Here is a 72,089-nt window from a genome sequence, read left to right as displayed (position 1 = left end):
AGAGAGAGAGTGGCATGTGTGATATATATCTCTGATATTTTTCAACCCCTCTAAAGGAAAAGGGAGGCCCTCTTTTATAGAACAAAAAGGGCCTAAGCTTCTTGGAGAAGCTAAGACAAAGGGGTCAAGCTTCCTCAAGAAGCTAGAACAAAGGTTCAAGCTTCTTGGGGAAGCTAAGGCAAAGGTCCAAGCTTCTTGGGAAAGCTAAGGCAAAGGGTTCAAGCTTCCTCAAGAAGCTAGAGCAAAAGGGTGCAAATCCTCCATACATGTGTATGGAGGACAGGTATGTGTGCTCCAGCTGGCATACAAAATGCCTGAAAAAGGCAAAAAAAAAAGTCCCAGCCAGAAAATATGGCCGATTGACCAAACAAACGACTGCCCGACCAAAAACAATGCTGACCGGCCTCACCAATGGTCGGTAGCAACAAAACAGGGCCGGTGGCCTCAAGCCAAGGCCGGTGAGGTGTGGGGATGACCAACAAGCCATTCCCTGCCCTCAGAAGCAAAAACGCAAGTGTTTGGTCCATGACCAAGCACAAAACAGCCAAGTTGAGAGATCTTGAGGCAAGGCGTGTAGCCGAGACCTCCGAGAACTCAAAACGAACACGAACACGGATGATCACCGAGTGTTCAAACGGTGATGTCCAAGTCTTGAGGACGGTCAAAAATAGGGTGTCTACACCTGGCGTCACATCGATCTACGCCTTGTACCCCTTCCAGCAAAGGGAAACGGCATCAACCCTATCATAAAACAACTTGGGATGGGGAGTCGACACGGATTTTCTTGGAACTGGTCGTTAAGGAAATTGATGCAGGAAACCGGCCACACATGTCAATCCCGTTGTCTAAGACATTTGAGGTAGCAACTGGGAGGCTGCATTCACTGAAACAACTTAAAAATAAGTACAATTTATTGAAGAGCAAGTGACGTGCATGGTCTAAGCTAATGGATTACCAGAAAGGCCCAACTGGAATTGCCTTTGACCAAGTTACTGGGTTGTTCACTGCGTCAGCTGATTGGTGGGCTAAAATGGAAAAGGTAACGCTTTATATTTTGTTTTTCCTATCCGTTATTACATAACTAATATATCAATTTTTGTATGTATACCATGCTTTCCTATATAGTTTAAAACGTCGTATGTTTATAACTTTAAAGAGTTTGGGATGGTATGGTCAGGATTACGAAATATTTTTGGGATAGTGAAAAAGGTGATTTTTACTGTGGCACCACAACAACTTTTATTTGTCAAAACACTTGTGTAAAATTCATGTGCTTCCTTCTTAACTTCTTTGAATCCCCATACAATATAGCAAATTGTGTTAGCAATTTCCCACCCAAATTCACAAACCTTTTCTAATTAGTCCTCCTCTAAAGTTTCGAAATGAAAGTTATGGGTGGATCAGAGTGGCCAATAATATTTGAAAGTATGTAAAAGGTTTTGGGTCCAAATTAAGGATCTAATTGAAATTATTTTTTTGTGAAAAGTTGGCCATGCTTTTGCATGGTTGCCATTTGTAGGCTCCATATGTGTCGATATTGTAAATAAAGAAATTAACATTTGTAGTTATGGGCAGAACATGAGCATTAGATTAGTGCTGTTGACATATCACACTTGTCACACAAAAATATAAAAGAAAAACAAAGAAAAAGAAATTTAACATATCAAAAGTAAAAGTGATGATAATCCAAGAAGAAAATGAACATGGAATAATTCTAAGGTGTTCTTGCTCTTAAGAGTTGAGAGCTTCAAACTGTCTTCTGAACTCCTTTGCAATATCATCACTAGTTATTGGACTTCGCCAATAACATGTTTAAATTTTTGTTTAGGGAAAACATTAGGGAAAACACAGTACCTGAACTGTATGGTTCAAAGATGGGTGATATGAGGTCGATTTTAGAGTTAGGCTATACACATTAGGGGAAACACAGTAATTGAAATGTGTTTCTTCTCTGTATTTCAGAAAGAGTACATAGCAATAGTGCATTACATGTGATTTTTTTTTAAACTACTTTTCTCCAATTAAGTGTATCCCTCCAGAACCTAACATAAACTGTAATTGAGGTGAGTTTAGTTTCTTTTTAATTTCTTCATTAAAACAGGAGATGAAAAAAATTATTATATTTGAAAACTAATCTGCGTGTGGAGTATATTTTTCGAGTATATTTGAGATGAAAATGTATTTTTAGCTAAAAAAATTGTTATACTTTTTTTGAGCTGAAAAATATTATATTTCAATTTTTAGCTATTACACTTTCTTCAAAGGTTGTCAAATACATATTAACTATTAACTTTATTGCTGGTTGTAGTTAAAAAACAGCTGCACAAAATTATTATTTTTCAATTTATTGTGATCCTGACAATTGCATTGCAATAGTATTGGATGAGTTAGAAGAAGACCTTGTTGAAGATATGCTGCCAAATAATGGTTTAGAAAAATTCATGGAAGCATTGTCAGAATTCAATCCAAAGAATCCAACTGACCAATCCAAACAATAACCAACTCTTGTTTAACTAAAAAAAAAACACATAAGTAATAGAAAATAAAAGGAAAAAAGTAGTTTTCAGATTTTGTGTCCTACAAAAAGAACTATGGTTTTGAAGTAGAAAGTCCAGTTATTTTCGACTTGCCTTGGGATCACACTTGTTTGTAATTGAAGTAAGCTGAATTGTAATGGAAACACATGAGTAAGCTGAATTACTCTAGGTTCCAATGTACCAGATGCAAAACTAAAAGCAGAAACTTGTTTTTCTAACCAACACAGTTGCATTGATTTGTTCAGTGTAGCATACTTTACCTCCTTCAATATTTTAGCATTTTATCCTCTCTTCAAGTTTTAATTTTTCCATTTCTGCACCATGTTGCATTGAATTTATTCCATGTCAATACGATAATGCTATTTACATTGTGTTGATTTACAGATTGACAATGTATGTTGCAAGTTCAGAACCAAAACCTTGGACCATCCAGATTTGATGGAGCGCGTCTTCACTGGCGCTGCGGCTACGGGAAAAAATGCATAGACACTCAGCGAGACTCGTAACCCAATGGAGTTGGACAGAGAGTTCGACAGTCTAGAATTTTCTAGTGATAGCAGTGAATTAGGCGCATCAGAAATGGCTGACATGATGAACTCCGCCAACATCAATGCCACGGGTAGTGGAAGCAAGCGGAAGCATTCCTCGGCCAAAACATTGCAAAACAAGCGCATTACCGGGGCTGCAGCGTTGGCAAGCAGCATGGACGACTAGGTAAGTTCTGTGAAGACTCAGAGCAAGGAACTAACTGTCAGCCACGTTGTCGGGGGGCACAGTTACACTATGGGCCAGGCCGATGGACAGCTGTATGAAATACAGGGACTAGTGTGAGAATCCAAATATACAAATCAAGTAAATATTTAAATAATAATAATATTACAATCTCGAATATTTTTGTGGTGAATCCTAAAGTGCAAATTAAATATTTGGAGGGTCTTTCAATTAATTTTAAAACCTAAAATAAATTTATGGTGAAAGTCTTTAATTTAGAGACAAGATTTATTATAAAAAATAAAATAAATAAAATTAGAGAAGAGGGTGTGACTTGAACTCTAAACCACAAAATTAATAAATAAAGTTCTTACCATTCGAGTTGCATATAACTTATACATATATTTTGTATATTTATCTATTTATTTGACCTACACATACTTTAGGTGTACCCAACTGTAACAAGTCCGCGAAGGGGCCTCGCTGCAGTTCGGACTCTCGATTTTGTTACGGTTCTAAATCTGAACCAAAGAGTCCAAATCTGGCAAATCGTTTTGAGAAACATATTTTTTTGAAAAAGTAGTGCCAAACATGGACTGCTTTGCCAGATACAGAGTCGCCACCTAAATATTTTTAAAATGGGGAAATTTAGGAAACCCTGACTCGGTGCCGAAGGCCACATGTCCGTCATCACCGGAGTTGTCTCGGCTCGGGAGCTTGGGTACGATCGGGGAAGGTCAGCTATGAGCACCCCCTTTCGCCCGGTCCGAAGACCGGCCTCTACTAACCATGATATCCGATTTTGAAAACATTACGTGTTCTTATTCCATTTATTAGCCTAGAATTACTATGTTATGCGCGCAGCAAACAAGTATAGACTAGATTGCCTAATTTGGAAATAAGCATTGCATATCCGTTTGTTTTGGAAAATGTTTTGGATTTGCTACTCGCAAGTAGGCTAAAATGCGGATTTCAACGAGTTTTTCCAACTCAAACAATCCAACCTTCACCCACAGGCATTCAAAACAGTTTATCACATAAGCATCTAGCCACATGGTAAACATGTTGTCGTGTTAACATTCACACGCATGCGAGATGCTAAAGCGAAAATACTTACATCGTACTCCGTGCCAAAACAATAAACTAGTTAGCAAACATGCGTGTCCTAGTTCATGTTAAATTGCCTAATGCAACACATACAGGATGCAATTAGATAGGCTCGGCTAACCTAAGCATGGCATATGGAATGCGATCAACTATCACATATTCAATTTGTAAATTGAAGTACAAATGCAGTTAGCGTGATGTACCGAGCCTAATGCATGCAGTACAAATGCATGAATGCATGCATGCATAGCATAAGGTATGCTAAATTAAACATGTCCTAATCTACCATCATAAGCAGGCAAATAAAAGGGAAGAAAGACGTGAGGTTGGAAGACATACACACACTCACGCACACTTATTACATAATTGCCCTCACTCGGAGGGTACAAATAAATATTACAGTCCCAAATAATAAGCAAATAAAATTATTACAGAATTTCTAATTAATTAAAAGAAAAGATGCAAAAGAAAGAAGAGGGTGGCCGCAGCCTCTGCCTCGGGATGCGCAGATGATGCATGCTCGAAAATCGGCTCGCCCGAAAAACTCGTACCGTACCCCTGCCACCTCTGTTTGTACTGCCCTGTATCTCTGAAAATCGCCAAAACTCCAGAACAGGTTCCTTGCATGTTGCAAAGCACCACCGGCCAGGCAGAATTCCCACCGGCAGTCTAGGATTTCCATCAACATTATTTTGATTTACCGGCCATTCAAATATTGCCGGCCGGCACTTAATTCTGCCGGTTGGCAGAAACTTCCTGCAGAAGACAGTTTTGACAGCAAACAGAGAACAGATAGTGCATGGCATGGGGTTTTCAGGCACATGTGAGCATGGTCATGCTTCCTATCATGCTTTGAACTCAAGGAAACATGACTTTCGATCCTCGAGCCATCAATGGTGCATGATAGCCCAAGGGATCAAATTTGCCACTTGATGTAAGGATGCATGCAACAAACAAAATGGGATCCAAAGCCTTATCATGTCGAAGTCAAAGACCCCGGCGACCGAGAGTTAAGGCGTGTTTCATCACTTGTAGTATGAACACTCCTTAATACTCACACTTGGTTTGACACCCCAAACCAAGCAATGCAATGCATGTTGTGCAAACATGGTTCAAATGCAACATAATGCCAATTATTCAAGTCATGGCAAATGTTATGGAACTATCATGACAAATATGCAATGCTAAGCATGCAAGGTGCAAATGTGATGCAAACATGGACCAATTTGCCATAAAGTTAGCATGGGACTACACATTAATGAAACAATTATGCAACAAACATGAGACAAGCATGCAAGAGGGTCTTAAAGTGATAAAGGTGCAGACCTTAATTCACCTCAAAACAGTACCAAAAGTGCTCAAAATGATGGACAAACTCTCATGTCAACATGCAAGCCAATAGACCCAAGGTTAAGGCACCAAAAGGGCCACTTCATTTCCAACAACAAGACCAAATCATGGCATGGTTTAGACAAGTAAAAAACAGAGTTTTTGCATACAAAATAGGACTCCAAACCCTCCTAATATGGCAGCCAAAATGACTCCAAAGGAGTGTATGCACCAAGGCTCAAATGTAAGCATAAAAGGGGTACACCCTCAAGGCACAAAAGGAACGACGAATGCAAGCATGCTAGCATGATTTAGGGGCTGAAATAACATGGCAAACAACTTCAACTCATTAAAGTGGACCAACTAAGGCATGCTTGTGACTCATATACTTGAGGGCTCACAAGCCAAAATGCATAGCAACCATATCAAACATGTCAAACATGACCAAATGGATAACAAACAGACTTTAAGCATGGAAAAATAGTGCTAACATCTTCATGGAACCAAGCCAACACATGCAAAAATCATGGCCTAATCATGAGGTGCACTTCCAAGCTAAATGGAGCAATGCAAAGCAAGTACTACAAGCATATAAGGAGGCACAAATCCGGCCAAAAACAGAGGTTACATATGACCTAAAACATCCAAAAAACTTCTGAAATAAGGCTCAAGATGATCAAACATATATGCTACCCTTTTAGGCCAAAATGTAAGGAAACAAGACAATGAAGGGAGAGGGGTGTCCCTCCCCTATGCAAGACTTCAAACCACCTTCTTTATCACTGAAAATCAATTGGTTTTTAGTGGTGAAAAGACCAACACACTCAAGCAAAAAAGGCCTCTCAAAAGAAGCACAAAAGAGGCCAAATAAAGCCTAATAAGGTGAGTTTGCACTCAAACCACAAAACAACCTTAATAAAAGTTCTAAAGCATGAGAATACAAGCCTTTTTTATGTTATACACAAAAGCTAAATCAACAAGCAAGATAGGTAAAAGACTATTGCAAGTTTGGGGAATATAAAACAAGATGCTCACCCTTGAAGAACCTTTGAAGAACAAATGGTCCAGCCCTCTTCTTTTGATCAAAATCAGTCCAAAAACTCAAAAATCAACCCCTCAAGTCCCTCAATCTCGGAGCAAGGTGTAATAGTGTGTGTAATGGTGCAAAAGTAAGGTAAAAACACACTTTTGGGCCAAAAATCACACACAAAGGAGGAGAGAGAGGGAGATATAGAGATAGGATATATCTATATCTCTAAGCTCTGGTTTTTGCTTCTAAGTTTCTAACCTAGAGCCAAGAGGAGAGCCTTCCTCTTATAAGACTCCCTCTTGCAAAGCTTATACAACAAGCTTGCTTAGAGGGAGATGTATGGAGGGAGGCAGAGTTGGTGCCAGCTATCACAGCTGGCACAAAATATCTCCATAAAGTAGATGAACAGTGGTCGGCTGCCCAAAAATGTCATTTCGACAAAAAAGAGTGCCGACCGGCAACAAACTATGCCGACCGGCAATAAAATGTGCCGACCGGCAACAAATAGTGCCGGTGGCAAAAAAAGACCAGCCGGTGGCCTCTAGCCACTGCCGGTGGTGTGTGGGGATGCCTTACAAGGCCTTCCCTGCCCCTCCAAGGCAAAACATAAGTGTTCAGTGTGAAACCAGACACTAAACGGTCAAGTTCGGAGATCCTGAGGCAGGGCGCGGGAGCCGGGACTTCCGGGAACTCCAAACGAACACAAACATGGATAATCACCGAGTGTTCAAACGGTGACGTCCAAGTCTTGAGGACGGTCAAAAATGGGGTGTCTACACCAACCACTATTATAAAATAAAAACAAAACAAAACCCTAGCTCTTCTAACAATTTCCCTAACAGCAGCAGCAGCAGCCGTGAGAGAGAAGAGAAACAAAAGATTGCAACTAATGAAGGATGGAATTGGGTGTGTTTTGCTGTGGGTGATCATCAAAGGATAGCCCTCCTAGGTTTTCTTCTATTCTTTCTTTGTTCATCATCCTTATTCTATAATTATTTTATTATTCATGGAGTGGTTGTAGGTTAATGTATTTTGTATATATATATATATATATATACGGTTCAGAAATTTGAGGAGTTAAATTCATGTATAAAGAATGGGTATAATTCTTAGTCCAAAAATTCTGAACAGAATCACAAACTTTAAAAATCAAGAAACCATATCAAACGAATGAATTTTGAATTGAAAATTTTACAATAGGTTAATTACATATTGAATTGCATATCTGAATTTTTTCATAATTTTTGAGAGTCAAAATCCATATCAACTGATGCGTTCAAATCTGTCTAGAAAACTGGTTTTAAACAGCAAATTCGGGAGTGTTGTTCTCTTTGGGTATATATCCAAAAATTATCAAATTAGCGTCATTAGAACCGGTTACAAGTCTAGTTTCTTTAATTTTTAGCCTTGCATTGATTGCTCGTGTATATTAAGAGAACCATCAATTTCTTTAAAGTGCTGCAGAAAATAACTTGTTTGGATATAATAAATTGTAGATAATTATTTTGATAAGAAAATCAACTGAAACCAATTGGGTTTGAAACTTAGGATATATTAGTTGATATCTGGAGGTTTTTGGAATTTTTCGAATAGCGTGGAGTGGGTTTTGTAATTTTCAAAGTTAGCGAATAGATTGGAAAAATTTGTTTAAAATTCTGTTTTATCTTAAAGTTGCTTTTAATTAAGTTTCGATTTCAACCCATGTCTTGGGTGATTTTAGACCTTGAAGAACATGAATTTAAGCAATATTTAAGAGTAATGGTGAGTTGGGTTGAGCCGTGTTAGTGCGCTATAAGTTTGAGGTTACTTAGTTCCTATTCTTTAGTATTTTTAAATTAGTAGTGACGTGTAGTTTTCATACTTGGTTCAGGGCACTAGTTGGACATTCATACTCTATTCGAGGATTATATTATTTCATTTTTAGGTGAGTAGTTTCATGCTACATATTTTTATAAATGTTCCCCTACCTTGAACTGCTGGAAAATTAAATTGTTGTTTCAGGACTAAATTGTTTTGATAAATTATTATGTTATCAATGTAATCAAATTATTTCTGAAACATGCGTGAACTTGGCATACTGTAAACTATTTGTTTTGGTCTCATGTTTAAAATGATGAACTACCATGTTTTGCGAAAATGATGTGTATTGATTATTGAGACCATATGTGTATTTAGTCTAGGGAAATTATTCCATTGTGTGTGGTGACTCTGGCCACTCGGGAACAGATCCGGGTTGGGCCGTGATGACTCTAGTGCTCAACGATTGTAAGGAAAAAGACCTGGGTTAAGCTAGGTGACCTTCAATCGGATCGTCTTCGAGAAAAGGCCCAGGTTGCCACCTTAAGGATGACTCTTAGTTCGGTATTGGATCCAACGGGGCTTATAGCCTTGAGAACTATGTGGCATATTACTTGTTATTTTCTTGATACCCAGAAAATTATTGGTGTTCATGTTGTAATCTGTTTTAAGTGAAAAATGTCATTTATCATGTTCTTGCGAGACATGAGTATTTGAACTGTTGAACTGTGGAACCTTTTTTTTTAAACAGATTGTATTTACCAAACTGTATGCCAATCTAGTTTCTGTGATATATATCTTATTTTGGAATTTATCCCTATTTTCAAAACTGTATTTATTATCCATGTTGCTACTCACTGAGCTATCAGCTGACTTAGTTTTTTTTATCACTTCCAGGTATTAGAAGGACTTAGAGTGGATTTATGGCGTAACGAGGACTCAATTGCATGGACCTCTAGGACATTCATTTATTTTGTTTTAGACTGTCATGTCTAGTTTGTGCATATTTCTTTTTATTTTTATTGGGGTTCGTTTAGGATTATTTTGATATGTGGGTTGTTTATACCCAATAAGTTTGGATGGTTTTGATTACGGTTGATTTTGCCATTTATAGTTGTGGCATGTCACTGGATTGAGTTTTGGTTATTTATTATTGAACTATTGTTTAGTTGTTCAATGTGATTATGGTTTCATGTTTTGGCTTACGTATGCCTTGGGCTAAAGCCTTGTGGGCCACGGCCGGTCATACCCGGGTTTGGGGTGTGACAATTGTGGTATCAGAGCTGTAGGTTTATCGAGTTACATGTCATGCATTTCGTCATTTAGAGGAGGTCCGAGTCTCTATAGTCCTTAGTAGTGTATGGTTAAGTTAGTTTTGTTGAAGCTTGTTTTTAATCTTTCTTGATTGTAGCTTGAAGGTTAAGAGTTGGCACCTAGATATCTACACGGATTGTCTATTCCTTGTGAGCCTTTGATGTTTGTATTACCTTGTCTACACCATTAGGAGAAACGGTAGTAGTAGGGAATGTCTGTAGATCTTGTGAGGTAAACTTGGATGGTAGGATTTTTCCAGTGGATTTGATTTCTTTAGAGATGAAAGATTTTGATGTGATTTTGGGGATGGGTTGGTTAATGAAGCATGATGCCTCTATTGATTGTTTTAGAAAGAGTGTAGTTTTTGCTATGCCAGGACAACATGAGTTTTTCTTTCAAGAAGATAGGAAAGGGTCTTCTATTTGTTTTATTCCTTCCCTTCAGGCTAATCGAATGTTGAGAAAAGGGTGTCTTGATTATTTAGCTTGTGTGGTGAGTATTGAATTGCCAGAATAGAAGTTAGAGGAGTTGCCTGTAGTGAGTAATTGTGCTGATGTTTTTCTAAAAGATATATCTGGACTTCCTCTAGATCGTGAGGTAGAATTTTCCATTAACTTGGTCCCTGACACAACACTTATTTCTAAAGCGCCCTATAGAATGGCACCGTTGGAGTTAAGGGAGTTACAAACTCAGTTACAGGAGTTGCTAGACAAAGGTTTTATTAGGCCTAGTGTCTCACCTTGGGGAGCACCTGTGTTATTTGTGAAGAAGAAAGATGGGTCTATGAGATTGTGTATTGATTATAGAGAACCGAACAAAGCCATAGTGAAGAATAGGTATCCTTTGCCACGTATTGATGACCTATTTGACTAATTGCAGGGAGCTCAAGTATTCTCTAAGATTGACTTGAGGTCATGCTATCACTAGTTGAAAGTGAGGGATGAGAATGTTCCTAAGACTGCTTTTAGAACCCGTTATAAGCATTATGAGTTCTTGGTGATGCATTTTGGTCTCACAAATGTACCAGCCACATTCATGGATTTAATGAACAGAGTATTTAAACCCCAACTGGATAAATTTGCGGTAGTGTTTATTGATGACATCCTAATTTATTCGAGGAGTAAAGAGGAGCATGAGCAGTATTTGAGGGTAGTATTTTAGATCCTTAGGGAGAAGAGACTATATGAAAAATTTAAGAAGTGTGAATTTTGGTTGAGTAGTGTGTCCTTTTTGAGTCATGTGATGAGTAAAGATGGGGTATCTGTGGATAGCACGAAAGTGGCAGCAATTGTTGATTGGCCACGACCTACTTCTGTGACAGAGGTACGTAGCTTTTTAGGGCTTGCTGGATATTACAAATGGTTTGTAGAAGGATTCTCCCGTATTGCTTTGCCGCTTACCAATCTCACCAGGAAAGGGATAAAGTTTGAGTGGAATGATGATTGTGAGTGTAGCTTCCAAGAGTTTAAACAGAGATTGACATCAGCTCTAATCCTTGCCTTACCGACAGATGGAGGTGATTTTGTGATTTATAGTGATGCTTCACGATAGGGTTTAGGATGTATGCTCATGCAGCAAGGGAAGCTGATTGCTTATGCATTACGACAGTTGAAAGTACATGAGAGAAATTATCCTACGCGTGACTTGGAGTTAGCAGCAGTGATTTTCACTATTAAGATCTGGCAACATTATTTGTATGGAAAGTCCTGTGAGATTTACACTGATCATAAAAGTTTTAAGTATATTTTCACACAAAAGGAACTAAATTTGAGGCAAAGAAGATGGCTTGAATTACTAAAAGATTATGATGTGAATATTTTATATCATCCGGGAAAGGCAAATGTGGTGGCAGATGCCTTGAGTAGGAAAGTAGCAATTGGAGATGTCGTTGTTTTGTCTATTGAGAATTGTTTGGCGAAAGACATGAGACGTTTGAGGCTTAAGGTTGTTAGCCTGGTGATAGGGCTTATTGTAGTCAATTGGCAGTTCAGCCGACCTTGAGAAAACGGATTCGTTTAGCTCAGGAGATTGACCCCCAGTGTGAGCGTATTAAAGGAGAGATGGTAGAGGGTCAGCATGTAGACTTTGTGGTTCGTGATGATGGGTTGCTTAGATTCTATAGCCGAATTTGTGTTCCTGTTGGTAGTGATTTGAGGAAGGAGATTATGACAGAGGCACATAGTTCTAGTTACAGTATTCATCCTGGAAGCACTAAGATGTATCGGGATCTTCATGAACATTTTTGGTGGAATGGTATGAAGGAAGATATTACAGAATTTGTGGCTGAATGTTTGGTGTGTCAACAGGTTAAAGTAGAACATCATAAATCCGCAGGGAAACTACAACCCTTACTTATACTAGAGTGGAAGTGGGATCATATTACCATGAATTTCGTGTGCGGATTACCTTGTACTAGTAGTAATCACGATGCAGTTTGGGTAGTTGTTGATAGATTAACCAAGTTAGCACATTTTATTGCAGTTCGGATGAACTATTCTCTAGCTCGATTTGCACAGTTGTATGTGAAGGAGATTGTTAGATTGCATGGTGCACCTGTGTCAATAGTGTCAGATCGGGACCCTCGTTTTGTGTCTAAGTTTTGGGGTGCGTTACAGTCAGTTATGGGTACTTGGTTAAATTTTAGTTCAGCTTATCACCCTTAGACAGATGGGCTATCGGAGATGACTATTCAAACCCCTGAGGATATGTTGAGGGCTTGTGTTTTAGAGTGGAGAGGTAATTGGGATGATAATTTGCTGCTCATGGAGTTTGTGTATAATAATAGTTATTATTCTAGTTTGGGAGTAGCTCCTTATGAGGTTTTGTATGGGAGGGAGTATAGGTCTCCTTTGTGTTGGTATGAGGTTGGTGACAGGCAAATGTTAGGATCTAATTTGGTAGAAGATGCTATACAGAAAATTATCACCATTAGAGAGAGATTATTGACTGCTTAGAGTAGACAAAAAAGTTATGCTGATCATCGTAGGAGAGATTTAGAGTTTCATGTGGGGGATATGGTATTCTTTAAAGTATCACCATGGAAAGGAGTCATCAGGTTTGGAAAGAAAGGAAAGTTGAGTCCTAGATACATTGGTCCATTTGAGGTATTGGAGAAGGTTGGTGAGGTTGCGTACCGTGTTGCTCTACCCCCTAGGTTGGCAGGAGTGCATAATGTGTTTCACGTGTCTATGCTAAGGAAATATGTGCACAGTCCATCGCATGTGATAGATTATGAGCCGCTTCAGATTAGAGAGGATTTTTCGTATGAGGAGATGTCTGTTCAGATTTTGGATTCGAAGGAGAAAATGTTGCGTACGAAGGTTATTAAATTGGTTAAGGTACTGTGGCGTAATCATCTAGTTGAAGAGGCAACTTGGGAACGCGAGGACAGGATGCGCAAGAAGTACCCACATCTATTCTCATGATTTACTAAGGTTAGTTTCGAGGATGAAACTTTTCTTTTGGGGGGGGGAGAGAATGTGAGAACCCGAATATACAAATCAAATAAATATTTAAATAATAATAATATTACAATCTCGAATATTTTGGTGGTGAATCCTAAAGTGCAAATGAAATATTTGGAGGGTCTTTCAATTAATTTTAAAACCTAAAATAAATTTATGGTGAAAGTCTTTAATTTAGAGGCAAGATATATTATAAAAAAAAAATTAGAGAAGAGGGTGTGACTTGAATTCTAGACCACAAAATTAATAAATAAAGTTCTTAACATTCGAGTTGCATATAACTTATACATATATTTTGTATATTTATCTATTTATTTGACCTACACATGTTTTAGGTGTACCCAACCACTAGTATAAAATAAAAACAAAACAAAACCCTAGCTCTTCTAGCAATTTCCCTAGAAGCAGCAGCAGCAGCCGTGAGAGAGAAGAGAAACAAAAGATTGCAACTAATGAAGGATGGAATTGGGTGTGTTGTGCTATGGGTGATCATCAAAGGATAGCCCTCCTAGGTTTTCTTCTATTCTTTCTTTGTTCTTCATCCTTATTCTATAATTATTTTATTATTCATGGAGAGGTTGTAGGTTATTGTATTTTGTATATATATATACGGTTAAGAAATTTGAGGAGTTAAATTCATGTATAAAGAATGGGTATAATTCTTAGTCCAAAAATTCTGAACAGAATCACAAACTTTAAAAATCAAGAACCCATATCAAACGAATGAATTTTGAATTGAAATTTTTACAATAGGTTAATTACATATTGAATTGCATATCTGAATTTTTTCATAATTTTTGAGAGTCAAAATCCATATCAACTGATGCGTTCAAATCTGTCTAGAAAACTGGTTTTAAACAGCAAATTCGGGAGTGTTGTTCTCTTTGGGTATAAATCCAAAAATTATCAAATCAGCGTCATTAGAACCGGTTACGAGTCTATTTTCTTAAATTTTTGGCCTTGCATTGATTGCTCGTGTATATTAAGAGAACTATCAATTTCTATAAAGTGCTGTAGAAAATAACTTGTTTGGATATAATAAATTGTAGATAATTATTTTAATAAGAAAATCAAGTGAAACCAATTGGGTTTGAAACTTAGGATATATTAGTTGATATCTGGAGGTTTTTGAAATTTTTCGAATAGCGTGGAGTGGGTTTTTTAATTTTTAAAGTTAGCAAATAGATTGAGAAAATTTGTTTAAAATTCTATTTTATCTTAAAGTTGCTTTTAATTAAGTTTCGATTTGAACCCATGTCTTGGGTGATTTTAGACCTTGAAGAACATGAATTTAGGCAATATTTAAGAGTAACAGTGAGTTTGGTTGAGCCGTGTTAGTGCGCTATAAGTTTGAGGTTACTTAGTTCCTATTCTTTAGTATTTTTAAATTAGTAGTGACATGTAGTTTTCATCCTTGGTTCAGGGCACTAGTTGGACTTTCATACTCTATTCGAGGATTATATTATTTCATTTTCAGGTGAGCAGTTTCATCCTACATATTTTTATAAATGTTCTCCTACCCTGAACTGTTGAAAAATTAAATTGTTGTTTCAAGACAAAACTGTTTTGATAAATTATTATATTATCAATGTAATCAAATTATTTCTGAAACATGTGTGAACTTGGCATACTGTAAACTATTTGTTTTGGTCTCATGTTTATAATGATGAACTACCATGTTTTGCGAAAATGATGTGTATTGATTATTGGGACTATATGTGTATTTAGTCCAAGAAAATTATTCCACTGTGTGTGGTGACTCTAGCCACTAGGGAACAGATCCGAGTTGGGCCTTGATGACTCTAGTGCTCAACGATTGTAAGGAAAAAGACCTGGGTTAAGCTAGGTGACCTTCAATCGGATCGTCTTCGAGAAAAGGCCCAGGTTGCCACACTGAGGATGACTCTTAGTTCGGTATTGGATCCAACGGGGCTTATAGCCTTGAGAACGGCGTGTCATATTACTTGTTATTTTCTTGGTACCCAGAAAATTATTGGTGTTCATGTTGTAATCTGTTTTAAGTGGAAAATGTCATTTATCATGTTCTTGCGAGACATGAGTATTTTAACTGTTGAACTGTGGAACCTTCTTTTTTAAACAAATTGTATTTACCAAACTGTATGCCAATCTAGTTTCTGTGATATATATCTTATTTTGGAATTTATCCCTGTTTTCAAAACTGTATTTACTATCCATGTTGCTACTCACTGAGCTATCAGCTGACTTAGTTTTTTATCACTTTCAGGTATTAGAAGGACTTAGAGTGGATTTATGGCGTAACGAGGACTCAATTGCATGGACCTCTAGGATATTCATTTATTTTGTTTTAGATTGTCATGTCTAGTTTGTGCAAATTTCTTTTTATTTTTATTGGGCTTCGTTTAGGATTATTTTGATATGTGGGCTGTTTATACCCCATAAGTTTGGATGGTTTTGATTACGGTTGATTTTTCCGTTCATAGTTGTGGCATGTCACTGGATTGAGTTTTGGTTATTTATTATTGAACTATTGTTTAGTTGTTCAGTGTGATTATGGTTTCGTGTTTAGGCTTACGTGTGCCTTGGGCTTCAGCCCTGTGGGACACGACCAGTCATACCCGAGTTTGGGGTGTGACAACTAGACCTCGCCGATCCACTTCTCCATTTTGGATTCATACTTATGGAGATTCCGAACAATCGAGAGATGGTTATGAGTATTCCCATGGACCAAGGCATAATCGGGTGTCTACAAGCAAAGAAACAGGACAAAGAAAGGAATGGGGGTATCACTCTTGCGAGTTTGCTGTGCAATGAAGGAATTTGGTTTTAAATCCGTATGGGAAACAACTCTAGAAAATTTGTTTAATTTCAGTTGAATTGTGAACTGTTTTTTTTTCTTATGTTTTTTTTTTTCAATGTTGGTTTGACAATGGATTAGGCAGGGGTCATGGCTGTGGACGTATTGTCCTTAACTTCACTTTTAGGTTGTGATATGTTTGTGGTTCATTTTGTTTTGTTATGCTATAAATGCTGCAGGGTTGGAGTAAATGTGGTAATCCAGTTTTTACGCCATTTTCTGGATCTGCAATGTGTTTGCCCATGTTGTTCATATAAAATTATGTGCAATGTGGTATTCCATGTTCTATGTATAATGTGGTTTCTGTGTGTTGCAATTATGAAATTAATTATTTATTAAAATTATGAAATTATGAAATGATTAAAATTATGAAAATCCTATGTTGGTTTAAGACACGTTTGTAACTGTTTATTTATGACATTTTTTTGTACAGCATGATTGTGAGGGGTTTCAACATAAAAGTTCATTATTTACAAAATTTGCTTTACATTCACATTTTTCATATGAAATTTCATGCTCCTAACTTGTGCTTAATATTGCCATCACTAGTTGTTGATAGTGTTTTGTGCTAATCGTTGTAGGTATGAACAACGACGATGACGACACCGCATAGATGAATCAAATGTTAGAGGATGTCGTAGCTCTCGCAATACAGTGGCAACATGAAATGAATTGTGCATATGTTGAAGCCTATAGAATTGCCACTGACTACTACAAGGCGTACGTCTTTAAAGTCCCATGCCGCACTTCCATATTGTTGAGGAGGGCATGGATTACGGAATTATACAATGGTCATAGTGGCCGTTTCCGGTACGAATTGTGAATGCCCAAACATGTGTTCATTCGGTTATGTACGACATTGGTAAACGACTTCGAGTTGCGTGTACCCGAGCATCCACACGGCTTGCACGTCGAGGAGAGTGTTGCAATATTCATTCATGTGCTTAAAAACTTGCCAAACCGGGAGTTACAAGAACGATTCCAACATTCTGGTGCAATTATTTCATGCCATTTTCATAACGTCTTGAAAGCAATGAAAAAATTCACTGTCGCTCGCTGCAGGCCCCCTGCTAATTTCTAGACGCACAGGGATCCCCATCTGCAGTCTCAACCACAATACATGTCGTTCAAGGTGTGGGAAAATATTTTATAATGTTTTGGAAAATGCTCGGTAAGAACATGGTCGGTAATCTTATCATTGCATTTTTTTTATTAATATATAGGATTGCTTAGGTGCATTGGATGGGACACATGTGCCGGCATGCATAAAGGAGTCAAAAGCAACCCCATATTTTAGCTGATAGGGATGTCACACCCAAAATATTTTGGCAGTGTGTGATTTCAACATGTGCTTCGTTGGCATGTATAGCGGATGTGAGACCACCTGACTCAACTCGATCTGCGAGCAATCTTAGTTGGCATAGGGATTTGGACATTATGCGTGGATATATATATATATATTTGGTAAAATATATTTATATTTAAATATTTTGTTTTTTTGATTTGATTTGATTTATTTATGAATTTAGTTTAACAGTTGGGTTGTATTATATTATGTTTTGTTAAATTGTTATTTTATTTGAAATTCGAGGGACTTACATGTACGTCTTAATAGATAGACTTATTATCTAATAGGCCACATGATAATTAACGGTCTTTTTCATTAAATACTATTAAAAAACGTCACTATTTGTTAAACTTCAGCGACAATTTAAAAAATTTGTCACAAAAAGTTGCTAATTATAAGTTTTAGCGACAGTATAAAAAAAGTTGCAAAAAAATGTTACTAATTTTCAACTTTAAGCAGCAATTTGAAAAATTCGTCACAGAAAAATTTACTAATTGCAAGTTTCAATGATAATTCATAAAAATCGTAGCAAAAAAAAAGGGTAACTAATTGTCAATTTTTAGTGGCATACAAAAAATCGTCATAGAAAATTATTTTTAGCGATGATTTTATTAGGACTAACTTTTAATAGGACTTAATGGAAATTAAGTCCAACTATTATGATGTATTAGTAGTTTACCCTTGAAATTTGAGGTTGATATTGTCAAACTTTTGACATGGTTTCAAATGAAATGAAAACTATTAGATAATACAAGTCCAAGGCCAATCTTGAGATATTTGAAGCATAAGGAGAAGTTTTAAAATTGGGTATGCCCAATTTAAAAAAATAATGCTTGGCTAAAATGATTAGTACTTACAATTGTTTTTATTTGCTAATATCCACACAAATTCTACTTATATACTTGTACCCAAATTAATTCATGACAAATTTTTATATTTCAGTAAGTCCTATTCTTAACCTAATTGGCCAAAACTTCTGCATCGGTGATAAGTAGTTTGAATCTCCCCACCTGCATGTAGATGTTATTCCCCGTATATTAATTGGGGTTTCCACTTCGGGAGTTTCTTTGTAGAAGTTTATATAGTAATTCATTGGGCTTCATTGTAATATGTTATATGAATCAAACCTAAGAAAAAAAAAGTCCTATTTTGAAGATTTTTTTTTTTTTTTGAACAAAAGCTAAATAAAAACCATCAGGGGCAAGGGCAAGGAGCATTAGCCCTAAATCCTAACCTAATTCTCCTATTTGAAGTCTTCTCTGGGCAATTGTATCCTTATAGATATTTTTTTTAGCCTTAGCAACTTCATATACGCTTAATGCGTGCGTTAATTTATAATATTCTTTATTTTTATAAATTAAATTTAAAAAATTCATAAATTTTATTGTACATAGTTTTTTTTAATTAAATTTATATATTTGAAATCTATACAATGAGATCTATCAAATAAGATATCACTTGAATATGTAATTATGTAAAAATAAAATATAAAAAATAAGTAATTTTATGGTGTTAATGTTTACATCGAAATTATAGTACTCCCTCCGTCCCAAAATAATGGTCCCTTTTGGGGAATCCAACTTTTTTTGATAGTACAATTATTGCACTTTAAATAAATTGATTTTCCATCCTTTGATAGTACATTTTTTGGAGAATATCAATGTCATAATTGAACTTTTATGTAATTAATAAATTTAAAAGAAGGGCAAAATAAGAAATTTATATTATTTTTGTACTTGATTTTTGAGAAGGGACTAATATTTTGGGACAATGAAAAATGGAATAAGGGACTAATATTTTGGAACGGAGGGAGTAATCAATATGAGATGATTTTGCACATTCGTGTTTGTATTTGTTTAGATTGGATTTCGATATTAAAAATTTACATTCTCTTAATTGCCATTGTGAATGTTAACATACTTCACATCTATGTTACACGGATTCGTTGGAATTTTGAAGGTACCCGTGTCAACACGACATGACACGGGTACGGGTGCAGGATACGGCTACTTAGATACGGATACGGCAGAAGAATCGAAAGAGGAGAGAGCAAGGAGAGAACCTGGCCTTCGACTTTAATCTGACTTGGTTGCAGAGCATCGATCAATCTGTAAAGTTGATCGATCTGCGAAGTCGATCTACTGTGCTTCTTCGTCTTCCCCTTTGATCTCGATCTCGATCTCTGTTCTTCCCGTCTCTTCATCACTCTCTCTGTCTCTGTCTCTTTTTTCTTTTTTGATCAGTCTCTATCTCTTCTTTTTAATATAATTTGAATTATATATAATATAAACTATATTAATATAATATTATTTATTTAAAAAAATATTACTCCCTCCGTCCCAAAATAATGGTCCCTTTTGGGGAATCCAACTTTTTTTGATAGTACAATTATTGTATTTGAAAAAAGTTAATTTTCCAAAATTATCCTTTTGATAGTACATTTTTTGGTAAATATTAATGTCATAATTGTACTTTTTATATTGTTTATTAATTTAAAAGAATTGCAAAATAGGAAATTTACATTATTTTTGTACTTGATTTTTGAAAAGGGACTAATATTTTGGGACAATGAAAAATGGAATAAGGGACTAATATTTTGGGACGGAGGGAGTATATAATATAATATATCATAAATAACATAACTTTTATGTCTAAAATTAAAATAATTTATCTTATCATATATAATAAAATCTATTTTGTCTAAAATAATTTTTATAATTTTTATTTATTATTTATTTGTTATTTTTTTTTTAATAAAATTTGTTATTCCTTAAACTTTTTAAACTCATCTTCATATAATAAATATATTTAAAAATAACTATTTAACGTATTCCCGTACGTGTATCCCAATTTGGATTCATATCCACGTATCCTTAATTTTTAATTTTAAAGTGTCTGACCCTTAGATACACACCCGTACTCGATACCCGCACCCGAATCCGTGTAACGTAGCTTCACATTCCAAATATCATCCACATTCATATTACGAGTGCTTGACAATATGGATATTCAAAATACCATGACACGTACGGATTTCATAATGTGAACATTTATAAAATCATAAATAAAAGATAATGATGATATTCACATGCCGATGATGAAGAAAATGTCCATGAATTTTATGATACGAACATGTGCAGTAATCATAATATACAATGTGGATATTCAAAAATTCATGATTAATACATGATGAGAACATGCACAAAAAATGTAATCAATAGTTAAATATTATAATACAATGTGAAGATTAACAACCTACATGCTATGTGTTCTACATCGCTACACATTTACACCACTAAAATTTTACTTATGGTGTTTGATGTTTTCACAATCGAAATTAGAGATTTCAAAATAAAAACTAGGGTTAAATTCATTTTGCCCCCTTATGCTTTGGGCCTGGAGCACTTTACTCTCTTATGGTTCAAATATAGCCAAAATGCCCCATATGGTTTTGGACTAAAGTGCTACTGCGATGTTTTCCATCCAAACTAACGGAAGGTGTATCACACACCATTTTTTAGAGTGGGTTTGATTTTCTAAAAAAATGAAGTGAAGTTAATATAACAAAAAGACAATTTTACCCCCATTTTTGCCAAACTTGAAATTTGATCAATATGTTAATTAAAATAAAATAATAAAAATATGATTAAGGATTGGTCTAAAATATAAAATAAAATTAAAAATTTATTTATAATATTATTAAATAAAATTATGAAATAAGTAATATTTAAGAATTAATCTAAAATATAATTAAGTTAAAATTAGATTAACATTTTAAAAGTTACAATAAATAATTAATAAAATTGTGATATAAAATATCATTAAATCAAAATTAGATTAAAAAGTTAGGAGCTACAATAAATAATTAAATATTTAGAATTAATTGTGATATAAAATATAATTAAATTAAAATTAGAATAAAATGTTAGGAATTACAATAAATAATTTAAAATTATAATTATTGTGATTAAATTAAATTAATGCCAGACATTATAAATTATGTGTGTTAGAGGAAGAGAGAGAGAATAACAAAAAAAAGTATAGGATTTGAAGGTATTACAGTCATTTTACATCTATTAATGGTTGCATTTTGGTGCAAATCCACATGAGGGGCTTTTTGACTATATTTGAACTATAGAGGAGTAAAGAGGTAATTCTATTTTCACACATCAAACCCTCTCAGTGCACATCTCTTCTCAACACACTTAATGATTTTTAAGTTTTGCTTCGTACACATCCTTTCTATATGAAGAGTTATGATGGATGCAATTTGAAAACTTTATAATTTTCTCATCTGTTTAGATTACAATGGTTGTTTCACAATACAGACATATTGAAACAAACAAACAAACTTGCTCCATCTTCTTCTCCACCCTCCTGTTGTTATTTTGTCTTACATATATATAAAAAAAAACTTATATTTCGACCACAATAACTGATCAAAAATTAAGACCACCAGCACAGCACACACTTCTCCGACCACCCATTATTGAAGATGAATCGTGCTAGAATTAAGGATTTGATATGGCGAATATCCTTGATTGATATGATCAATATTCTTGATTAAGTAATTACCTTTATTTTCTACCTTAATTATAGGGTACTTCCTTGTATGTTTATTCTTTCGTTGTAAATGTTTGTATCTATATATATTGTAGAACTACAATGCATAGAATCATTAGAAAATTATTTAACAATTGTATTATCTTATATGGTATCAGAGCCTCCTTCAATCTCCTATTCTTTACCCTAGGAATTGAAGTTTGGTCCTGTATTCACAATTGTTGTTTCTGCTCATATAATTCTGCTACGAAAGTTTTTACCACTATGACTGACGGAAGTGGTGATGGTTCTCTAAAGAAGATCGAATCTACTATAATATTGGCTGGATTCCATATGCAGGAAACTTCTTTAATCACTCCTGAACGGCTTGATGGTACCAATTATGTTGAGTTGTCTTTGAACGCTCAAAATAAGATCTATGAGAGAAAAGGTTGGGGTTTTATTTCGGGTACGAAGGCTGCTCCAAAAGATGTTACATCAAGGAATATGAAGCTTGGAAGGATGAAAATTGCTTGGTCAAATCTTGGCTTCTTGATGCGATGACCAAGGATATTCGATCTCTTTTTCTTCGATTGGCTATGACGAAGGAGATATGGGAGGCGGTTCAACAGACATATTCAGTTGACCGGGATGCATCAAAAGTTTATCAACTACATTGCAAGGTATTTTTTGTCCGCCAAAATGGAGGTTCTGTTATTTCTTATTTTGGCAAACTACAGAAAATATGGCAGGAACTTGATGATATTGATGGCTGTGTTATGGCTTGTGCCACGGATATTGCGACATATACTACAAAGGTTAATTCCCAACGTGTGTGTATGTTTTTGGCTGGTCTTGACCCTCAATTAGATGGGGTTCGAGGCCGCGTACTTGCTACAAAACCACTTCCCAATGTACTAGCTGTTTATGCTATGGTTTGTGCGGAACCAAGATGCTATGCTTGGAGGAAAAATTGGAGAAGGGCTGTAATGGCTTCTCGGAGGACGCTTTCCTCAAAGAAGGATCGGAAGTGTACTCACTGTAATGGTACTGGTCATACGGTGGATACATGCTTTCGACTCTATGGGTATTCGGATTGGCATCCAAGGGCAAGAAGACATCTTATGTGTCTTCCAAGACTCAGAAGGAGGAGGGGAATCTAACCACACCTTCTAGATTTATTGCTAAATCTGGTATGTATTTTACTGGAAATTGTGATTGGAAATTGACTTGGTGCAACGGACCATATGACTTGTGATCGATATAGGTTTAGTCACTTATCCCCTAAATGTTCCAACACCACCATTACCAATGCCAATGGTGTATCATCTCCAGTTATTGGTAGAGGTACAGTTCCATTATCTCCTACATTCGCTATCAAAGATGTCTTATTTGTGCCATCATTGAATTGTAATCTTATCTCTGTAAACCAACTAATCAGATCTCATAATCGTGTTGTTCATTTTTTTGCTTTAGTATTTTGTGTGTGTGGATGTAGGTCAATATTAACCGAACCACGTTAAACCTTTGTGTTTTTACTTTTTTCTTTTTTGTCTCTATTATCTCTCTATATTTAACCTTATTACCTTCTTACAAAACTCAATTCGGTATCGAAGCTTACCAAACCCCAGGCATGTTTCTCTATGGAGTGCTTTCTCATTCCACTTTTTTTTGTTTGTTATCAAGGTGTTTTTCCTTCTTCCTTGTGTTGACCACTAGTTTGTAGATGTGGCAACCAAACTTTGTGATTTTTATTTGTTTTGGGACTGCTGGTGTGTTTGATAGCATTATTATGTGATACGCTGAGTTTTCCAGCTACTTCTCTACTCTTTTAGGGTCCCTGTATTGATGTGGTAAGCACATATTTGGTTCTTTTTTATTTTTTATTTTTGGGCTACTGGTGTGTTTGGTAGCATTCTTTGTGGGATGTCGTTTTTTCGGCCTTTCTGTTTGTGGTGATTTGCCATTGCTTCGGCCTAGTTGCTTTCTCTCTTTCGGTTGGTTTCTCTTACTGTCATCATGATTGATTCAATACACACTTCTCAATAGCAATATGTTGACTCCTTGCCTATGTTCATTGTAGTTGTCATTGAAGGGAGTTATTACAATTATTGTTGTCTTTCAGCAACTTCATTGTAGTTGCTTGTAATGATCATTCTTTTTTCAAGTTCAAGTTGGATACTTCACTTCAACCGTTCCATATTCCAACTTGAGAGTGAGTGTTGGAGATAAAGATTATATTGTCAAAGATATCAGAAGATATGGAAGATATCAAAATATATGGAATCTCATGATTTGTGCTTATTATGATTTTTTGTATATTTGATTTATTTCAATTCCTTAACTGAAGGGATTTGATTGTATCTCCCTCTCTCTATATATAAACAAGAGTATCAAGTTGAATGAATGAAAGATGTAGCCCTTTAGGGCTTTGTGTGTGTGGATGTAGGCCAATATTGGGTGAACCACGTTAAACCTTTGTGTTCTTATTTTTATCTTTTTTGTCTCTATTATCTCTCTATATTCAACCTTATTACCGTATTACAAAACTCAACTGAAAGGAGGGGAGGAATAGGTTGGGCAGTGGCTAGGTAATGGTGGCCGGAAGGAAGAGAAGGGCTAGGGTTTCTAAGCTTAGGCTCTGATACCAAAAAGGATGAAAATAATAGTTTGGCTTACTTATCAATGAGGTAGAGGCCATGTATATAATATATTTACAGTACAATTTAGGAAACAATATAAATAAGGAACCAAATCTACTAAAAATAAAAATATTCTAATTCCTATATTCCTATATTCAACAAGCATTGCCTTGAGGTGAGCATCAAGGCGAGCCTTAGTAAAGCCTTTTAAAACTGTGTCTAACCATATTAAAATCACTAAAATCCAAGCTTTAGTATTCACCAATCTACACATGCTTTAGAGCAAGGTTTTCAAAAGCGGCCACAACAGTTACGTAATGTCGTTACGTAACGGTTGTGGTGGTTACCGCCACCCGTTACGGCCGCTTTTGCAGTGTGATTGAGATTCATAGTTGTGTCGGCCGTAGCGGCTGCCGTAGCAGTTGTAACAGTGCCGTAACAGCCGTAATGGCCTGTTACGCACTGTTACGTAATGGTTCCGAACTGCTTCTTTCAAAAAAACACACAAAAAAAAGCTTAAAATGGGGGAAGAGGGATAGAGAGAAAAGAGAAGATGGAGGAGCAAGAGATAGAGAGAGAGAAAAGGAAAGATGAAGAACATGTTATTGATTTGTTGAAGTTGTAAGACCTACTCTATTCTATTTTGCTGCTATCACTCAACTATTTTGTTTGTTTGTTTGTGTCTATCTATATATTGTTTGAAAATAACAATAATAAGTGTGGTCATTTTCTATTTGGCTTGGTTAAAATATGTATATATATATACATATTTAGGCTCTTATTTATTCTCTTACTTTTGTCATTGTTTATCTTATATATAATAGTTAGTGGTTGATTTTTTATATAATATGAAGTCATTAATTATTAAAATAAAATGTAAAAACTCAGTTTATAGTGATTTAAAAATATGAAATATATTGGATCATACTTAAAAATTTACAAAATTGATCAATATTTATTTTCAACCCAATAAATATGATCATGAAAAAAAAATATGCGTATTAGTAAGCTTTTTTCAAATTGTGTGAAAAATTAAAAAATTCACAGTTCCGGTTACCGCAACCATTACGCTACGGCCTTTACACTCCGCAACTGCAACTGCTTTTTAGAACCTTGCTTCAGAGTATTCCAAGGAGAAACCCTGCTAGAAGAATTATTAGAGCCATATATGATGGAGATACACATATGATGATCAGAATCCTTATGAATAGTTCTGCAGGTGACAACTTGATCATGAGCCACAATGGGAATGACCTACCAAGCCAAAGTGTTCCAAGTGAATATAATCCTGGCTACATTCCAGTACTGATATTATCCAGATACCCTAATCATTTGGTAAACTATGCTGAAAATAGTAGGAATTTTAACCTTCCTAACCTTTGTTTCAATGATACCAAAACAAAAAACCTATTATGGTAGATGATCTTCTTAATCTCTGATTGCTTTATAGGGCCATTGAGACCCGCTAATATTTCAAGCACCTATATTCATTATCTTTTGGAGTTAGCTTTCCGACCACCCCCAACTTTTCCAGGAGGCCTCTTCTTTGCCTCCCTACCCTGAACTAATCCCAAAGGTGTTACTGATCCAGATCCGTGAATAGGAGAATGAATCTCTGCCCTCCAAATCATGTGTCCAGTATTGTCCAGAACAGTGATGCTATCAGATGCAATCCCAGCCTTAGAACAATCATGCATAGTCATGGTATCCCCTTATTGCAGGAACTGGATGAACTTCAGTTGTACAACCCTTGCCACCCATGAATCCTGAAGAAGAGGATTCCCCAACCCCTCTATATAGGTAACCACATGAATAGGAGTAGGATTAACCTCAGAAACTAATTCCTCAAGAATCATCATGTTAGGCCTGGCATCATCATTTACAACTTCCCATGTTGTTAACTCTACTACTGAGCCTTCTAGCTTCGCTGTTGCTTCCAAGTTTGAGCACTGGCGCTTGGCCATATCTGAAGAATTTTCTGCACTTCAGCGACAAGGTACTTGGGTCCCTTGTCCTGCTGGAAAGAATGTTGTGGGATGTGATGAGATATCTCAGTCTGGCCAACTTGAGCACCCGCAGCAGCCTTACCTTAAGGCTTCTAGCAAACTTGAGCAGCTGCAGCAGAATCACTTTAAGGCTTCTATGATTGTTCAGCTCACATCACAGTGGCTCAAGTCACAAAACTCACAGCACAGTATGAATAGGAAATCAAGTAGCTACAGTTGTAAAGTAGTGGAGGCATTATTTATTATTTTGATATTTTGTGTTCTGAAGTAGGGCGACACCATATTATGCTACCAACACAAATTTCAAAATACACTTTTTCACATAATTTCCTCTTTCTGTTGAATCACACATAGATTAAAGGACTCCAGTTATGCATGGTATAAATATAAATATGTTATGTACTTATAGTGATATTGACCCTGCGCATTTTGTAACGACTCACAAGATCTGAATGTGAAAACAACCACAGAATATAGTTTTGTGTTATTATAAACATGTTATTTCTTGTAATGTCTTAAATTTTTACAAAACACTATCTCTCTTTCTATTTGTATGTAGCATTTACTGATGATTCGATTTGTATGGCCACTTTATGAGGTTAGCAAGTCTTCTCTTGTTTATATAATTATTTTTATTTTTTGTATCACATTTCTAATAGAATAGTTGCTCACAGTTTGAGACATAATAATAGTTAACCTTGTCACAATATTGGAACCAAAGTTCGGAAAAGCAAAAAACGTTTCACAAAAATTAGTAATATGAATAGAAAAAGTGTTAATCTAGTATGTCAGTAATCCCAAAAAAATCATATTACCAACCAAGCAAAAGTACACAAAATACACATTGCAAGGACACAAAGTTAGTAAAAAGAAAATGATATGACGATACTTACACTTTGGTACTTTATATAACCATCATGGACAACTAGGATAAACTGGGGATTAAGGAGAGGTTTGGACTAATTGGCTAAATTACAAAATTGATAGGATTTTGTCAATCCCTTCTAAACTTGGACAAAATACAAAATACACAAAATTACAAAAAATACACATGGCAAGGACACATAATAATAGATCATTTTCTCTTTATTTTTAGTCTTCTTGGAGACGCATTAAGACATCAAGTAGAGGTGATGTGAGACCCACAAAAGACGATAAATATTAAATTATTGGTCTAGTTAGTCTTTGATTCAATATTTAATTGTTATAAGCATATGTGACAGAATTTAAGGGCATGATGTGTCTTAGTTGTCTTATGAAGCCTATAAAACTGCCTAGAACTAATTAGGCTTCGAAGATGAATTAAAATTGAATGTTTGAGGAGATGGTTCCCAACTAGCGTTATACATGTGAGTTGGTGGGAAAGATGATTCGTAATTGGCTTATTCACTATAAAGTGGCATATGGGAATAAATGTTGTAAGAAAAGCAAAAGAAAGGTACTTGATGTTGGTCTAATTACTTGATGTGCAAAGCAAACAATTAGATATAAAAGAAACATTTGTTTTCTTTTAAGAAGATAATAGTTACTAAATATGTTACTGCATTAGAAACATTTGTTTGCTTATAATTTTTTTGAATTATTCGTATAATCTTTTATGAATATTTGCGACGGTTTTTTTGTTTTCCTCTAAAGGGTGGAGACGGAGAACTAGGTATGCTATACCTAACTCTATTATTATTTATTTTTTAGTTTTTAAAGTAGATAAATAAGTGAACTTAAAATCTGCCATTTATTTTATAGCAAGTTGTTCTATTCAAATAAAAAAAGTGCAGAAGGAAACATAAAATACTAAAGTTTTGTTATTGATTTTATTTGACTTTATTTTTTATTTGTAACTTGTTGGGATTGACATTGACATTTAATTGTTTAGATTTGGAGAAAAACAATTGATTTCAACGTTGAAGTTTCTGAAAAGCTGAAGCCAGTAGACTTTACCCCAGTAACCATGCAATACGGAGGGGTTACCAATTCATATCCCTGTAGCATTTTGAGTAGATGCTACAAGATGGAAACAGTTAAAAATTGCAACAAGTTGTACGAGCTCGGTAATCCACACTTCGTGGGATTGAGATATTTTACTGTTGATCATGAGTTTTTTAACCTTGTCCATGAAATGTCCTTACACGAGCTTAAATGATTATTTTTTAAAACACATCGATGATTTCTTCATCAAGGAGGGCAATGAAATTTTTTTATGTCTGTCCATTGCTTCAAAAGCTAACTAGGTAAACTATATTTATTTTTTTTATATACAATTAAAAGGAAAAGTGTTTTTCCTTGTAAAATTTAGCTATTAGTTATTTTAAATATTTATTGCGTTTTTGCTTTGATAATATTTATTTGTAACTTGTAGGAACATATAATGTGTACTATGTAGGCCCTTTTTTTTTTTTGTAGGAACAGTCAAAGATTCAGTGGTAGTTCGCTGTGCAGAAGTAATAGAAAGCCTCTTTCAAATGGCAAATGCTCCGCCAATCAATGAGTTGATTGATTTAAAAGGAAAAGGGCACAATCAAAAAAATGGTGGTAAGGACAAACTAAAAAATTTCTTTTCGGATAATATAAATCACACGATAATGCAAAGTTATTCAATCTCATGTAAACATTCTAAGCTTAGACAAATCTATCACAACCTATGAGCTATATCATGGACTGCATTTTTTTCACTGTTTTTTTAGTATATATATATTGTTAATTCTGAGAAGTATATCTAGGAGGACTATGTCATTTATTAGATAAAGGTCACAAAAAATAGGTGCTCAACACCAATGATTAAGTTTTATAGAATATTTTATTGGTCATTATTAGCAATTTATCAGCTTCAAATGAGGAAGATGGACTCAACAAGTTTTTGGGAAATAAAATTTAGGAAAATCACATCAAGAGTGTCTAGGGTACCTTGAATGGAGGTAAGTTATTTGTTGCGAATATGTTTGATGAGTTTGACAATGTTCCCTGTAGAACCTCCATCAATGCAGTATTTTGGCACATTGTTAGTTTTATGATCACCGCTTTAGTCTCTGGGTATAAATACATGTTGCAAGCATCTTTGTTCAAAAAACAAGGACAGTTGATAAAAATTTAGTGGAGCATAGAAAGAAAGAAAAAAAGAAAAAGGAAAAGAGAATCTTGTGGCACGACAACAACCAAATTTAATGAAGCAACCAAGCACTCAACATCAATATCCTTGAAGATGAACATAAGAAATTAGTAACAACATGATTAAGCCAAACAAAATTGACTTAAATGGGTTTTGGGACAAAATGGTGGACTATATATATATATATATATTGGAATGTTTTTTTTTTTTTTTTGATGTGCAAGAAAGATTTAAATGAGCTCTTTGTCCATCCATTTTTCTGGAGCTCAGAGGAACACGAATCTGTGTTGATGTCAGTGCATATGCACATGCAATGTCCTCAAGCATCGAAATCTGTGTTGATGTTAGTGCATATGCACATGCAACGTCCTCAAGCATCGAAACTCCCTGACAAACCGATGGGAGAGCTAGATTTATTGGCCGATGAACTCAAAAATGAATGGGACCAGAAAAAGAAACATTGGAAAGGTCCATGGACGGGGGCTTTCAGAGGAGGGTTTATGATTCCAACAAAATGGGCAAACCGGCACGATGATTCTGAAACGATCATTCGATAAATGGCTGCCATAAAATTCCTGGTTAATCGAATGATCGTTTCAGAATCATCGTGCGGGTTTGCCCATTTTTTTGGAATCATAAACCCTCTCCTGAAAGCCGCCGTCCATGGACCTTTCCAATGTTTCTTTTTCTGGTCCCATTCATTTTTGAGTTCATCGGCCAATAAATCTAGCTCTTCCATCGGTTTGCCAGGGAGTTTTGATGCTTGAGGACGTTGCATGGGCATATGCATTGACATCAACATAGATTCATGCTCCTTTGAGCTCCATAAAAATGGATGGACAAAGAACTCATTTAAATCTTTCTTGCACATCAAAAAAGAAAACATTCCAATAAATATATATATGTAGTCCACCATTTTGTCTCAAAACCCATTTAAGTCAATTGTGTTTGGCTTAATCATGTTGTTACTAATTTCTTATGTTCATCTTCAAGGATATTGATGTTGAGTGCTTGGTTGCTTCATTAAATTTGGTTGCTGCCGTGCCACAAGATTCTCTTTTCCTTTTTCTTTTTTTCTTTCTTTCTATGCTCCACTAAATTTTTATCAACTGTCCTTGTTTTTTGAACAAAGATGCTTGCAACATGTATTTATACCCAGAGACTAAAGCGGTGATCATAAAACTAACAATGTGCCAAAATACTGCATTGATGGAGGTTCTATAGGGAACATTGTCAGACTCATCAAACATATTCGCAGCAAACAACTTACCTCCATTCAAGGTTCCCTAGACACTCTTGATGTGGTTTTCCTAAATTTTGTTTCCCAAAAACTTGTTGAGTCCATCTTCCTCATTTGAAGCTGATAAATTGCTAATAATGACAAATAAAATATTCTAAAAAACTTAATCATTGGTGTTGAGCACCTATTTTTTGCGACCTTTATCTAATAAATGACCTAGTCCTCCTAGATATACTTCTCAGAATTAACAATATATATATATATACTAAAAAAACAGTGAAAAAAATGCAGTCCTTGATATAGCTCATAGGTTGTGATAGATTTGTCTGAGCTTAGAATGTCTACATGAGATTGAATAACTTTGCATTATCGTGTGATTTATATTATCCGAAAAGAAATTTTTTAGTTTGTCCTTACCTCCATTTTTTTGATTGTGCCCTTTTCCTTTTAAATCAATCAACTCATTGATTGGCGGAGCATTTGCCATTTGAAAGAGGCTTTCTATTACTTCTGCACAACGAACTACCACTAAATCTTTGATTGTTCCTACAAAAAAAAAGAGAAAGGGCCTATATAGTACACATGAAATGTTCCTACAAGTTACAAATAAATATTTATCAAAGCAAAAATGCAATAAATATTTAAAATAACTAATAGCTAAATTTATAAGGAAAAACATTTTTCCTTTTAATTGTATATAAAAAAATAGATATAGTTAGCTTTTGAAAGCGATGGACAGACATAAAAAAATTTCATTACCCTCCTTGATAAAGAAATCATCGATGTGTTTTAAAAAATAATCATTTAAGCTCGTGTAAGGACCTTCATGGACAAGTTTAAAAAACTCATGATCAACAGTAAAATATCTCAATCGCACGAAGTGTGGATTACAGAGCTCGTTCAACTTATTGCAATATTTAACTGTTTCCATCTTGTAGCATCTACTCAAAATGCTACAGGGATATGAATTGGTAACCCCTCCATATTGCATGGTTACTGGGGTAAAGTCTACTGGCTTCAGTTTTTCAGAAACTTCAATAGTGAAATCAATTGTTTTTCTCCAAATCTAAACAATTAAATGTCAATGTCAATCCCAACAAGTTACATATAAAAAATAAAGTAAAATAAAATCAATAACAAAACTTTAGTATTTTATGTTTCCTTCTGCACTTTTTTTATTTGAATAGAACAACTTGCTGTAAAATAAATGGCAGATTTTAAGTTCACTTATTTATCTACTTTAAAAACTAAAAAATAACTAATAATAAAGTTAGGTATAGCATACCTAGTTCTCCGTCTCCTTCCTTTAGAGGAAAACAAAAAAAACGTCGTAAATATCCACAAAAGACTGTACGGATAATTCAAAAAAATTATGAGCAAACAAATGTTTCTAATGCAGTAACATATTTAGTAACTATTATCTTCTTAAAAGAAACAAGAAGACAAATGTTTCTTTTATATGTAATTGTTTGCTTTGCACATTAGGTAATTGGACCAACATCAAGTACCTTTCTTTTGCTTTTCTTACAACATTCATTCCCATATGCCACTTTATAGTGAATAAGTGAATTACGAATCATCTTTCCCACTAGCTCACATGTACAATGCTAGTCGGGAACCATCTCCTCAAATATTCAATTTTAATTCATCTTCAAAGCCTATTTAGTTCTAGGCAGTTTTATAGATTTCATAAGACAACTAAGACACATTATGCCCTTAAATTCTGTCACATGCTTATTAAAGTTCTAGTAAAGTGAAAACAATTAAATATTGAATCAAAGACTAACTAGACCAATAATTTAATATTTATAGTCTTTTCTGGGTCTCACATCATGTTGATGCCTTCTATGTGGACTATACAGCGTTCCTGTGGTCTCACATCATGCCACCTCTGACTGAGGGCGTGGCTAGCGCTATCGGAGTTGTTGATGCCCAAGTCGCCAGTGATGATGCTCCCTCTGGTGCTGCTCCTACTGCTAGAGGTCCTGCACCTCCTGCTGGTGACACTTCTCTTCCTCTTGGACATCCAGCACTTCCCACATCGATCACATTTTAGCGCCTGGATGGCCTTCTCGATGAGCTGCCTCTAGAGCCTCTCGGACGACGATCGCTTGTCCTCACTCCAGAGACTTGACCGGTATACCCTTTCCCTTACTGCTATCCATTTATTGCCCATTTTTTCAATATCAGTGCTGATCTCTTTTGTCTGCAGTACCCCGAGATGGGCTAGACTGATCAGTGCCTGTAGCTCATTAACACACTGATGGTCATGGTGTGAAGTAGGGAGGCAGCTCTAATCTCTGCCGGGGTTGAGATAACCTTCTATTGCTTGCCTTATCTCCTATGTAGTTCTTTTGCTTCATACAAGTATAGGCTATGTCATTTATTTTGTAACAATTCAATTTCATGTATCTTTGAAAGGATTTTGAATAACTTGACGGAAATTTGAGTTTACGACATGAAAATCTATTTTGTTCCAAATTGAACAACACAACCTTCATTCATAGGCACTCATAGAGATATATCAAATAAGCACATAACCACATGGTAGAATGCTAAACATAGTAAGAAAAACACACACAAACAGGATGCTAAAGCATAAAAGCCTACATATTTACCGACATCCCACAAACAACTAAAAAATAAAGCTAGTAAAAATATGCATCATTCTACATACAAGATTTTAATGTAATTCATTACTGATATGCAACTAGTGATTTGGCTTCTAAAATATGACAAGTGATTCATATCAAGAACATGAAATTGTACACAAAATCACGTAATAATTGATTAAACCCGCAGATGCAAATTTAACAGAATCTAGATGCATGAAACATGGATGTAAAGCATGGATATGATGATAAGCAAACTATATTGCATATGTATAGATTTGGAAAGTGAGTAAAAGAATGGGATAGAAAAAAGCGGTGCGGGAATTAAAAGAAAAACAGGAAAAATAGGGGGGAAAGAAAGAAAATATTACAAGAAGATATATCCTCACAGATCTCTCTTAAATTAAAAGAAAAACAGGAAAAATAGAAGCTTCAGGGGGCCTCGGAGACCATCAGAGACTATTTTACTCAACGTCGGAAGGCTGCTGGGTTCTGTCCAGGAGAGGTTCATTGGCCGGCAAAAAGATGAGTTGGCCGGCCAAAAGATGAGCCAGCCGGCCAAAAAACTTAGCTGCCGGCCAATTAATTGGTCGGCCAACCAATAAACTGGTTGGCTGGCCAATTAAGTTAGGCCAAAACTATGTTTCATTGTAAGTTCAAACAAAGAGCAAACAAGGGGTGTGTGGGTGGCTCAACTCACCACGTCCGGTTAGATTACAACAGTTTATGATATGAAATCAAAACAAGAAAAGTAATATGAGAAAGGAAATGCAAAAAATTAAAAAGTGCAAAATTCATATTCCAATGAAAGGATTTGGTTTCCAAAGTTTAGGAAGTGTATTCTTAGCTCTCAGTTTGAAAATTCAAAATTTTGGTTTGAATGGTGTTTTTAGGTTGTTTAACAGTGTTTGGGGGGGAACTCTCTATTTTTCTTTCTTTCAAAAACACAAACTATTTCTTGATCAAGGCTACTGGAATTTGGCTATATCAGAATTTTTGAAATGGTTTTGGAGTATCAAGGATGTAATATCAGTGTGTATATAGAAAATGAGAGCTTTTTAATTTTTATTTTTATTTTTATTTTTTATTTTTTTTTATTTTTTTTATCTCTCTCCTTTGAATCAATCCACTTCTCCTAACAATTTGATCACCTCTACATAAGCCATGCAAGAATGCTTAGTGGAAAAGATGGTGGGGGACAAGGTTGAAAACAAGGGCCGTAAGATGACAAAGGCCAAGGACTTTGTTGAAAAGGCCAACTCTCTTGACAATGAGAGATGGGTAGATACACATCCTGCAAGGCTCAATCGCGCAGGTGGGAGGAGACAAGGTGGATGACAAGGATGATCGCATTGGATGCTCCTTTGGGGGTAAGAGACTAATGCTCTTTTGATAAAGGAGGCCAAAGGAAGATAATGGAGGATGAGCAGGTGTATATCTCGTGCATGAATATATCAAGAAAGATTTGGAATGGCACTTCTCACACGCATTCAACAAGAATTCTATCGAAACTGCCCTGCTTTTGGGCAAACTAGCCGGCCGACCATTGAGTTGGCCTTGGCCTGACTAATTTGCACAAAATAGGATTTTTTGACAGAATTATCCTTATTTCCTCCTATTTTCACATTGTTTTTCGCTCAATTTCCTTAGAAAATGTTTTAGTTCGAAGTTTAAATATGAGCCTCGAAACACAACGAAATATTCAAAATCAAGTGTAGAAAGAAAGTTTCGAAAGTGGGTTTTGAATGGGACTTAAATATTTGGCCAAAATAGGCTTAGAATTGGAAATGAAGCCAAAATTCCGTCTTTCTTACTGAGGATGTTGTGAGAAATACCTTCTTGTTTTCATCATCAGATAATCAAAAGAAAGCACTCGAGTCTTAGGCCCAGTCAAAATGAAGTGTCTACAGTTGCCTCCCTTTGACAGAACTTGAAGTCATTTCATGGCGTGAGTGAATGTCAAAGCCTGAAGACGACCATTTTGACAAGGCCGCAAGACTTTGGCAAACAAACAAGATACAAATGCAATTGGTTGAACCGGAAGGTTGCTTATGTATCCCTTTGCAAAGAATCAAACTAGCGTAGTTCAGGGGCAAAATGCAAACGACATGCTCGAAATACATTTGAAAGCTGGGCTTACACGCTTCGCGAAGCCGGTTTTTTTGAAAATTCATGATCAATGCAATGCAATGATGATAAAGCTGTAAAGATGACAACATGTGAGGCAAACCTCATGCAAATAACTTGCTTAAAATGCAATTGAAAATTGGACTTACGCACTCCCACACAGCCAGTTGACAGTTGGACTTACACGCTTCTGCACAGCTGGTTGAAAGTTGGACTTATGCGTTTCCGCATAGCCAATTCAAAGTTTGGCACGTCTCACGGAAGAGGAGAAAATGTGAACTTGAGATCCAAACGCATTTCACTCAGAAGGAGGAAAGATGCTATAACTAACAGACGTACCTAAGTGTATTTCATACGAAAATGGAGAAGGTTTTAACTAGGTAATCTAAAATCCTAGTGTGTTTCATGCAGGAGGATGAGATGTGGTATAACCAATAGGTGTACCTAATTGTGTTTCATACGGAGAGGGAGAAGGTTTTAATCGGGTAATCTGAAATCCTAGCGCGTATCATGCGAGAGGAGGAAAGGTGGTGTAACCAACAGGTGTACTTAACCGTATTTCATACGGAGAGGGGGAAGGTTTTAACTGGGTAATCTGAAATCCTAATGCGTTTCACGTGAGAGGAGGAAAGGTGGTGTAACCAACATGTGTACCTAACCGTATTTCATACGGAGAGGGGGAAGGTTTTAACCGAGTAATCTGAAATCCTAACGCGTTTCACGTGAGAGGAGGAAAGGTGGTGTAACCAATAGGCATACGTAACTGTATTTCATACGGAGAGGGGGAAGGTTTTAACAAGGTAATCTGAAATCTTAACGCGTTTCACGTGAGGAGGAAAGGTGGTGTAACCAATTGGCATACTTAACTGTATTTCATACGGGGAGGGGGAAAGTTTTAACCGGATAATCTGAAATCCTAACGCGTTTCGTGCAAGAGGATGAAACGCGGTGTAACCAATAGGTGTACTTAACCGTATTTCGTACCGAGAGGGGAAATGTTTTAACCGGGTAATTTAAAATCCTAGCGCGTTTCACTCAAGAGGAAGAAAGGTTGTGTAACCAACAGGGATACCTAACCATATTTGATATGGAGAGGGAAAAGGTTTTAACCGCGTAAACTGAAATCCTAATGCATTTCACGCGAGAGGAAAGGTGATGTAACTAACAGGTGTACTTAACCGTATTTTATATGGAGAGGGGGAAAGTTTTAACCGAATCTGAAATCAGAGTTGAAACACCAAAGCATACATTCTAAAGGTCATTTTTCGAGTTTCTAAGTACAGAGACGAGTTGGGCGTGCCCTTTGATCATCATCGGATGAAAATAAAAACACTTCGGCTCATCACATGAATCTATCCGTACAAACACAGGAGTGGCCTGGCCAATTTTTGAAATTCCCGTACAAAATCAGAGCAATGCGACCAAATTATGGGTGATCCAGACAAAAAATGACCCATTCAGCCAAAACATCTGCCGGCCGGCTGGCCAACAAAAAATCCTGACAGCAGAAAACTTAGCGGGTTGGCCAAAAAAAGTGCCAGTAGGCCAATTTGTTCAAGCACGGGCAGAAAAAACGGGTGTAAGATCCAATTGGTGTAAAGACACATCTAAGGCTCATTTTCCTCACACACTTGCGTACGAAAACAACTCCCCTCCTTCCAAAGCTCGCTCTCTCTCTCTCTCTCTCTAGATTCTATCTTCATTTCCTATTGCCCAAATCTACATCAACCCAAATCTGAGACAATCACCGCCCCCTCTTCGATTTGGACCGATTGGATTTCAAAAACGAAAGATTTTCTAATTCCTCTTTTGATTCTTGTGAATTTCTACATAGCTTTGAACAAATTTCTTTAGATTTTGATGTTTGCACGAATTGGGTGAAATTTCTTCAATTTCCAATTGTATACTCATGGTTTGGACACCTACACTGCAATCTTGGACTGATTTTGGGATTTCTCATTACTTTCTAAATTTCTTGCTCACACTACTAGAAATATGTGTTTGTGTCTATTTTTTTGCGATGGATTGTTTGACCGTCGCAAAAAAACACTTTTTGTATCAAAAATCTCGTTTTACTTAAACCCCCAATGGCGTTCTTGACTAAAATAAATAAATAAACAATAAAACCCCCCAAAACCTTGCCCTCTCTCTCTCTCTCTCTCTCGCGCGCGCGCGCGCACATGCGCACGACTCTCTCTTTCGACTTTCCACTCTCAAAATCGTGTTCGTTTGAAGATTTTGATCAATTGTTGATGAAGATTTGAAGATTTCAATCGATTCATAATTGGTAAGCCAAATTTCTATGAATTAATCCTCTCTTTCCCTCCCTCCCTCCCTACCTCCCCTCCGCTGCGCCTCCTCTTCGTCACAGGCGCTTTTCTTTCTCTTTCTTGCTCGAGCAGACTATAGAGACCTCAAAATTTTCAATTCTAGGGTTTAATACAGTATTTATTCTTGAGATTTCTATCATTCTCATCTCTCTCTATCACTTCAGATTAACCATTGATCGAATTCTAGGGTTTTCAATTGACGATTTTGGATTGCTCATGAGAAAAGGGTGAATCAAGTAGTGATATTAGTAATAGTAGATGCAAATGCTAATGAAGCTCTCTCTCTCTCTCTCTCTCTATATATATATATATATATGTACATATATACCGATTAGTTCGCTTTTGATAAAGCTCTAATGCATTGCATTTTGAATTTGGTTTTGAGTCGCATGAAGTTCAATGTGCCTCATGTAACTTTGTTTTCTGAATTGATTCAAACATTCTAATTTGTTTTATTTTCTGTTAAAGATGCTTTATGATTGATAGTTTGATTTGAATTTCAGGTGCGTTGTTTTTGTTTTTGTATTGCTGTTTGTTACCTGCTCCATTAGACGTAGTTGATTTCTATATTGCTCGGTTTAATTTTGATTTCAAGCTCTCTCTGCAGTTTTCAATTTCAATTTAGTTTGATGAAGCTCAGAAGTAATTTAGATCTTGAATTAAAAGATACTCTGGTAATGCATCTATACAAGCCCTTTTATATCTTCTAGTTTTTTCTCTCTCTCTCTCTCTTCCCTTCCTTTGAATGCTGCCACATCTGTAATCTCCTTGTAAATTAAACACTTCCATCAATGAACAAAACTCTAAGGTGTGTCATGAGCTCAATAATTTGAAGCATAAATGCTTCAATTTAAAGAAAGCAAAAAGAAGCTTTATATCTATATCAATTTCGCTTTGATAATGCAAGTGGTAGCTTTGCATTGTTCTCCCTACTTTGTCGACATGCAAGACTTAGCATTCTGCCCAATCAATAAGACACAGATGAGACGCTGTCTTCATATGCTATAGAAAGATCAGCTGAAACATGGAAGAGTTCTATTATGAGGTCATTCTTCGAGTAGCATCTCAAGGGTCTATTGATTTTTGTTTTGCTTGGAACGTCTATGGCAATTGGTGATAGTATACTCACTCCTGCTAAATCAGGTAGCTGATATTGATATTGCAGTGCTTTCTTCTTTCTCGTTTTAAACCTTGATATGAGTAATGGATATAAAATTCTAAATTCAATCATTCAATTCAGCCAATCACCAAAAAAGATAAATAAATAAATAAATCTCTAGCCTAGTGGTTGGCTGGATTTTAACAATGGATTTCAATTTGAGTTATATAATTATTTATTTACTAACATAAAAATCATATGCGTTGTTTAGCAAATGACATGTCCAAACCTATACTTGGATGAACACTGCTCCGTAACACATACCTTCAACAGAGCTCTATTTTGTATAGCTATATGTAATACATGTATTTCAAATCTACTTCTATCATTCTTTTACATTCATCACTCGTGGAAAGGAGAAAATGTGATTTTTCTTTTCTTTTCTTTATTTTTCCCTCAACAATAACATGGAAAAGATTTGGACTTACGAAGTTGAAAATCTCTCAATATTCTCTTGAAGTAGGTTGTCTGCCTATGTTCTTATTGATGATTTTGCTCATAGAGATAATAACGTAATTTAAATTTACTCTTTGACATGGACCAACTGAATTTGTGACAAGGGGTAAGCATATTCATGATGTAACAAAAATTATGGGGGTAAAGTAAAGAATCTTAACCAAAGATTGTGTTACTGGAATTATTTTTTAGTGTGCAAGAGTGAAAATGACAGTTCTTCTGTCTGTTTACATGCCTAACAGTTGTGTTTTATATGAGTTCTATGTGGAAATTTTTCTCTCTTTTTCCCCTGTATTCTAAATGATGAAACACAAATTCCAAGTCAAAACGGATATGTGAAGGATTTTTCAATTCCATGTACAGGGACTTCTCTATCTGTTCTATTTTTAGAAAGGTTGTATTTTCAGGATTACGGTTCCATTATTTTAAGAGATTTGCATGTTTCCTTTTTTTTTTTTTTTAGTTCTTTTAGCAATTTCAGGTGTTAAACTTAAATTCACAGGACTTCATGAGAGTAAGTTTAGTTCTTTGATACCTTTATGTTATGTTTGGATCTTGGATGTGCAGGAAAAGGGGAAGAAGAAAAAAAAAAGCCTCTACTTCATTTAATTTTCTCTTACCTTTTCTTTTCTCTCCACAAATCTAAGATCCAAACACAACCTTAAATATAACATTATCACGTGGAATCCGCGTGTATTTCATGCACTTTTTCCAGTTTACATGTTGAAGTTCCTCAGAAGCACTGGTATTGAAGGTTGGGTGTCCCTAGGGGGCGTGGTTCTCTCAATCACAGGTATCGTTTTTAGTGCTTTTGATATAATTTAGTTGTATACTTGCTAATGAATAAGGCTACTGGAAACTTGTTTTCTTCATATTATTTACCAAATGCTGGTTGTTTCATGAAGTGTGTTTCAAAAACACTAGGCTGAATAAAAACAAGTTCAAAAGTGCTTGGTTTGTTAATTTGTTTCGAAAGACTTGGGTTTGGTTAAAAAAGAAAAAGAAACTCAATTATATTGCTCATCTTTTCCTATTGTTTGCTCCAACATTTCTTTATATGAATTATGAATCTTCGAAGAGCAATATGTGAATTCCATATTCTAGAAGCCATATGTGTGTTAGATATCAATTTTAACAAGTTAAACCTAGGGCAGAGTAGTGATTATATATACTTTTTTTCCCGTTCTTTTTCCCTTCCTTTCTCACTGATCATTAATCTCAAAATTTGGTTTCAATGGCCACAAGATACGAGGTCCTGAAAGTTGCTAGCAAACCAAAATACTGGACATTGGAATCTGATTGAATGGTACAATATAATGCTTCAATCACCCATTCTATTGTTAATGGCTACTAACCTAGGAATACATATATTACATATATATATATATTTCCACAAATTACTATGATGATGATTGGATTGTAGATGAACAACATGAATATGTAGAAGTAACTTCAAAGTATAATGTAATAGTTAAGGCTCATATCAAGGAAATGGGAAATCTATGCTTTGTAACCATTTTGATGTATACGATCTTTTCTTGATTATTGTAAAACTAATAAAAATTAAAGGCACCTCATTTAGTATATGTTTTGATTTTTCTTTTTGCATTAATTACTACAAACTGAAAAGTGGAATGAGCAACAGGAGGATGGGATTTTCGTAGGGCCTCTTTAATTGAACATCTTCACTTGGCATGGAGTTTTTCAGATAGTATTTTTTTACTTTGTTTGAAGCTAGTTATTTGGTTTTATTTGAAACTTAATGGATTAATAAGGCTCCCGAGACTCTTCTTGAACATTGACACTTGATTATTGTTTGTGAGCAAGTTACTTAAGAGCTTGGAAGGGGTATGGTGTGTTTCTTCGTCTTTTTTTTTTCTTTGTTATTTTTATTTATTTATTTTTTCATTTTCAATGTTTTTTATGTTGCCAAGTCTCATTTCACCTCTTGAACGTTACATTGTTATGTTTCTTGTTGATGCTTAATGGATAGTGTTTTGGCCATTGCTATTCCCAGATTGTTTAATGTTATACTGTATTTTTTTTTTGGAAAATGAGTTGGACCCCCTCAAGAAGGCACCCCCTCTCTCTTTGATTGGGCCAGTTTTTCTTTTTTCTTTTTCTTTTTTTCCTTCTTCTCCAATCACCACCCGCCACGTGTGTGTGGGGGTGGTGGGGGTGGTGAATGGAGGGGGTCTCAATCACTTCCCTTTTTTTTTTTGGTGCAATGGTAATAGGATGGTCGCTAATACGTTGTAGGCATTTTTAAAACTTTTTTGTGATGGCAAACATCAGTTGCCATAAGTAGGTTAGGCGGTCGCAAATAGTTTGCGATTGTTGTTTTACGGTCGCAAAAAGTATTTCACCCCCACATTCGCAACCTCTATTTGCCATTGCATGACCTATCGCAAAAGATCTTTTTGCGGCTGTATTTTTATTATTTGCGATGGCTTATAGCGGTTACAAAAAGTAGTTTTAGTAGTGTCAATTGACCATGGATTTGAACAATAGCTGCTTTGAATTGTTTGAATTTTGGATGATTACTCATTGTTTGAACATTGATTCCATACCATGACTCATTGTTCTTTACAATTTTCCTTGAGTGCTTGATCAATTGCCCATGAATTGTCCATGTCTTTGGATTATTCACAATTTTGCCACATGCCCCATTGATTGAATGAAACTTGAACCATGAATTTCAACTTGAACCATGAATTTCAACTTGATTTGGGTATTGAATAAAATTTCCATGACTGAACACAAATTCCCTTAATTCAACCTTGAATTCACATTGTCGCTTTTTTTATATTTTTTTAACACGTCCTCAGTTTAACATTGTTTAAATTAAATCTCTTGAGATTTTCTTCAATTTACCACTGATTTTGCATTTTTCTTCCAAAATTTTAACAATGTTAGAACATTTCAATCACTATTCCAAATTTCCCCTTTTGACTGATGTTTTGATTGCTATAACTTGGGTTGAGATTTCTCGTACTCTTTCTTTGATTCGACAGATTGTCATGGCTAGTGACAATGCTCTGCACGATATTGTACCACTTACTATCGTCGCAGAAGGTGACCTACCATCACCTGTGCCTAGAGATGATATTCCTGCACTTGTTGCAGATGTTGAGGGACACGATGAGGATATCATGGCCGAGGATGTTGATGCAGCACCAGAACTAGTCCCTTTGAGGATAAGGCCATTTGATCATGTGGCCTACAAACCCCGTACATATACGATTGTTCGGGGGGAATGCTATGCTTTATTAAGTTCTCTCGGCAGGTCGCAGAGGACATGTTGCTCCGGGAGCGCTCGAGGCACCTCTTCTATGAGTCCTCCACGATATTCCTTCTTTCTTTTCTTTTTTTGTTTAGCGTATCAACGCTTTAAACACATTTGATAGCTTCAATCTCTTGTGTGCTAACAATTATCTTGTCATAGGTCACTGGCAGGCGGATGAGTGGATATAGGAGCGTCTATGGCGCTCGCCAGTGGTACAGAGACCCCCACTGAGGTTCTTACCTTGGTGGACAGAGCCGAATTAGGCACATTCTACTTGGGCATCACATCATTGCAAGCGGATCGATCGACTTTTAGCGCCTTGGTAGAGAGGTGGTGGGACACCTCAAACTCCTTCCACTTCTCGTCTGCCAAGGAGATGACGGTGACCTCCTATGACCTCTCTATGGTCACTGGTATTTCGGTGGGCGCCGTTTAATCTTTGACTTGAGCCAGTGGCCGGCTGCTCAGATGTTCCTTCTTGGGGCTGTCTCGTCCCTCACTCGCCATGGAATGATCAGGTACAACTGGCTCTTGCAGCACTTCCACGAGTTAGAGCTAGTGACTCTAGAGGAGGTTGCCCAGTATGCCTGTGGGTTTCTTCTTTATGTCATCGGTACTACCATATTTGCGAACAGGGATAATACCATAGGACTTTATCTACTAAGCAACATGGTGGAGCTCGAGCGGGTGAGGGAAGATGACTAGGGTGGAATTAGCCTTGCCATCCTCTATGGGTACATGAGCTACGTGTCTCGCTGAAGGACGAAGCTACTTAGAGGCTATTAAAGAGCATGTGAGGTACATTCTGCACTTTCTTTTAATTCAGCTATATTTCATGTACTTGTTTCGTTTCCATTTCTTTTGCCTGTTGATTTTTTGACATGCTTTCGTGCAGTTATGACTTTACACTTACTTTTTCTCCATCGCACCGATCCCAAGCTTTGGGATACCCCTGGCAGTGCCTCGGTCCCTGTACTATGATGGGAGGCTTTGCCCTCGCTGTCGGCACATCCGTAGCTTCATCGCCTTTCGTCGCTTCTTTGATACAGTGATTGCTGACATGGTAATCATTCTAAGAACTCTCTTTTCCCCTTTATTGTCTTTTACATCAGGCCACTAAGTTGTTCATTCTTCATTTGCAGATTGAGTGGCACCCTTGGACGCCAATGCCCACCGTAATGAGGGAGAGATATGTTGCTACCCGGGAGACTTCCTAGATGAGGGTGCTGCTGGAGGGCCCCTTTTGCAGAGTCTGGTACTTGAGAGAGCGATTCACCCGCCAGACTTTGGGCCATGACGACCCTCGCATTTCGTCTTCTCTTTCTTCGCTCATGAGGACTATTGATGATATCACTAACGAGGCCCTCATTGATGATATGATGCTGGGGCAGCTGCTGATGCCTTCTATATCCCCGGAAACTATACCGCATTCTTGGGGTCTCACATCATCTCACCTCTAACTAAGAGGGGGGCTCGCGCCATCGGAGTTGCTAATGCCCATGCCACTACTCATGATGCTCTCGCTAGTGCTGCTCTTGCCGCTAGAGGTCTCGCACCTCCTGCTAGTGATGTTGCCTTTTCTCTCGGACATCTGACACTTCCCACAGCGGTTATATTTCAGACCTCGAATGGCGTTCTGGATGAGCTACCTTTGGAGTCTCTTGGACGATGATCGCTCGTCCTTACTCCTGAGATTCAACCGGTACACCCTTTTCCTTGCTACTTTCTCATTTATTTCTCATTATTTCATTTCAGTACTAATCTCTCTTTTGACTGCAGTACCCAGAGATGGGGTACACTAATCAGTGCTTTGAGCTCATCGACACACTGATGGTCATGGTGCGGAGGAGGGAGGCATCTCTGATCTCTGTTGGGATTGAGATATCATTTTCTTTACTCATTTCATCCCTTATGCAGTTCTTTCTGTTTCATTCACTTTTGATATACTACTTATTTTATGCCACATGTTATGATATTATGATCTTTATCTTTTTCAGATACCCTTTTCTCTAGCCATGCGGAGGAAAGGATGGAGAGCTCCAAGATGAGAAAGAGGAGGTCGGGTTGAGTGAGGTTATGGTCTAGATGGCCAGGGTAGGAGAAGGAGGAGAGCATCCTCTGAGGTTCCCAAGCTAGAGCTAAAGGCATTTGAGGAGCACTTCGAGGAGGACAATAGAGAGAGCATCGAGGAGAGTGATAGTGGCCGAGATGCTGGTGCTCACCCCGAGGTTTCTGAGAACAATGAGATTGCCAATGAGTTAGAGGCTTTCCTTCATCGGAAGAGGATGAAGCGGGCTTCACGTTGCTTTCTTTTTTTCTTTTATGATGTATTTTCTTCATTTTTTCATGATGTATTTTCCATTTTCTCCTTCTTCTTCTTCTTCTTCTTCTTCTTCTTCTTCTTCTATTTTTTATTTTTTATTTTGATGTAGAATGATGACCTAAAACTTATGATGATATATATATGGTCTCTTTCTTTTATGTACATAAATGAGCAAATTACATGATGCATGTATATATACTTATCTCAAATCCTAAATGATATTATAAAATATACAATATAAGATATACAAAAAAGGGATTAAATTTATACAAACATACACCAATGATGTATTTATACATATGCAAGCCTATATATGCATACAGTATAGACTCATATACGTACCACACATATACGAACTATATATATATACAAAATATATATTACGTATACACTATAAATACGTACGGACAATATACAAGATAAGGATACATATACATATTATATATATACACAAACAAATTATATACCTATACAAATACATAAATATATATTATATACAAATACATAAATATATATTATACACATACGGTATATGTATACATACACACTCTCCTCCCATGTTTGTCCCTCTCTTCCTTATTCGTCTTCGCTGAGTGCTGTGTCTGGTGCGCGATTTCGACAATCGCGACACCTAACTGGCAACATCTGGCCCGACCTTGATTGTCGATGATTGCATCGGCAACCCCTCTTCTTTGGCGTTTTCTTCTCCTCTGTTCTCTTCTTAACCACAACTCGCGAGGGAGACATAGTAGAAACAAAAAGCTTGCCAAAATACACCCTCTGCCATAACCCAAACTTCTTCAACCTTGGCAAGGCTCTTTCTGGTCGCCCTCTTTCTCTTTTCGCAAACCTTAACCCTTCCCCAATTGAGAATGCCGACACTGGCTCCTCTATGCCTCGACCAAGTGCCTCTACCCATGCCCCTATTCTCAGCTTTCCTGCGATGTCAGTCGAGTAAACAATGGCAGCGTAGTTTGACATTAATGCCAATCACTGCACATTAAAGTCCTGTGTGGAGATGGTGACCGCGGTTTCCAATTTGTCCCACCGGCTACAAAATAGGACAACTGAGGTACATCTGTTAAACGCACAACTCTCTCTGTTCCAACGTATGTACAATGATGCTCGAGAATAGATTGACGCACTGAAAAAGCATAACAAAGAGCTGAAACAACAGGCTACCTCCATGGCCTGATTCGGAGTTCCTTCATACTTTTCATTTGATGGCCGGTGGAGAGTAATCTCCTTTGAAAGCTCTACAAATGCTGAGGCAGAGTCTTCAAGAGCTTCTCGCAAGTGATGCTGAAGTGAGGCGGCTGACAATGGAAGCGAGTGGTGAAGCTAAGATGTCAGCCACAAGTCGCCGGAAACTAAGAACCATGCTTGCAATCTTTGGGTCTTATTTTTTATTTTTATTTTTATTTTTCTTCTTCTTCTTCTTCTTCTTCTTCTTCTTCTTCTTCTTCTTCTTCTTCTTTTTTCCCCCCTCGTGTCTCTTTTCTCTTTTACCCTGTATTTTGCTTAGGAATTGAGCATTAAAGCTTCAGATGTTTTTTTTTCCATTTTTTATGTTTTTGAAATTTTCTTGTTTTCAAAACTATAATCGAAAAGTTTAGATCCTCAATTTGAATAAAAGAGATTTTCATTCTGGACATCGTGGTGTGAATGGCATGGCACATTTGTTTGTGAATTTGAAACTAAGAATGATTAATTTTCAGTAAGTTTTGAATTGGTCATTGAGCTTTCAACTGTCCAAAATTCAAAATACAACTCAATAATAGAAAAACAAAGCATAAACAGCTTAAACATGCCACAAGCCCTTAACAAACAAACCGTTGAGCCTTCTCTTTTGTTGCAGCTTTCAAATCTGGGTATAGAGCAATTTGGCCGGCCGGCCAATTTATTGGCCAACCGACTAATTTGTTGGATAGCCGGCCAAATGATAAGAAGAAAAAGCGGCCAGCCGGCAGAAAAGTTGGTTGGCCAGCTGACTAGTTAGTGTGACACAGCTGGAAACAACTATTATGTATTTCCAAGCCACCATCTTCTATAAAGGGTGATCTTTACATGTTGTAATGCCACAGAAGTGAGAAGATAAAAGTTTTGCTCTTTCAAAATGGAGAATTCTCTCATTATGCTTAATGATTGGATGGCCACCCTAGATGGCACGGATAAAGCGAATTTCGCCTGAGTTGGCCTAAATGCACTTTTCTCTTTGAATCGTGCCCCGTTTCAATTTTCATTTGTTCGTGTAGTTGGTTGTTGTTGGAATTCGGTCACCGATGTATTCCACTTTGGGACACAAGAGTTATGTCCGACTATTAAAGAATTTCGAGCGCTAATGAAGCTTCCTCGAGATGAGGAAATTATGCCCCAATTCAATTTTGGCTATGCACAGGCCCTTTTTCAAATGTGCGGTCTAGAATTAAATGAAACTTGGTCTTTAGCTTATAACTTGAAGTGGACATTTTTGCCTTGATTTGTCGATTTTCAAAAGTTGGTGATAGAAATGATCGTCTTTGGCGTGGGCAGCAACAACATGCTCTTTGTCTATGTCTTCTGACACATTTCTTACTTGTTCCTAGTGGCCTTGAAGTTAGCATTAAATTGGTTGACATAAATCAACGCATTCGGGAAGGTCAGAGTTGTTTTGGCTTGGCACTAGCCAAGACTTTGATGGACTTGGATACATTCCATCAACAAGAAACCTTCCACTTTGCAGGAAGTCCATTACTTCTGCAGGTACTGTTTTCCATCATTTTCTCATTTTCCAGTGCTCACATCACTCTGGCACTCAACACTCTTTTTGTTAACACTTCTATCACCCTTTTGCTCACTTTTCTCTCAACATACCCCTCTCTTTTCTTTAACCTCTCTGTCTTTTAATCCCTCCCCAGATATGGTTGATGGATAAGTTAAAAGTGATGACTCTTTGTACCCAGTATTTGGCTAGACGCTACTTTTCTCACTACCAGCTGGTGAACTTTCCCTCAGAGGAAGCGTGGTACAACTGGATGCATCATAGGTTTGCGGCTGACATTGCTTGGCAATGCCCCTGGCTTGACTTGCCCCAAATGACTTATAGCATGTTCCTTCAGCTAAGTGTGCAACTAATTGGCTTGATCCACTGCATCTTTTACTTCCCATTTAAGTTCATATGACAATTTAGACATGATCAAACCCATCATGTTGGTGAAGTTAAGTACCCTGCTTCATTTCTATTTTGGGGCACACATCTCTCCCGATATACACTCGCTTGGAGGATGAGAGGACTTTTGGCTCCTGCTAACACCTTCGCTCATGCCCTATCCAATGAATATCTACTCTAGCTAGAAGAACAGGCACAAGCTAGCGTTGTCCCAATGGAGAAGACCTCCGACAATGTAAGGAAGAGACAGGAGGCCTCTAGGAGTGCAAATAAGGGACAAAAGACTTGACTCGACTGTGCTCCTAGTTCATTGTTTTGACGTTTTTTCAGATTTCTTAAAAAAAAGGGTTGTATCAAAATGAGAGATAAATTTGTGTGCTTATTCCATCCTTTATTTCGAAACCATGTAATAAAACTTGTGAGTACTGAAAATTTCCCTTTTAGGGCATGTAATAAAACTTTTGCGAATTCAACCTTAGTCTGTACTTACGGATCCTTCTGAAGAATTTCTTTAGAGCTACGCAATGACCCTCTCTTTCCTTAGATTTGACAATCATATCATCCATATACACCTCTACCTCTTTGTGAATCATGTCATGCAATAGCGTAGTAGTGGCTCTCTAGTAGGTAGCTCCAACATTTTTCAATCCAAATGGCATGACTTTATAGTAATACATTCCCCATGGAGTAGTGAAAGTTGTCTTTTCCCCGTCTTCTGGTGCCATCATGATCTAATTATAACCCAAAAATCCATCCATAAATGATAGAAGTGCATGCCCTGTTGTGAAATCTACTAACTCATCAATGTGTGGTAATGAGAAATCGTTTTTTTGGCTAGCTTTATTCAAGTCCCTAAAGTCAACAAAAACTGTGGTTCTACCATCTTTCTATGGGACTGAAAGTATGTTGGGTAGCCGTGTTAGATATTCTAATACTATTAAAAATCTGACATTGATTTGTTTCGTCACTTCTTTAATCTTAAGGGCCCAATTTGGGCAGATTCTTCTTAACCTTTGCTTCACGGGTTTAACCTAAAGGCCTGGGGAATTTTATATTGTACAATCTCATAATCAATTCTAAGCATATCTTCGTAAGACCATACAAAAACATCTTTAAATTCTTTTAAAAGAGCGACTAAGCACTCGTGTTCCTCCAAAGATAGCGTGGATCCAATCTGGACCATGCAAGGATTTTCCATATCGCCTAGGTTTATTGAAATTATTTTGTCTATGATAGGTTTAGCGCATCTCTCCTCTTCCCGTTCAATTAAGTCTTTTATGCTTTAAGAGATTTCTTCCTCGAAAATCTTTTTCAATTTTATCTTTAAAGTTGGTGGGGTCAATGTTGTTAACTAATGGCGCTGCGGGTACTCAGAATAATCCATTATTTCATGAATTGAAGTAAGGGAACTTACATCTGACTCAAACACAGAATAAATAGAAAATTTAGACTCAACCCCTACCCTTGGACTTATAACTTCCTTGTCATTGGACGCGTCGGAATTCGGCATGCCAGATTCTGACTCACTTGACCCACTGCTAGACTCATTGTCATGGCTAAGTTTTGTGCTTGACCCTCCATTACATCCACTATGTATTTGGTGACATCTTCCTTCGAAACTCCATTCTCCAGCATCATCACGAAATTGAAATTCTCCAAGTCAACATAACCAGTCTTAGTATTCAAACTAATCTCAATATCAACACCAGTCAAATGGTCTATCCAGTCTTCACTTTCCTCACTTGAACTGTTGTATCTATCTTGTCCAATGTCTATATCCGAGTTTATGAATTCTTATCTGTGAGCTCGTGGTCAAAGAATATTTCAAACCCTAGATATCTTTCCCTTGTCGTATGATCAATCTAAAGTTCTAGAAACCCATAAAATGGGAAATCTTTTCATTCTTTAACAAGTGTCCATTGAGGGTTCCTTGGATGGGTTTGTACTTGAGCTTTTACTTTCTACCTTCTTTTTTTTCCTTTGCCTTATCTCGCATTTTAGTCGCCTTTGCTATCAAGTCTTTTTTTGTCAGTTGGTATCCCAACCTAAAAGTGAACAAATGATTGTTGACTTCTAGTACCTTCGTAATTCCTTGTTTACCATTCTTTCCTAGAACAAAACCAATAATGTATCCTTGTTTGTTCATCATCAGAATAAAGCACCAACATGTCGATATTCCTCAAGAGCCATGATAGATTGTACTACCTGAGCTTCTGCTAAGGTGAAGCCTGAAGGGAAGACATCCTCATCTCTATGGTGGATCTCAAGTAAAAGAGTGATCACGTTGGGGGGTCGACATACATAAGTATCACCATCTAAAGTAACTATATAATCCCCTTTAACACACTTGATTCTTTAGTGAACAGTTGAAGGCATGGCTCAGAGTCCGTGCATTCATTGTCTTCCTAATAGCAAGTTGAATGTGGCTGGAATGTCAATGATATGGAATTCCACATCATGTTCGTTCGGTCCAAGCTCGACCCTTAGTTTCACCATTCCCAAAACTTCTCGTAGAGTGTTGTCATAACCTTTAAAAGTTTGTGTGGTTGCAGTGTAATCTTTGGGTCTTAACCCTTGAGTATATACAGTCCTGGTCGGGCACACATTTATGGCAGATCCATTGTCAACTAGCACCACCGACACCCATTTCTCTCGACACATTAGTGACACATAGAGGGATTTGTTGTAAGTTACTCCTTCAGGCGGAAAATTTTTGTTTTGAGAAAGTGATGGCAGGGTTCTTCTTTACAGGTGCAAGCAACGCCACTAAATGTTCTGGAGTGGTGTCTACAGACAATTTGGCCTTGTTTAGTGCAGTCAACATAGCCTGGTGATGTTCACAGGAAACCATAAGAAGACCCTAAATAGAGATATCTGCCTGAATCTTCTTCAGCTGTTGAAGCACACAATCTTCCTTATGCTCCTCTCCTTTCCCTTTAGATGCTTCTAAAAGTTCACCTTGCTCAAGGAATGTGGATTTGCAATGTCGTCCACTACGTGAGAGGTGATCCACTTCCTATACATACCAAGTGTCATTTGACTTAACATTTTCCCATGTTTCATCAGTGTAAGCTAGGTGAAGGTCTTCGTCTTTCCACCACATGCCTTTTTCTATTTGGGTCATCTTCTCTGTTTGAACCAAACAATTGTCAACCATTGGGGTATCAGTTTGGCCTTCACCATCTAAGGTCATTTTCTAAAGCAGCACAATTAGATCCCCTAATTTGTTTTGCTTAGACATGGCTGATAGTCGATGAGACTGGTAGAGCTTGCTTTAGTACGAGACACAGTAAATTGACTTAGAGCATTACTTTTCTAAGACTGATAGTTATGAACACAATCTTAAGAAGCATGTGGATGAGTTCAGTCAGACTCCGCTCGAACTTTTACAATAGGATGTCAAAGTCATCATCATTACCCATTAGGTGATAGTTGCCCAGTTAAGGAAAATTTGAGAAATTTTGAGAGTTCCTACCAGACTAATCATCTTAAACAATGGCCTTTTCATTATTTATTTTTCTTTACCAAAAAGTGTCCCAATTTATTTTTACAAGTACCTGATCAAATTTCAACTTTTATTTTTCAAAATAAAGTCTTTTTTTCTATTCAAATTTCAATGTTTTTCTTTCTTTCTTTCTTCTTTTTTTTTTTTTTTTTCCAAAATTTTTGAGGAGTTTCGGATTTTATTCCAAGAAATCAATCAAACAATTATCCTTTAGCCAAATATCTTATAGAGGAACCATAATTTTATTCCAAAATGGAAGATTTGATAATCACTTCCTTGTCTAACATTTTTCCATAGAATTAGGGTTCCTTAAATTTATTTTCAAAAGTACATGATCAAATTTCATATTATCTTATAGAGGATTATCGTTATGTTTCAACTAGATGCAGTAAAGTGTATAAAAAATAAAATTGACTTGAAAGTATAAGGGGTTAGCATTTACTAGTTAAATTTACGACTTGGGCAAACTTAATATCTCCATGACATCCTTTTATGATCTAGTGAACATAAGTTAGTCATGAGTCATTACCTAGTTGAGCATAAACCTTTACACTTGTCTTCGAGAACTCACACATTAGGATGATTGGAATTAGTTTATGACATTGGGCATAAACCGGTGGCTTGTTGTACCTAATCACATTGATGAGATGATGACATGGATGGTTTGAGTAGGCCCTCTTGGGCCCACTCGCTTGTGGCATCTTACTCATGTAAATATGTAACTTTGTTCACAATGACTACACACAAGTAAGTTGGAAAGCTGCAAAAGGGCATCTGTATTGACACATTAAGTCACATAAAGTTTTCTTATGGTGGTGATGTGAATAAAGTTTTGGAACTTGAGAATGGAAAGAAATTTCCAATATCCTAAGGACAATGGGAGCATCGTGATTACTAGCGGATTACTCCATTAGAGAATACTCAATATTCTTAGCTGCATGGTGGCGAATGTGAAAATTTTTTACGTCATCACTACTTGATTGAGAGGGAAACATTCATAATTGGTCCACAAGATGGTAAAGAGCCTAGGATAATGACAAAGGCTCTCTAATCTATTGTTTATAAGGAAATCGATCAATGTTGCTCATTTTAAGATGAAATCTTTAAGGATTAACCATTTTTAAGATTTGGTTGACTTTCGGCTGTGACGTGAAACTGTTCTAATGTTATGTGTGATTTTGATAGTCATTTTTGGAGGCATAAGGCTCGCTAGATACTGAAATGTCCCACCATTAAGGAATGTGTAAACTCAGAGAAGACTTCCTCATAGGGAGTGAGGTTTAGTTCGACTTAGGCTATGATTGGCACGAAATCAGAACTTTACCTTGTGGACATTGTGACCCAACATCTCATTGGAGAATTGGGTAAGTAGATCCATAGAGATTTACCTTCTGCTTTTATGGAAAAAAATTAGGTGCATAAAATGTTGCTAGTTGCAATAAATCTTTTACAGCCTAAAGTAGTTATCCAATTAGTGGTTCTTAGATTTCATTGAGTCATGATGGGCTAACGATGATCAATGGTCCAAAATAAGTTTTTTCCTTACTAAGTCATTATAAGCTAGGAATTTAATGGGATGTCACCACCTAGGGTTTGGCAGTACTCTATCTTAGACGTGATGGACATTGGTGTTGCAATTTATATGCTTGGATGTACGATCTTTACGGTTGTTCTGAAAAAATTCTTGGTTTGTCTTTGATGACTTACATAAGGAATACCCTAGAATGATTCTAGATGTGAAATTGAAAACCCATTTACTTACCTGTAGGTGAAAGTTAGAGACTCGACTATTAAGTGAATCCTCAGATTTTGTTGTGGGAGCTTGAAGCACGCTATGTGGGCGTATTCAACATAATGAGTGTTATATTTTGTATATGGTCAACTGAGTAGTTTAGACCTTGACTTAGACCTTGACCTTGCTCATCAGACTGTAGATATGATACTCTACTGGTAATGTATAAATTTGCCCCTTGTAAGATTTAATACACTAGTTGGACATCTTGAATGAACGCAAATTGGTCATCAAAATGTCTTTAGAAAAGTAGTTGTGCAAGAGGTAGTGATCTTGAACCACTTCATGTGAGGAACACATGCTGGATTCCGTTGTATATACTTTATCGCAAGAGGTGCTGATAGGACCTATGTTTGGAATCTAGAATTGCGCAAACTGTAGTTTTGTTTTTCAATCGATCGTTTCCCCTCCTCCCTCGTTTCCCCTCCTCCCTCTTAGATTATGGGATATTTATGCTATTATGGTTTGTGGCATAATGATTAGCATATGATGATGTCAGCAGACAAGATTGGCTTATTCACACGAGCAATTGCCTTTAGCGCTTGGAAACGAGCAAGAATGAGACTAGTGGTTTATTTTATTAGGAGCCAAGAAAGGCTCAAATTATCCACTATATATGTTGCCTTGGTTGGAGCCAAAATAAGGTCATATTGAAGACCAAACATAGATGTTAGTACCCACTTCCTATATATTGTCTGTTATAATTAGCCAAATGCCTGCTCTCATTTAGCACCTAAAAAGCAAGCACATAGATAATTCGGGTTAAGCACTAGAAAGTGACTCATGAGCTTAAGAGCTATACAAGGTATGGAGTGTGACTAAGATCAGTACAAGGTATGGAGTGTGACATCACTCTTTGGAAGAGTTACTTGACCGTAGCATGTATTCATACCACATGTGCTTCGTGACCAAGTAATGAGGTGAGAGAATGGATCACAATTTCCTCATCGTGTGAGTCTTACATGTCATCGTTTATATGACTTTCACTTTTGTACCCTTTTGTGACTTTTGACTATGTCACAAGGTGAAGAGTTGATGTTTAATTACTTTGGTATGCTGCCTATGATGATGTATGATTCGGCCTTAAAGGACATTATTGGGAAAGTGATCAATCCTAAACTAAATAGCACGAGGGCGAAGGGAAGATCATCTAATATTACACCTTTGTTGTATATTCACTGTTGGCAACTCACATCGCTCTATATGAGAGGCAGATTGAGTGTGAATATATTACAAGATTTGAGAGTGTCAAACATGATGTCTCTATTCTGGCTGGTTTCGAGTTTCTAGTATATAGCTCCCACATGCAGGTGTTTTTAGCAGTCGCACAGTCTATTAGCTAGTATGCGTTTGTTCTATGTTTGAGCAAATAGAGATAGAGATGCAGCAACGTTATGCCAACTCATGTGCGAGTGGGAGATGTTAGCAAATGGGTCGAGTTTCGGACAAGGGTTTGGACGCCCATGGTGGCATGACCCATGACTCATGTAAAACCCATATGAATTTAAGTTTGAATTTAAATTCAAAGTTATCCTAATAGATAAGAATAGCTTACCATCCTATCTTATCTGGGATAAGGATGGGTGGTTACCTATCTCTCTATATACTAATCATATAGTTATCATTATGGGTGTGGAAAAGGAGAAGCAAAATGTAATATTGTGTGGGTAAAATATTTGAGTGCTTCAATCTCTCTGCCATTGAAGAACTAAACACAAGCCTTTGTATTGTGAGTTATGTGAGTGTTGCTCGCATTGTAATCTCATTCCACTACTAAGATTTCGACTGGTGATTCGGAGGCACGTGATTTACCTACATAGTTCATGGATTCGGTTTGAGCATGCCCAAATCCATTTATTTATTTCTGCTATGTATTTCTTATTTTTCCTACAGATCTGAATGGTGTTACACCACCACCAACTAACCAAATGATTTGTTGATTTGGTAACCAATATATTTCACTAAAATGACAGTATTTTGAATATTCTTATTTGTGTGTGGATTTTACTCGCTGTATATTATTTGGGTTCTCTCTCATTTGGAGAACTTATTTATATTAATTATGTATTAGATTTGATATTCACTTTATAATTCATTGAGTCTGCTGAGTCTGCTCCTTTATCTATGAGTTAGCATCTCTTTTAAAATCTTAAATTAGTGGGAGCCTATTTTGCTACTCTATTTGAGCTCCAGAATGCACATTTTCACGACTAACTATTTAACAACTGCCACTAGTACACATTTAGCGTCTCAATTGATCATGTTCTAAAGGCTTAACCTCCGCGGATTAATTCTTAATTGTCCAAATATTAGATGATTCGGATTAATTGAAATGTGTGGGCTTGAGTAACAGAACAAATTGAAGTTGGGCAAACGCACCACCACCATAATGAGCCGAAGAACTCGAGTATGAGGCCGAACCAACTCTTCTTGGGGAACTCAATGGCGTCTCTGGGCCTTTCCTAGCTAGCAAGCTGTGCTACAAACATGATTGGCCCATCAAAGAGAACTATGAATCTAAATTATCATTGGTCATCATCGCACACATGCTTAACAAGCTATGATCCAAATGATACAAATTATGTAGGTTTTGTTATATGGATTATTTCCTTTTCTTTTCTTTGTGATATAAGTTCTATTCAACATGAATTAACCACTTAATTAGTCATTCTTATACAATCTCAAATAAAAGATTAGAGGGACCAATTCTTACTGAAGACAAATATTGAATTTATTATTATTATTTATTATTTATTATTTTTTTTCATCACAGAGTCTTTCTTTAGTGGTTTATTTCTATCCTAATATGAAGTTCTTCCTTATAGTAGATGATGTTGTTAAGCTAGTAGGGATGTGTAGTCGAACTTTCTTTGATAATTATTTTGTCCAATTTAATGTAAATATCTTAATATTTATATATAATCTTTTACAGATTCGCGACCAAAAAAAAAAAAAAAAAAAAAAAAAAAAAAAAACACCATTCAACATGTTCATTTCTCCTATATATGTTGGAGCTTAGAGTTGTTTTAATAAAGGCAAATTTACTTAGAAGTTCTATCCCACAAAAGTATGTATCGAAAAGTCTTACGAATTGTTCTATAGAAAATTAAGTCCCATTGAATTTGAAAATATACACCGTGATATTTCCTAGAGTTTCTAAACATGGTGATACTTCATTTGTGCATATTATTGTCTTATTAAATTTTTGTAAAATGTGTCATTTTTAAAATGTGACAATGACACATAATTCTAATGTGTATATTATTGTCTTATTATGTTTCCAAGTGTGAGTATGCTTCATTTGGGTGATTCTAATGTGAGATAGGACTTATGGGTTCATATATTTATGGGACTAAATGGTCCATAAATCATAGATATAAAATTTATTAGTAAATGCTCCTTTAATAAAATCTTTTTTCATTTTCAAAATTATTTTTTGAAAAATACAAAAAATTAGTACAGTGAAAATGAACATCAAAAATATGTTTTTGAATTTTTGCACAATAAAATAAAATGATAGAAAACAATATGAAAAATGATGAATGTTTCTAAAATTTTCATTATTTTTTTACTTTTACTTCATTTTTTTATTTTTTATTTTTTATTTTTTATTTTAAGAGGAAAAATGTAGAACTATTATCACAAAATAATATAACTTCGCTGTGTCACTTTTTACCACAAACATTCATTACATTCATCTTTTTTTAGAAAACAAATTTTGATTTCTTTTTTTATTTATAGATTTGGACAAATTTTGATTTCGAAACCAAACAAACTCTTTTTAATACAAGTGTTAGTGATAAACCATTTGGAATCATGGACAGGTTAAAAAATGTGAACAAATCAATGTGAAAGCACCATAAAGAAGGTCAATGCATAATGAGCAATCTCACTGAAGGGATACAGAGATCAAATAGAACAACATGCATTTTGGTGGCCAACATAGATTAGGCACAGCCTACCAAACAAGCAATACTTTGCATTAATGGCACAATTGAAATCTCAATACTTTCAAAATTATTGTTCAGATGAAATATACAATAGATATTGCCAACCAAACAACATATCTTGAAAATTGGGATAATACAATATCAGTTCAGTTGCAGCATGATTCTATATTTTCCCTCCTACTTCTTCCAATTTTCCCAGCAACCAAACAAACAACCAAAGAATAGAGGAATATAACAGGATTGGGTTGACTAAAGCAACATTACATCATCTGAATCAGAAGGGTATTGTTGAAGATCTACGGAATCCATTTCCCAAATCTTGAGTGATGCTGTGACGCTCACTCCTGTGGCATTGTTAAACAGGAATGCCCGCGCTGCGCCATAAATTGCTTTCGTTGGATAGATTCGTGATGTGATCACTGTTCTCCCTCCTTGAGCAAAGCTTTCCACAATCGAATGATCAACCTGATTTTTTTTTTTTAATTATAAAAAAACCATTTAGGTCCATATATTGACCCAAAATATGAAATTTCATACGAAAACTGAATTTTACATACCAATAATCTCATAGAAAATTTTTCGCCATCAAGGACAGGGACCATGCCTCCATAAACCTTTTTGTTAACATCAGAAGCCTTGGATGATCTGCATACGATTAACACTATCTAATATTAAACACTAATAAACTCAGTTGGTAACGTTTTTGTTTTCTGCTTTTTGTTTCATAAATACAGAATGAGGGAAACAAGCAAACCTCATTTCATCGGAACAGAAGAAGGTCCTGTAAGTGCCATCGATGTCCTTAGAGATGTAGAAATAGACCGGTGTGAACTCAGAGAGCAAATCATCAGCAATAACCAAAAGACCAAATGGTCCCAGAGTGCCTCTCACAGCAGCACCAGTAGTACTGCAATTGTAGCCAACATCGGCTTCAAATGTTGCCTCCAATGCCGCCTTATCTACTTCAAATGTAGCAATTATGTCCAACTGTCACCGTTACCACACAAGTATGGACTATTATTAATTAACATGCAATTATTGATTACCGTAATAATCCACCATGTTTATTAAAATGTTAATGTAAGACGGACCTGTGTAGCAGAGCTTATGTTGAGCGGCACGACTAATCCAGGTCCAACCCTTACACCATTGAAGTCAGTGCAGTTTGATCTGAGTCTCTCCACTTCCTCCACTGGCCATTGAAGTACATTGGTTCCGGTTTTCTTGTCATACACTACAGTCCTTGGAATTGTCTGTGGAAACATAACAAGAAATTAATCTTCTCCATACATGACTAAACAACTTACTATGAGCTTTCCATTTTTTTCTATACATATGTATGAAACAATGAGGGGCTTTGATGCAACATTTGCCTCATAATCTTGTGTATTGTATGATATCTAACTTTGATTTTCTGTGTAAGCAAAAACCCATTGAATTGAAACTAAAATTTTGGATACAAGTCTTGCTCTATGAACTAGACATAACTAAGAGGCATGCTTTATTATTAACATGCTAAAAGAAAGAGTGATGTGATGTCCATAATCAACAAATGAGGATGTGCTTTTATAGTCTACTTGAAATTTGTTCATATTTCATAAATTATTAAGATATTGAAACTTTCCAAATGATTGTAGTTTGAAAATTAGATCTACTATAAGAGAATTCCGAAATTCATTTTGTGGTGTGATCCACATCACACTAAATTTAAATCTATATCTTAAAAACTAAAATTCGAAAAAAATTTTAAGTATTTTTTTAGGTACACGAGAGATTTTTTTATTATTTTACGATGATATATAAGTGATATACCTGAACGGATGCCCAACCCTTTAAGAGGTCATCATCTTCACTATCAGTTTCACCAATCCAACCCCACAAGATTCTCCTTTGCTTGTTTTGATCATAAAATGTCTTTGATGCATAATGCTTTCCATAATCCACCCGCAACCCAATACCCACATCTAGCTTCGGGTTATCAGGGGTCCATGTATTATTACTTGGATCATATGTCCCAAGTGCATAATAATCCTTCTTGTCATCATCCAAACTTGCCTTCAACACATGCTTAATACCCGGGCCGTTAAATGATGTGTCCAACCCATTCGTATCGGTAGTTGAAACCGGGTAAAAGTCCACGCACTCCCACATACCCGTACCCGGAACCGCATGCATAACCCCATCCAATAGCTCATAGCTAGTGAAGTTAGTGGTTTGGTATACAAGGGTCATACCCGTTGTATTAACCTTTGATCCAATAGCAACCCGCCACTTTCCATCGTTGGCGTGCCACGCAGTGGTCGGGTCACGAAAGTCCTTATGACCAATGCCGGGTGGAGGGACCATAACCGGGTTATTCTCGTACTTGACCCAATTAAGGAGCAGAGGATCAGATAGGTTGGCAGGGTAGGCAAGATTTTGCACCTGCACATGATTATCGGTATCACCGGTGTAAAGCATTATGATTTGGCCATCGGGGAGGAAGGTGGCGGACCCGGTCCAAACACCGTTCACATCGAACCAGTGATCGGGAACCATGGCGAAGGGAAGGTAGAGCCAGTGAATCAGGTCCCTTGATACTGCATGGCCCCATGTAATGTTGCCCCAAACTGCAGCATCTGGGTTGTACTGATAGAAAAGGTGATACCATCCCTTGTGGTACAGTGGACCTGCAACCATGTAAAGTTCATCATATGAGGGCTATAAAATAAATGAGCTGACTTTATTCGAGTTCAGTTTGTTCCGTAAATGAATCCAACTATACTACATTTTAAGACTTGATTTTTTTAGTTCACGTCTGTAAGATTATAAATAATACAAAAAAAATCAATGACTTGAAAAGTAAATGAAATTAAGTTACAAATCAAATTTAAAAACTTACTATTTAATGCCTATAGATGCAATGCCTATCTTATAAAAAAAAAGCAAACCACAACTAGAGATGCAATGAAAAAATTATAAATTTATTACTCTCCTAAATATCCAATATAAGTAAAAATGCATAACTGTTTGTATATAGGCAAAACGATGGATCAAGTTGCTAATATGATTTAAATTGGACCGGACACTTAGATGCCAATAAGTCCTGTTTGTTTTCAGAGGCAGAATGAAAGGGATTCACAACGAGGGGATTAAGTAAAATTGTATTTGTTTTGATAATAGTTGCTAGTGTAGGAATTGTTAAATTATTTTTATATAAAATAATAAAACAAATAAAAAAAATACAAAAACATTAAACATTAAACATTAATATTTTTTAAAAAATGCCCAACATGTAAAAAATTTGAAAAAAATAAAAAAGTTCCAAAAAAAAAAAAAAACAAATAAAATAAGGACTTTTACTTAACAAAAAATATAAAAAATTAAACATTAATGTTCAAAAAAAAAAATGCCCAACATGTAAAAAATAAAAATTTCTAGTCCGACAGACTATTTTTCTAATACCAAGTCTTAGAGGCGCATTCGAATCCCCTCCTCAAGGAGATTCATAATCCGAAACTTATTATCAATCACCTCCCCAATCTCTAAAAATAAATGCAATGCTAGTGGATCCCACCTTACTACCATTCTGAATCCCCCTTTAACTCTCCAAATAAATGGGCCTACCTCAAGAGCAAGTTAATGGAATGACGTAGGCTTATTGTACCAGGAGGTCTAATAAAATGGAATCAAATGATCATTCTAATAAAATATTCATTTTTCTACTTGGTTGGTTAAAAAAAAAAAAAAAAAAATTATAAATACATCTCCTGAGATTTAATTAAAATATGAATTGCCCCCTATGGTTTTGAAAATTATATTCCACCCCCTGAGATTTCTAATTTCATAACAAATTGCTCATTTTATCAATAAATCATCAAATTAATTACCAGTTTTTTATGATGTTAGAAATATGTTTCAATTAATATTTTAGGTAATTTTATTATTATATAGAAGAGCAATTATGAATTTTATTTTTTGGTTAATTTTGTTAAATAAAAAATTCTAACAAGGGAGTATTTGTAATTTTTTAAACCACATGGGACAATCTGTATTTCAAGCAAACTTCAAGAGAGTTTGTAATTTATCCAAAAAAAATAATGACAAAATATATTATCAATAAAATCATCATTCACTATTTTAAGAGAATAGTCTTTCTATATGAAAGCCTAATACTGTGTTTGATTCATGGATTTAAATAAGGATTTAGGAAAAAAAAGAAAAAATGTGTGCAAAACGTGATTATATTTCAATCACATTTTACACACCTTTTTCTTTTTCATTTCTAAATCACTCACCAAATCCATAAACTAAAAACTCCCTAAGAAACGATGGTTACATTTAATTACTTCTAGTGAATCAAAAAATTGGTGTAAAAGCCTAAGGGTGATATCTCTTTAAATTAATTTATTACGTGTACTACTCAAATTTGGAGAGCATGTTTTTGTTTTGTTTTTGTTGTTTTACTATTCAAGGGATTAGGTGGCAACGCAGAGTCAGAGAAATTGTCGTGTACGTTTGTTGGTTTTTAGTGTAACACAATCACATCTTTAATCCAAAACAAAGCCAAAAAAAATTTTGTTCACATTTTAATTGAATAAATTTTTTTTTTTTTTTTTTTTTTTTCAGTCTGAGATATGGTAGATATAAAATGGGAAATGTCTCGTAGCTCAAATTTTGTGGCTCAAAAGTGGCTCAAATGACCAAAACGACGTCGTTTTGGCCATTTTTATGTTGTTCTGTACTCAAAACGACGTCGTTTTGGCCATTTGAGCCACTTTTGAGCCATAAAATTTGAGCTACGTAGCATTGTCGATATAAAATATCAATCCTTTACAACAATATGATGTGATGGAGTTCGTATATGTTCATGAAATTGAGCTATGACCACAAAATTATTGTCAAAGAACTTGTTGAGCCTCATAATTTGTCAACCAAGTTATAAAATATATATATATATGTATATATATATATATATAGAATGCAAGACGTATCATCAAAGTATTCTTGAAAGTTTCAGCCACTTTTCCTGGAAAATTATGAAGAAGAAAAGAGAGGAACGGAAAAGTGGATTGTTTGACCACCCAAAAAAAAAAAAAAAATTCGAAAACTGATTTGGATTTGTTTGACAATGAATCATCAAAGTATTCTTGAAAGTTTCGGCCACTTTTCCTGGAAAATTATGAGGGAGAAAAGAGAGGAACGGAAAAGTGGATTGTTTGATCACCCAAAAAAAAAAAAAAAATTCAAAAATTGATTTGGATTTGTTTGACAATGAAATTTAATTTTGTAATAGATAAGGGAAAAAAAAAGAAGAAGAAGAAGTCATTCTATAAAATAATATTCCTTGTGTGTATTTCAATTATTATTTTTGTAAGCATCAAAAAGATATCGATATTACAAATGAAATGGAGAACTATGTTATTACACAATACAAACGTGTTTTCTTGATCTTAAAGGTAACTATATTATTTCACAATATAAATTTTAAAACTCGCGTGAAAGCAACCATGTTAAGCGTGATAATAACGACACCTTTCTATTTATCAATTATTTTTTCTAAAAAAAGACTTAACTAGTGATTATTTTTATATTTTAAGATAAAAGAATCTGGAGGACTAAAGGCACTTGACCCTTCAACATCTCCCAATAATTTGCAGTGTGATCATCTAAATTGCATTTTATATACTTTTAGATTGTAAATAGACTTGTTTAGATTACCAAAAGCATGCATATACAAATTGAGAGGGACCCAAAACAACCGCTATCCATGAAACTCAACTCTATTATATTCAATTATTTATGGGCCCATCACACCATCCATTTAAATCATGCCAGACTCGGAGAGGCTAAATTGATTGGTCCACAAATCGACCAATCAAATTTTCCACATCAGATGACAGAGTATTCATGACCCACATAAAAAACACAATTATTCCATATAACACTAATTTCATTGACTAGAAACAAAATAAGAAAATAGTTAATAAGTCCTATTTTGTTTCACTCAGGAAAAAAAAAAATCTTATTTTGTTGAGTTTTATTAAGTTTTAACATGAATAATTAATTTTTATTTGTTATAAAATATTTTCAAAAAGTTCATTCCTCCATAATATATATCTTATCCTAATTTTACCATTTTCATTTAATATAAATATCAATTTTATAAACAATTTTAACTTAATTAAAATTAAAAATTTTAATTGTAAAAATTATTAATATTATATTAAAAAATCATATATAACCATTGCATCAAAACAATTATAGAATAAAATGCATCATTTTTTATTAGTTAAAATTGTGAATTTTTTTAAGTGTAAGCAATTTTAAAAGGCTAAATTCTTAAAATTCCAAAGTGTTATGAAAAAAAAATATTATGAAAAATGTATATATTTTTCAATGCATGAAATAGTTGACAAATCTTATACTTATACTTTTGTTTATGAAAATTCACTTAATTTCAACAATTAAAATATTTTTATTATAAAATTTTATATAAAATAAATTATTTATGAAATCTATGGTTCATATTTTAATGAGAAAAATAAAATATACGATTATGAATAACTGAAATTTGTGTAACAATTTATAAAATAAAAAATAAAATAGAACTTATTTATTAATATTGACATTTGATATAACTCAATAGTAATTTTGAAAACAAAATAGGACTTGTTGGTAATTTTTTCATTGTGATTTATGATTTGTTTTAATACAATATCATAATTTTTGCAATTAAAAATATAAGTTTATTTAGATTAAAAATAATTATGAAATTACTGTTCATATTAAATGGGGGGTAAAAGTGAGATAAGATACATCATTATGGAGGAATAAACCTTTTGGGATTATTTTATGACAAATAGGAATTAATTGTCTATATTGAAACTTGATAGAACCCAATAGTAATCTTGAGAGTAAAACAAAATTTATTAATTATTTTCCCAAGAAAATATATAGTAACAAGCAAATTTAAGTACGATTAAATATAATTAAAAAAAAATTACGAAGAATATATATATATCTACACAACAAGCTTCTATTTATTAAAATAATAAGCATATTAATAAATGAAGATATCTTTAATTATAGATGACATTTTTTTCTCTCACTCCCACTCCATGAGATTGAGTGGAGCAATTTCTTAATTATATTTATTAAATATATTTGTATATATAATATATAATTTTATTCTCAGAATACAATAATATTAAAATACTAAAATATTACACTTATTTTTTTTTTTCATTTTACGGCTTTTAACTCTTACTATTATTAAATCACATTAAAAGTTTTTTAAGCTACAAAATTAGTCTGTTGTCACCTCCTCAATCGGTCCCCTCCCGATATGATATGACACAGGAGACTACAAAATCACCCCGTTATCATTTCTATGTTTGATGGTGCATGTTGTGCTAAACGTGCATCACTCTATTTGATTTTGATTTTAATTTTTTTCCCGTGAAAAATATTAAAAAATAATTTGGTAAATTTAAATATTAAAAAATATTTTAATTTATTAAAAATTATTTTCACAGAATTTTTTATTTTATTTTTATAAAAGATAAGTGTTATTATTATTATTTTTATCCAATTAATTTTAAATATTTTTCAAAAAATATATTCTAAAAAGAAGGCGTAATTCTGTGCTCATTTATGTATCATACAGTAATTGATAAACAATAATGATTCATCCCACTAAAAACATCACCATTAATAGCACTAATGCATTAAAAAAGTAAAAAAAAAAAAAATACAACTCCAAGACCAAAACATCACATCATTAATGGCGGGACCCACTGCCACCTAATTAGTGGGAGCACTAATTAGTGCTCCCAAGCATTTTTCATTGATAAATGATGTGGTCCTATTTTTTTTTTTATATAAATAGCAAGACCGTTCCAATAATTAAGACTATGCCAGCCCAACATAGAGTTGAGTCCTGTTTGTGGCATAGGACTTGACACACATGCATTAAATTGTAACATTATTAAAATAATATGACTTATATCTATCATTTTGATGTAGACTATAAAATGTATGAAAAATGCTTGGGAGTACTAATTAGTGCTCCCACTAATTAGGTGGCAGTGGGTCCCGTCATTAATGATGTGATGTTTTGGTCTTGGAGTTGTGTTTTTTTTTTTTTTTTTTTTTACTTTTTTAATGCATTAGTGCTATTAGTGGTGATGTTTTTAGTGGGATGAATCATTGTTGAAAATTTATTTACCAGCAATCAAACTAGTATTTTTGATTTTTTTCGTAATAAATATTCCATATAACAACCAGAGAAAAAATAATAATAATATTAAATATATTTTAGTTTCCTGGAAATTTCCTTAGTCATTTTGGGCTGACCAAGACAACAATTGACTGGTAAACCATGCAATTTTGGTTTTTAAAGGCTGCAAACATTGTTACAACATTGTTACAAGAGTTATAACCTATGGTTACTTTAACCAATTAAGCAGTATAATTAGCCATTCTAATTCTCTTAACGCTTTGTTTCATTCATGAATTTGAGTAAAAATTTAAAAAGAAAAAGGGAAAAGATATTTTTTCTCTTTCCCTTTTCAAATCATTTTCTAAATTCATGAACCAAATGCAGTCTAACGGTTTAGTCTCAAGTGAGTAGGTCATTGATTCAACTCTTCGTAAGGAGAAGTTGAATTAAGGAGGTAAGCACTTAGTGCTTTACAATAATAAAGAGACTATAACTCTCATATGTGTTAATTTAACAATTACCAACTGACTTTCATCGATAAAAAAATAAACCCATGGTTACTTTAGGAACTTCTATTGAATTTTCGGGATCTAGAATTTTTCAAAGAAAAAAAATTAAAATAAAAATGATTTCTTATATTATTTATTTTTCAATGAGTTAGTAAACAAAAATTAAATTTTCAAGAAGTACCTATTTATTTTATTTTTCAAATATAACCAAATACAACAAGAAATTAGTTACTTTCTTTTATTTAATTTGTTTTCTTATCTTATCTTATCTATTTATTTATTTTTGTTATTGTTATTGTTTTTTCTTAACAAATAACCAAACAGAACAGGAAACACAAAATCAAGAAGGCAGTAGAAAGGAAATTAGACATACCATTGGGATCTGAAGTTGAAATTTGTCGACGCCCCCCAAAAAAGCAGCCATGAAAAAAGACCAATTGATTTTGATTAGTACCAACATGATATATATTAAAATGAGTAACGTTACATTTATTGACTTTGGTGTCATTTGAGTTATTTAAATTTGTTATGCCAGTTGACCAGCCGATTATCCGGCCAGTCATCCGAATGAAAGGGTGACGATAGACGAAAGTGAAGCCGATCGTCCGGCCAACACAAATTCAGACGATTCAAGCTATAACAAATTTGATAAATAAATTATTTCACTATTAAAAAAATATATATTTTATATATAAGGAAAAGTTTAAATATATTAGACAGTCAAGTCTGTATTTTCATGAGGGTGGCATAGATGCAAATCTTTTCTATACACCTAAAGAGTCCCATTTATAAAAAGAATCCAATTTGTAATACAATTATTTTAGGATTATCTACTAAAACGCTATTTATGCTTGTATATATATATATATATATATATTTATACACAAAGTAATTTATTGATTTATTTTATGAACAGCATTATTCAAATATATTTAATGGATTGACCAAGTTAAAAAGCAAAAAGAAAGAAAAATAAAAAAATTGTTTGCAGCCCACCATTCATCCAATTCTTTTCTGGTTGAAAATGGTAAGATGTTCTTTGCCAAGACAGCATAGCATTAGTCCAAGGGTACACCGGACCGGCGGCGGAAAAGTCCCGGAAAGTCTTCTCCGACACCCCCTGCGGCACCCCCCTCGATGGCGGCATTAAACTCTTCGGCACCACCGACGGAGAAGACTCGGATCGATCGTCATTGACTTTAGATAGGGACTCAGATTCAAGGTTTGAGAAGAACAAAGCAACCATAGAAGACACAAACAACATACAAAGGAAGATTCCGACAAGACTCTTAATGGGTTCGCGGTGATACGGCGGAGACGCGGCGGAGGTTGGGTGGTCCGGCAGCCTGATGTACGGATTTGCGTGTTCAAGATCTTCTGGGGTGGTGGTGCGAGTAGGGTTGGAGTCCATTTTTGGGTTGGCCGGAGTTGAGAACTAGAATGGAGAGAAATGAAGATGCCCTTCTAGACAAACATGTGAGAGAGAGAGAGAGGTGATGAGTTGGAGTGTGTCAGATAAAGTGGTGGTGTGTCAAATATGGATTTGTTGATAAGTTGAGCTGGGTTGGGAGTGGTATGCTTGTCCAGCTTAGTTGAAAGAGGAGAGAGAGAGAGAGAGAAAAAAAAGAAAAGAATGAACGAGAAAAATGTGGAGGTTGGTGTTGTGAATTTAAAGAGGGAGAAGGGGAGGTGTGGCATAATAGTTGGGGGAGTTTTTGATTATGTAAATAAGGGATAAGTTTGTGTTGGATTATGTAAATAAGGGATAAGTTTGTGTTTGGCTTTGTGCTACTAATTGTTGGCCTACTTTGTGGCTGTGACTCGTACAAATCTGAATTGTCTCACAACACGAAGAAGTCCTTGTTTTATACTTATCCTTCAACTTTTGAATCATATTTATAAAAGAGCACGTTTGAGACTTGTAAAATGTTCTTACAGTTGTATTTATAATAATGTGACATTATATATATTATTTTTTAATTTATTACATATTAATGGTATAAGACTCAACTCCTTACTATATCATTGTGAGTGAATTTGTAAGTGTGAATTTCTAACATTACTCATGTATAAATAGATAATGTTATATGTGGGGACATATTTTTGTGAGTAGCAACACGTGGTCAAGGTGGCACCGAAGTGCCAGCTGAGGTGCCACGCATCCTGGTCATGACGCCGAGGTGATCTCGGCTAGGTCGAGGTTACCTGCCAAGATACCGGAATTCGAGATGAACGGATAGGGAATAAGAGTCTTAGAATGGGGGAGGACCTCAGCCTGGATAAAGATAAAACTCTTAGGGAGTTTATCTTTATCTATTAGAGAGTCTGGGATAAGTATTGAGCCAGAGTCCATTGAAGCTAGGCTTCTACAGGAATCAGGTCAGTGATTGCTATAAAAGTAAGGCACCCTCGTGGGTCTAAGGTACGCTTTTTGTATTCTAGCTTGTGAGTTAAGCACAATTGGTTATTTTTTAGAGATATTGATTACTGACTTGATCGTCGGAGTGCCCCCGGGTGGAAGAACCACCGCCGGAGTCTTCTTCTTTCTGTGACAGGTCGTTCGGGCACAATCTATTCTGCCGGTGTTTTGCAGCTGAGTACCTATTTGGCAGTGTGGTCAGAAAACAACACACACAATTTGGCGCCGTCTATGGAAAAGAAAGGAGAATAGATGGCCAACGACAGATAGAAAGAAAAGATCGGGGACGGCATCCCTACTGGAAGTGGTAAACACTTTAATTCTAACGTAGAGGAGGATAATTGCAATGAAGAAACTCGGGATCAGAATCCCGGAGAGAAAGACGTCGGTCAGAAGGGAGACGCACCAAAGAAGGCAGACCGAGGCGGGTATAACGAGAACGACCTTTAGGTATGGAAAGATAGATGCCTACGGAGGGATGGAGAGATGAAGGGAATGGGGAATAAATTGACAGACCTGTAATCAGTCGTCAATTTCATGATGCAGAATAATGTCATGCAGCCACCGTTTCCGCTACAAGACACGCCGATCCTAGCGGCCAGGAATAATGCCCTGAAAGGGGGGCAGAAAACAGTCCCTACAGTCCCCCAACACACCAGGACCAAGGAACACTCTTACTGGCCTTCAAAGGAGGTCGGGCGAGGAGAGGCAATGAAGGGAGATTCTCGGAGGACGCATTGTACCAAAGAAGCTGACCCCACAGAACATCGGCATATTCAGGGGAAGGAACTTTGTTTCGACGTAACTAATGGAGAGAGATCCAAGAGGACTCATAACGACACCAGGAGTAGTGCACCAAAAAGGCTGAAATCCGTTGATAGCCGAGCTCCTGGACGGACCAAGGAGGATTTGAGGGATTGCCTCCAGAGGAAGCGACAAGATACCGAGATAACCTCTCCGGTCATGCCGAGAACGCCGTTCTTAGTGAAGTTGGACAAATTTGAGGCTCCGAAAAGGTTCCACATGCCGAGGTTCCAGATATATGACGGTAAGTCTGACCTTAACTTTCACGTCGGCTTGTACTTGAACTCAATGGTACTGTACACCGGGAACGAGTCGCTGCTTTGCAAAGTGTTTCCCTCATCCTTTGGGGAAATCGCATCAGACTGGTTTCACAAGTTGCCGAAAGGAACTGTGAAAAGCAGGAAAGGCCTGGGTGAGATGTTCGTCGCTAGGTTTGTGACAAACAAACTACAGCTGTTAAGGGTGGACTCCCTGATGACTTTGAGAATTGGTGAGGATGAAAGCCTTAAGGCCTATGCCAAAAGGTATTACGAGATGTTCAACCGAATACCAGGGTGCAACCAAGAGGCGGCGGTTGTGTCTTTTAAGAACGGCCTGAAAGATGATTGTTTGCTTCGAAAATCACTGGCAAAGACACTACCAAAAAGTATAGAGGAACTTATGGCCAGGATACAAAAGTATGCCAGGGCCGAGGAGGACACGCTAGGGACAAAGGCGTCAAAACAAGAGAAGAGAAACAGCTTGCCGAAGCAAGGCCGATGTAATGGTGGATACAATAAACAGGAGACGGGATTAAGGGCTACAAAAACTGTCACAACTGTATTCCAAATTCCGGTTTACAAAGTCTTGAAAAGAATTCGGAATTAGCCCTATTATAGAGCCCCATAGAGGATTCCTGGTTAATTTATGGAAAGAAGTCTGGGGAAACACTGTGCCTATCACAATGAGGATGGACATCTAACTTAAGGGTGCAGAGCTCTAAAGGCACATCTGGAAGACCTGGTAAGATAAGGTCATCTAAGGGACATAGTAGATGAGACCAGGATAAGGGAAGAGCAAGCGAGACTGCCTCAGGCACTGGCAACAGCACCTCTACCAGCACCACAACCGCAAGCAGGCGGACCTCGAGTGATCAATGTGATTCACTCGAAGGTCAATGAGAACGAGATATATGGGGAAACTCAGAAGGTAAAACACTTGTAACATGTGTATTAGGTCCGGCAGAAGAGACCTAGGGAAGACGAGTTCTAGGGACCAATGTTGTCCTTTACTGAAGACGACCTAGAGATGGTGCATCATCCATACAACGATGCCTTGGTAATATCCCTCCAGATTAGATAGTGCCAGGTAAAGCGAATTCTGATCGACCATGGCAGCTCTTGTGACATCATATATGTCAGGTGTTACAAGGAGCTTGGTCTTCACCAAGATGATTTAGAACAATCCAATGGTCCAATGGTTGAGTTCAATGGAACGTCGACATGTCCCCTGGGAGCAGTAAGTTTGGAGGTGTAGGCTGGCACCAAGAAGGTAAAAATTGAGTTCACAATAATTGACACTCCTTCCCCTTACAATGCTATCCTGGGAAGGCCATGGCTACATGCAATAAGGGCTATTCCCTTAACATTGCACCAGCTATTGCGTTTCCCAACGGAGCATGGAATTGAGGAGGTCAGAGGGGATCAGGTGCTGGCAAAGAATTGCTCCATGGTAGCAATAAAATCCACCTGCAACATACGAGAAGCAGAAACAACAGAGATTAAAGATGATGACATGGAGGTCCTTGACGACGTCGGCAAAGAACCAGCCGAGAAAAGTGAGGAAGCGCTGAAGAAGATCTTCGTCTAGCAAGGGGATGAAGAGCGCTTCTTCCTCCTCCGCTCAATCTTGGCCGATGAAGAGGAAAAGGAATTAGAAGCATTCTTGAGAGAAAACCTTGAGGTGTTTGCTTGGACACCATACAAGATGCCTAGCATTGACCCCGAGGTCACTTGCCATAAACTAAATGTGGACAGGTCGGGTAAACCTGTCATCCAGCGAGCAAGAAGGCTGACGTTGATGCATGTTGAGGTAATAAAAGAGGAAGTAGATAAACTTCTGGAGGCCAGAGCCATTCGAGAGGTAAACTACCCGATATGGTTATCAAACATGGTTGTTGTGAAGAAAAAAAACAGGAAGTGGAGGGTCTGTGTAGACTTCACCAGCCTGAACAAGGTTTGTCCCAAAGACAGTTTCCCACTACCCAAGATTGACCAATTGGTGGATACCACTTCAGGGCATGGAAGGATGAGCTTCTTGGACGTTTACAGATGGTACCATCAGATAGCCATGTACCCCCCAAATGAGGAGAAGATTGCATTTATCACCCCAAGAGGGCTGTATTGCTACAGAGTGATGCCTTTTGGGTTAAAAAATGCAGGAGCAACTTACCAGAGATTGGTGACTAAGATGTTCAGACAT

The 72,089-nt window shown here is 36.0% G+C and overlaps 1 protein-coding gene and 2 long non-coding RNA genes across 4 annotated transcripts; 2 read left to right on the top strand and 1 right to left on the bottom strand.

The window, feature by feature from the left end:
- Positions 1 to 22,374: 22,374 nt before the first annotated feature.
- LOC114276232 (uncharacterized) lies at positions 22,375 to 45,461 on the top strand. Its single transcript, XR_003634138.2, has 5 exons — positions 22,375 to 22,698; positions 43,136 to 43,774; positions 43,872 to 44,039; positions 44,119 to 44,678; positions 44,756 to 45,461. It is a non-coding gene; the product is annotated as an uncharacterized LOC114276232 (long non-coding RNA).
- Positions 32,867 to 36,061, top strand: LOC145795456 (uncharacterized). Its single transcript, XR_014336433.1, has 2 exons — positions 32,867 to 33,143; positions 33,219 to 36,061. It is a non-coding gene; the product is annotated as an uncharacterized LOC145795456 (long non-coding RNA).
- Positions 45,462 to 57,791: 12,330 nt separating the features above from the next.
- LOC114276233 (beta-fructofuranosidase, soluble isoenzyme I) lies at positions 57,792 to 68,327 on the bottom strand. 2 transcript variants are annotated; one of them, XM_028218016.2, is made up of 7 exons: positions 67,403 to 68,327; positions 66,780 to 66,788; positions 59,507 to 60,363; positions 58,786 to 58,947; positions 58,449 to 58,681; positions 58,252 to 58,339; positions 57,792 to 58,159 (listed from the first exon to the last, which is right to left on the bottom strand). In XM_028218016.2, exons 1-7 carry the CDS (start codon positions 67,815 to 67,817, stop codon positions 57,944 to 57,946), a joined length of 1,980 nt encoding a protein of 659 aa, XP_028073817.2. In that variant the 5' UTR covers positions 67,818 to 68,327; the 3' UTR covers positions 57,792 to 57,943. The 2 variants fall into 2 exon arrangements, with proteins under 2 accessions (XP_028073817.2, XP_082736016.1); XM_082879890.1 differs by lacking the exon at positions 66,780 to 66,788.
- Between the last annotated feature and the right edge of the window lie 3,762 nt (positions 68,328 to 72,089).

This window comes from Camellia sinensis, chromosome 1, assembly GCF_055761805.1.
Source record: "Camellia sinensis isolate YWXY chromosome 1, ASM5576180v1, whole genome shotgun sequence".
Lineage (NCBI taxonomy): Eukaryota > Viridiplantae > Streptophyta > Magnoliopsida > Ericales > Theaceae > Camellia > Camellia sinensis.
The sequence above is the reverse complement of the archived record's forward strand: the minus strand, read 5'-3'. Positions and strand labels throughout refer to the sequence as shown.

Coding starts and splice junctions, on each gene's coding strand:
- LOC114276233 (XM_028218016.2), bottom strand. CDS start 67,817: ATGGACTCCAACCCTACTCGCACCACCACCCCAGAAGATCTTGAACAC. Junction 58,682..58,785: donor ACATAAGCTCTGCTACACAG/GTCCGTCTTACA, acceptor TAACGGTGACAG/TTGGACATAATTGCTACATT. Junction 58,160..58,251: donor AATTTTCTATGAGATTATTG/GTATGTAAAATT, acceptor AAAAAAAATCAG/GTTGATCATTCGATTGTGGA.